This window comes from Athene noctua, chromosome 1, assembly GCF_965140245.1.
Source record: "Athene noctua chromosome 1, bAthNoc1.hap1.1, whole genome shotgun sequence".
Lineage (NCBI taxonomy): Eukaryota > Metazoa > Chordata > Aves > Strigiformes > Strigidae > Athene > Athene noctua.
This window is the reverse complement of record NC_134037.1, coordinates 41,866,372-41,938,460: the sequence shown is the minus strand read 5'-3', so window position 1 is coordinate 41,938,460 and position 72,089 is coordinate 41,866,372. Positions and strand designations below refer to the sequence as shown.

General features: G+C 42.6%; 1 protein-coding gene across 1 annotated transcript; it reads right to left on the bottom strand.

Annotated features, from left to right (window-relative positions):
* Positions 1-25,680: 25,680 nt before the first annotated feature.
* SPACA1 (sperm acrosome associated 1) lies at positions 25,681-45,176 on the bottom strand. The gene is made up of 7 exons (XM_074895051.1): positions 45,089-45,176; positions 42,219-42,279; positions 35,509-35,616; positions 34,792-34,897; positions 34,170-34,304; positions 26,174-26,319; positions 25,681-25,900 (listed from the first exon to the last, which is right to left on the bottom strand). Exons 1-7 carry the CDS (start codon positions 45,174-45,176, stop codon positions 25,681-25,683), a joined length of 864 nt encoding a protein of 287 aa, XP_074751152.1.
* Positions 45,177-72,089: the final 26,913 nt, after the last annotated feature.

Sequence of the window (72,089 nt, the reverse complement as noted above, 5' to 3'; positions counted from 1 at the left end):
TGATATGTTTGAAGGAGGAGGTAGATTATATATTTTATATTTGTGTATTCAGTACTATGGAGACAAGAGAGAAATTACATAGTTAAAGCTGAATCTCCTGTTTCATTATGTAGGCAATTTCCCCTTTCCTCTGTATTAGCCAAAACGCAATAAATCTCTTTTGCCTTCCTCAGATGCATATGTTTGCACAGAGATGTCACATTAAGACAAACCCATATACTTCAGAAAAACAAGACACAAAACTGCAGAAGCAAGGAATACAAACTAAAATAATGCTGCTAGCAGAAATGATGACCTAAATAGTTATTGGCGGTTTGTAAATGTAATCAAAGACCTGAGACAAACAAAAAGTTAGTCTAGATTTGACCAGTGCTGGTGGAGGGCAGAGTTATGGGTGTCAGAGGGGAATGATGAAGTGGTCCAACAGGGATGCACAAAAGCTGCTCAGGGACAGAGCTCAGCCATGCCGCTGCCTGTGGGGCACACTAAAGTGCTCCCATCGCTGCTGCTCGTCCACAGCTGAAAGGAAGGGTTTAAAAAACACAATGTGTGGTCCCACACGCCCAATGCAAAGCCCACTAAATGCTGTAGAAAGGTCCCTGCTTGTTTCAAAGGATCAGTTTTCCATATGACTTAATCTCAGATTCATGTTACTTGGGCAATTTTCCTTCTCCTCTGAAAGCAGTCGAAGTCCTTAGGGGATGAGTTGAGCATGTCCTCGGCCCTTGGATCATGGTTTTACCACAATAGTTGTATTTTTAAAAATTAGGTCACTGAAGAATTGAGAATGTCTTGACAAAACAAAAGCAACTAGAAATGAAATATTAACTCTTAATCTTTAACTGCATACTACATTTAAATGAAGAAGTCTGACTATTTCTGCTGAGAGCTGTCACTACCAAAGCAGCCAGGAGACAATTCCCACTGTATTTGCATGCTCACTAGAAAATAAGGGCTATACTGCCACAAACCGACAGTTCCTCTTGATGGTAACACCTGACTGCATTTGTAAGTCTATTCTAAACAACACAAGAGGAAGTAATGACAACTTTCCAAGCAACTGCTTTCCCACACTGTACTAGCTCAGGAAACGTGCGGGCAAATATACTGTCATCCTTTCAGCCTTTCACATTAATATCAATTATTTCCTCTCTTTTGACAGTTATTTTAAGAAGTCACAATATCATCATGCACGCACATCGTCAATAAAAACACTTTGTTATTTTTTTTTTTAAAAGTGTTGTCTTCAGTGATAGTCCAGCATTGGCTTGATTTAAAAATTATAACATCTGGGAACATATTATAAAAGAAAAGAATAATTTTGCCTGTGTTTAAGAAAGCATAGGGTGTGGGGGGGTGTTACTTGACAGTTTAGAATACATGTCTTCCCTCCATTCTGCCTTTGTCCATTAGTCTTTTTAGGATATAAAGAGTTTTCTTTAAATAGCAGCACAAGATATGAAGCACATGATTGCCTGTAACAAGCCTCCTTAATATGAATGGTCATCTAATACTAATCTTTAAAATTCAGTTAGGACAAAAAATTATGATAAGCCCAAGGTAATCTTTATGACTAGGTATGACATGCCATGGTATTGCTTTCCAATAAATCATCTTTGGTATTCAGAGCAGCACTCAGTTTAATGTTAAAGTGTATTAAGGTATGGAATCCTGTCTCACTAAAGCCATTAAGAATTTTTTATTGACTTCAGCAGAAATTATATCTTGCCCCAGATTTTCAAACTATGAATCTGCATTTGGAAAGTGCAATTTTATATTCCATCATATTTGCATTTTCAGTGACATTAAAACAAAGGAGAGACAGAATAAATAGCAGCCTCTCTATTCATTGGGGTTTTCTTACCTCCAAGATAATCTATTTCAAATTCTGGTGGGTCAATGCAGAATCATAAAGTCTGGCAGGAGTTTGATGGACTTGTCATAGGAGTGAAGCAATTTATGTATCCATATGTGTGCAGATGGGGTAGAGAACATCATGAACAAAACTGCTCTCAGTAATGCTGACAGAGTCACTTCCTGACCGCTTGCACTGATGCTGTTCTGACGCTGCTTTCTTTCCTTCTCTCCATCTATATGCATATATGTGTGTGCATGGTGAAAACAGGCCATGTACATATTCAAAATCTTTCCCCACAATAAAGAAGAACCTCTACATGTAGTAGTAGTAGTAGTCATAATAGTAAACAACTTCACAGCCACTGATTTCACAAAGGGGAAACCACTTCTGCCATTTATAGCCAGAACAGGATGGACCCAGCCCTGCCATTGCTTTTTTTCCCACCATGGATCTTACTGAAAGTCCCTCCAGGGCTCAGGACCACAGGGATACTCCACTTTCCACAAAGCTGAAGAGAGGGAAAAGATAAGGGAGCTGGAAATGCCTCATTTCTTGTTTGCAAGAGACTGTTCCCGAAGCCACTGTGTGTGTAACGCTGTGAGGATCTCTGGGGACTACCCCACAGTCTCCCTGTCCTGCAGGGCTTGCTGTAACCTGGCTGAGAACAGAAACTTCATCAAGAGGGGTGAAGAATAATCATTTCTCATTGGAACTCTGAAAAGAAATGATTTAAGATGTAGCAAGGTAATGATGCAGAGGTGGGGATCTGCTATGTGTCATTTCTTAGTTACAGAACAAGGATTAGGAGCATCATTTTAACAGAGGAACGTGTGGAATTATATAGGCTATTGATCCATCCAGTAAACACTCCTCCCAAAACTTCACAATATATTCTGTAACGACTATCAGCAGCAGCCTGGGAAAAAAATATGATAATTGTCTCTGCAATGCTTAACTTGCAACCTAATTCAGAGTCATTTTTTAATTATACACCTACCTGCTACCAGTGCAGTCTGAGTAGGCAAAATTGATAACAGGCATGCTCAGTAAATCCAAGGTTTAAAGCTTTAGCTAGAATGCTAATGTCTAAATTGAGTAATACTATCAGTCATGAGAATTACAGTTATCTGCCTCCTTATCTTTTCCTATTTATTTGAGGAGTTTTATTTATTCTTATTATAGTACTTGCTAAACCTGACAGCTCTGGCAGAGGGAGGAACCGTCTCTACACATGCAGCCAGTGGTGTTGCCAAGCTGCCTGCAGCAGTGGGGCCAGGGCATCTGGCTGCTGCGAAACACTGACCTGGACAAGGAGGTGAAGAGAAAGGATTTGACACTTCATAGCAAGCCTGATAGTAGATGACAAAAGAGCAAAGCCTTCCAGGCCCAGCTCCTTCCCCAGGCTCATCCTACATCCCCTTACATCTTGGAAGGTGCTGGGTGGATGCTCCTGCAGGGGGAGGAAAGCTTCAGGTTCAACGCCGCCACTCCCACCTCAGCAGCTGATGATGGGCTTCTTGGCAGGGACACGGCCAAAATTGTGTCACCCAAGGGTTAGTGACCATGTCAAGGCACTTGCAAAGGGAGCTGGCTTCTGCCTGCCTGTGCTTCATCAGTCATGAGTGTGGATTGTGCAGTGTCAGAGTGTGGTTGAATGTCTACTTTTTTACACCAAATAGTTCTTTAAGAAAAGCTTCCACTTTCAGCTTTGATGTTCCTCAGTCGCAATCCTGGAGCTGACCGAAATGTGACTATGTGCAGATGATAAAAAACCCCAACATCTACAGTCCTCATAGATAAATTACAGAAAGAGTAGCTTACCAGCAAACATGTCCTAAAAGACTCAAAAAAGACCACATTATCCACCTACAAATTGGGCATTCAGCCCCAATAGTTTACTATGCAAGCGATACATGCAGGTAACCTCATTTTCCCTGGGAAAGCTGAGGATCTATTTTAGCTTAGTTAAAGGACTGAGTTGTCTCCCTCAATGGCAATGCAGGCAGGGGTTGCATCTGGTGCTGGAAAGGACCACTCCTATAGTGACTGACAGCGGATCTCCTAACAGGTATCTAAGCTAAGACCTTTAGGGTTCTCTCATTCAAAACGTTCTGCCCTGACTTGAAGTGAGAGCGTCCATCATTTGGTTTGTTTTTAATCCCATTCAAAATACCATTGGGCCCTGCAGATACTGTATTTTATTACTACAGACATGATGAAGCTACTGGATATCGTAAGAAAGGACAGAGGGGGCCTTCAAACTCAGTGCTGCTTTATACTTAGGCTTTTGCTCTTTGCCCTTTCTTGCTGATAATGCCAGATTTTTAAATAGCTTTTCAGGATCTAATCTTAGCTGCTGTGTCAGCTGGCCCCTGCTGAGGCTTATATCCTTCTGCTGACTATGAAAGTGTAGACTGAAGTCTCAAACAGGGCACTTGCCTTCTAGAGAGCAGAGTGTGGAGGTGGGAATGAATAGGAAAATGTTTCTTGTAGGAAAATTAATAATGGCAAAGCATGAGAGCATGGGCTGATCTACATTTTCTGTGGTCCCTTGCCCTCTGGCAGTTTGTTCCTTCTCTCTGTGCTACCTCCTCCATAGTGCCAACACAAGCGTTTGCATGGCTGATACATTGCAGTTCAGATCCAGCTAAAAAATAACTTTTTTTTTTTTCTTTTTTGGACGTGTTATGCCTGCCAGATCATTTCCAGACTGTGTGACCTGTGTTTCAGAGCTGGGAACTGGCACAGGATTTGTCACACAGGCAATGCAACAGCTCCATCAGACCAGGTTCCTGCTGTGCCAAGCGTGTAATGGGACTTTCAGGGTCTTGTTCATTATCAGAACAGTCTAAAAGTGTTCTGCACTTCCAAACAGGAGTGCTAAGGGAAACGAGTTTCAGAGCCCACTGAAGCACCAAAACTCTGCATCTGTGTCCTTCAAATGCAAAGTCCTTACCAGAGCTAAGAAAACTCTCCCCATTTTCAGCCAGTGACTTTTCTGGCATGAATATACTTTTTTTTTTTTTCAACAACAAAAGTAACTTGGGTTGGAAAATTTCCTTTGTCTTTTCTTTCTCTGGAAAGATGCCTATGCTCATGATGAGTCTTTGGAAATGCCCGTGTTCAGCTGGATGGGCAGAACATGCAAGTCATCTGTTCGGCTACCAGCCACATGGCTGATTTGCCACGAGCACACCTTGCTCTGGGCATGCCACGATGAACACCTCTCCACACTGGTATGCAAAGTCCCAGAGCAGGCAGGGTGAGCTTGGTGCTGCAGCAGACTTCAGATTACAGTGTAAGCACTCCCTGGTGCAGGTGGCCATGTCACCTCTGGGGCAAACTCTTCTCACTGCCTGCTTCGTGTTGCCCCTCTGTACTGCTGTATCTGTTTCTGTGTTGTTACTACTGGGAATTAAAGTGGTAAGTTGCTGGGAACTGAAGCAGTTAGTTTCTCATCACTGCAGAGAGCCATGGAGATGCTTTGCAGAAGGAGGTGCTGGCCAATTGGTGGGTAGTTGTGGAAGCAAACTACATCTCAGGTGCATCCACATCATTCAGGCAGGACAACCACTGCAACCTCCCCAGCACCATGAGCACTTGGTGCCTTTTTGCTTCTCAGATTTTATTTGAATCCCTACCAATGATAACATGAGCACTTGGGGAATGTTAACTCTTAGAAAAAACAAGTCAAACTTTGATTTTAGAGGCTTGTATTGTGAAAAAAAAAATAAACTGTCTAGCTCCGTATCAAAAAAATCAATCTTCTCTAGAGGCTAGGTTGGTAAATACATCAGGATGAGAAGCTGCTGTAAATGAGATGATCTCTACCACATTCACAAGCAGAGCAATAGAGGCCAGTCATACATCAGTCAGTGACACTGCTGAGCTGTGGATGTGTTTACTCCACAAAAGTAATTGCAACCATATCCTTTCACAGTAGAGAAAAGTACCCCGTATCTTCTCTGGGGTGCAGAGATGCACATGGGAAGCTGGTAGGCATCATCATCCCTGGCAGCCCAGACTGTTCCTCTCCTCACACTAACATACGTGTGTACCTTGTGTACCCTTAAACCACCCTAAACTAAACTGGGGACCAAATGAGCCAGACATTACCAGTAATGTGTAAGCTCTCTGGCCAAAGAGGAGTAGACTCATAATATTCTTCTTTGTAAGTCACTGAGTTTATGGCCTGTTTTTACATATACTGCTGTTACACCTGGCAACTCATGATAATAGAGGTTTAAGGTATTAGCAACAGCACACACACACAAAAATACACAGCCTTTATCAAACCATTCCTGTGAGGGAAAAAACCAGCATTGCATATGTCAAAGGGTACATTATTAGAGCGATATTTAGTCTGCAGCTAAAAGGCCACACAAGCCTTTACTTCTAACTGAAAGTCAGATCTCCTCAAGAGACTTGACTGGGATTTAAAGGGTAAGTATTGTGGAACAGTCTGCAGAGGAGAGAGCAGTCCCCTTAATGCTGTCTTTTCAGGACATTATTCTTTCCATTTGTATAGAGACAATTGCTCCAGCTAACCTGCCTGTCCTGTACCCTAGGCAACCTGACAAATTAAAACTAACTGCCTAATCCATCAAACAAATGGTTTGTCCTGGCTCCATCAAAAGTAAATAAATAGCTATCCCCCCTCCCTGAAAAATAAAATGTTTCAACATCAAAGAAAGCTTCTTCCCTGACTCATCTTTCCCCCTCCACATGCCCAAAGGGAGGACCTTACAGCATGGCCACAAGGTCTCCAGAAGGTCAAGGTCTAAGGACACTATCCATTAGGACAGATACTTTCTCTCTAATGCATCCATGAACTCAGGGTTCCAGGGAAGACTTGGGAGAGACACAGCAAACCAGATCTCTGGTGGGGCTCCAAGATAAAAACCAAACCTTGAGGCTAATGGGTTGTCAGCCAGGGGCAGGTCTTGCAGAGCACTCAGTATTGCCTCTTCCTTCTCCACTGCCTTCAGCAGCCAGCAAACATAATCTTTTCCAGTGCCCCTCACAGTATCTAACTTTGCTTTGAAAGTCTGAATGTATTTACTGCCTTTGATTTCCTGGCTGGGGAAGTGTACTTGGAGCCTGCTAATGAAGCCCGAAGAGCAGAGCCGAAGCACTTTCTCAGTGCTGACTGGCACAGGTGGAAGGAAACTGTCTGGCACCAATCACCATTTTTGCATGCATGCTAGAATACAACGCCATGAAACACTACACAGCAAGGACAGGCACAGGGTTGGGGCTACGCATCCCTGCACAGGCAACTCTGCCTGATGCCTTCCCTGTCCTGTACTGCCACGAGCCATAAGCAGATCTACATTCCGCCATATGCCAACTTCAGGCACGCTAGACCTCATTAATTCAGCATGGATTGGCAGCATCTAATATCTAAAGGCACTTAAAATCTTTAGCAACCATCTTTAGCACCTCCATTGTGAAGCATAAGGATTTATATGCACCCAGACAGGAGCTCTGGGGTGGCACCCTGGTCCTGGTCTGAATAGATGGACAAGAGATGGCTGCCTCAGTCATCATAAGACTCTTTGCCTTAGACTCCAGCCACATCTAACCTCTTGCAGCAGCAGTGCCGGGTTCGGCAGCAGGCACAAAGATGGGTATCACTAGCTGGCCAGGATTTAATTCAACACAGATGGAACTGAGGCAGCCTGTGCCTGATGCAAAGTGCTTCCAGTCTTTGCTTCTCCTTAGGGTCTGCAAGCCACAAAACAAACAGTGCTTCCCAGTTCAGTCATAAAACTTCCTTAAAGCTATTTGTTGGTTTTTGAAGTGAAGCTTTCATTATCTAGAAGAGACATTCAGAGATGCTCACATCTACTTCTCACTAATACAAATAAACATTAGGCCTGGACAGGCTAGGTACATCAGTGCACTTGTTCAGTTGCTACTCCTTCCTTACCTGAATACCAGCCAGGAATCACCACTCAAGATCCTCTTCTCTGGAAGTACCATTATTTGCAGAGAAGTTGTCAGTTCTTGGGGGAGCAAAACACAACACAAAAAACTAAAAGACATTCTCTGTGATGGATCCCAGATGGACCATGTCCAGGAAACCCATCTACCACACCACAGTGTGGTGGCTCATCCATCACCTCACTCTTTGTACCCCGTTACAGGAAGTTTGTTTCAGAAGGAGAGCAGCAGAGGCCAGGAGAGTCCCCTGATGTGTACCTGGCCCCTGGAGAGAAGTCTGCCAGGTTCATTGGAGTTTCAGCCAGCTCAGTCAAGGAAACACAGGGCAACATGGCCCTTCTTGCCAATCTTGTGATGAGCTGGGAGGGCAGGAGGGAGTATACACATCTGGCTAAAGACTGTGTTACTGTCCTGGAGACTCTTTGTCCAGGGAAGGACAGCACTTAGAAAACTAAGTGCTGAACTGATTGAGAAAGCTCATCATGTCCCAGTGCTGCCCCCAAGAGCTGTGTTTATGAGTGATCATGTCTTAAAAATCATAGAATCATAGAATGGTTTGGGTTAGAAGGGATCTCAAAGATAGTCTAGTTCCAACCACCCTGCTATGGAAGGAACACCTCCCACTAGATCAGGTTGCTCAAGGCTCCATCCAATCTGTCTCTGAACACTTCCAAGGGATGGAGCATCCACAACCTCCTTGAACAACCTGTTCCAGTGCCTCACCACCCTCACAGTAAAAAACTTCTTCTTTATATTTAATGTAAATCTCCTCTCCCTCAGCTTCCATCCGTTACCCCTCATCCTGTCATTACAGTCCCATGTTAAAAGTCTCTCCCCAGCCTTCTTGTAGGCACCCTTCAGGTACTGGAAGGCCACTATGAGGTCTCCCTGGAGCCTTCTCTTTTCCAGGCTGAACAAGCCCAACTCTCTCAGCCTGTCCTCATAGGATAGGTCTTCCAGCCCTCTGATCATCTTGGTAGCCCTCCTCTGGACTTGTTCTAACAGTTCTATATCCTTCTTGTATTGGGGGCTCCAGATCTGGACACAATATTCCAGGTAGGGTCTCACAAGGGCAGAGTAGAGGGGCAGAATCCCCTCCCTCGACCTAAGTGACGACACTGCTTTTGACGCAACCTAGAATCTAGTTGGCTTTTTGGGCTGCAAACGCACACTGTTGGCTCATGCTGATCTTGTCATCCACCAACACGCCCAAGTCCTTCTCCCCAGAACTGTTCTCAAGCCACTCATTACCCAGCCTGTATCTGTGCTTGGGGTTGCGCCAGCCCAGGTGTAGGACCTTACACTTGGCCTTGTTATACTTCATAAAGTTGACCTGGGTCCACCTCTCCAGCCTGTCCAGGTCTCTCTGGATGACATCCCTTCCCTCCAGTGTGTCAACCATGCCACACAGCTTGGTGTCATCGGCAGACTTGCTGAGGATGCACTCCATCCCACTATCCATATCGCCAACAAAGATATTAAATAGTACCGGTCCCAGTAACAATCCTTGAGGGGCTCCACTTGTCACCAGTCTCCACTTGGACATTGAACTATTGACCGCAACCCTTTGAATGCAGCCTTCCAACCAGTTCCTTATCCACCGAGTGGTCCATCCATCAAATCCATGTCTTTCCAACTTAGAGACCACGAAGTCATGCGGGACAGTGTCAAATGCTTTGCACAAATCCAGGTAAACAACATCAGTTGCTCTTCCCTTATCTATTGATGTTGTCACTCCACCCTAAAAGGCCACCAAATTTGTCAGGCAGGATTTTCCCTTGGTGAAGCCATGTTGATTGCCACCAATCACTTCCTCATTATCCATGTGCCCTAGCAGAGCCTTCAGGAGGATCTGCTCCATGATCTTGCCAGGCACAGAGGTTAGACTGACTGGCCTGTAGTTGCCCAAATCTTCCTTTTTTCCCTTTTTAATAATGAGCACCTGGAGTATATTCTAAATTCACACAGGAGAAGGCAGCAGGACTTCCTCCTGCAGATCACAGCTGGACACATTAATGTCATTTCTTGTGAGGGAAAATTGGAAAAGGTGCTGGAAAAGCCATAGAAATTATTTAATGGATTGAGAATCCCTTTTTCTGTGAGAGACTTAGCTTGTAACATTTATTGTTTTATCAAAGAGAAGACTGAAAGATAACTCTCTTGTAGCATGTGAAGTATTTCCATGGGAGGAAACACCAGCTACTAAAAGGCTCTTTAACCAGCAGAAAAATGCATAACAAGAGCCAGTGGCTGGAAGCTGAAGCCAGACAAATTAAAATAGGAAATAAAGCATATATTTTTAAGAGTAGGGTTAATTAACCACTGGAACAAATCCTCAAGGGAGACTGTGAATTCTTAGCTCTGGAGAGGTTCAAATCATGGCTGGATGCCTTCCTAGAAGATGTACTTCGGCCAAAGAAGCTATTAGGTTCAATACATGGGTAATTTTGTGAAATGTAATGGCCTGTGATATACAGGAAGTAAGAACAGATGATCTAATGTTTCTTTCTGGCCTTAAACCTAAGAAGCTCTTCATCTAGATTGGAGCCCTGTGCCTATATCTGAGAATTAGATCCAAGGCCCCCACTGCAACATTTATAAACCTGTGAAAAATGAGTGTATAAATGCACCAAAGAGAATAGAATCAAACGATGAATGGGGAGCTAAGGATAAAGAAACACACCCATAAAATAATTTATTCCTATTTTTTTATGAATAATGCTGGAATGCCATGATCACCTATAGAAACCAGGACTGTGAGGCAGTAATTTACACTGGAGAAATTCAAATGAAATGGGAAGATACAAGACTATGTTTGGAGACTGTCAGTTTTCTGCGATAAAATTGCGTTAGTAATTAATAATCTCTCAGAAAAGAGAGAGCGAGAGATCATCTGCTACCATGTGTCTATTAGCAGATAAATCCAAAGTGAAAGATATCCCCTCTGGGACTACTTGATGGATTATATTAAATTTAATGGTAATGGGAGGAATACTGTAATTGGAAGATGCTGGAGGGAAAAGATACGGTGGGAGCAAGAGAAGGAGGTGCACTGCTGATACAGAAGACCCCATGGTATAGGAATGGGCTCAGTTCCTGCCAAACTGCACCAAAAGAGCAGAAGATGCTCCATTCCCCATAGGCAAGGACCAGAAAATGTACAGGATGATCTAATATAGAAGCCAATCTATATTATCACCAAGGGAGGTATGTTTGGCAACTGCAGTGTGGAAAATAAATATTAGAAATACCAGAATTTTTTGAATCTATGAGTACATTTCAGAGGAATAAAATGACAAGTTCAATTAGGTTCCTCGAAGCAGAGGAGAGAAACTGATTAATCAGGCATGGAAGTTCCTAAGTAACCAAAACAACTGTGTGGGCTTTCTCCTCTTGACTCATGTTACAGGAGGAGGGCGTATCTATTTGAAAGTGGAATATATTTCCACATGCTCTATAAAGGAATGTCCAAACATATCTAGATAGAAAATGGTCCCTGTTATCTAGATCTCTCCAGACCCTCTTGTATGTTGTATGAAGCTCTGGAATATGTACAGGAATTTTAGGGTGTTCTCTTCGAAGGTAAGGTGTCTTTTTAAAGAATATGTGGACACAGTGCTAACATCCCAAAGGGGCAATAAAAACTCCACAAGTAAACTTATATTGAGCAGAGAGGTAACTACACCAAATGGCAACCTATATTAAAATAAATTGGCAACACATTTATAATGTCTGAGGTCCAAAGGCTTCTTGGAAAAATAGCCGTGCCTGTCAGAAACACACGATGTGGAGAGCCATATCCCTGCAAATTGCCAGCAGAATAGGAAGAGTTACCATCCTCAGCCAGTGAAACATCAGATTATTATTGCATCTGAGCTGGCTCTTTCCCAGAGCATTGGATACTGTCTCTACCAGCCTCGGAAAGCTGCCGTCTGCAGATGGGCTTTTTCAGAAGTGTTGTACACCTCACCGCTCAGGGGAAGAGACAAACAAAAGCCAACACATGTGACACAAAACTGAACTGTGCAAATAATTCCATGTAAGAGGTTGCATCCTGATCATAAAGCTACAGGACGTCTGCAGAGAAATTCAGTTTTCCAGTAGTGTTCCATTTGCTCACTTTGGCTGAAGGCTGAGGGAGGGGGAAGGGAGCCCTCAGTAGTCTCAAAATCCTGATGTTTTGAAAGGGATTTGGGGGTTACTTTTTATGTCATTTTTGGTGATATCTGATTGAATTTGATCATGACAGCCAGTAGGAGGTCAAACAAGGTAGGGCTGTACTCTTTGATCGTGAGCACAGCAGAGTAGAAAGCCACTAACACGGCTGCCACACTCATCTTGGTTTGGTTTTTTTTCCACCGCCCAGCACCCAACCCTCCTCTGCTCCACGCTCCCCGATGCTCCTGCACCCAGGTGCCCCTGCCCACTGCTGGGGCGGGTGGGTTCGTGGCCTCCCAGTGTCACAACACATTTGTGGGTGTTAGCGTCACAAGCAACTCAAGCAGCATCCCTAATCTGTGTGGCATTGCCTCTCCTCAGCAGCACCAGCCACTCCAACCCGGGGATCGCTAGTTTATTTTTATGGAATATTTTGTTCATGTGGACTCGTAGCTGCTTCCCACAGGAGAATGTCTTGGAGTAGGAAATGTTCCAAATAACATATGAGCTGCTATATACATCCACCGCAGAGAAGTGAGAGCTAATAGATGAAGCACAAAACTCAGCACTGAAACCTCACAGCACTTAACCCTGACTCTGCCATTGACTTGCTGCAAGAATGGGGATGAGCTATTTACCTAATGCTTCTCCCCCCTGCCTCCAGCAGTTATTATAAGGATGAATTATTTAATGTGTGTACACAGCTTTGATGTTGTATGCACCATTTCATATGTACATAAGTGCTAAAGATTATTGGGTGGTTCTGTCATTGCTAGAACACTAAACATGCATTTCTGGGCTTAATTAGGTGTGTAAAAACAGCTGTACACAGCCACACTGGAAAATGTGAGTCCTGATGTATAAATAATTGTGAGGCCATGGCAAAATGGATCTCAGCAAGCGAAAGCCCATCTGGATTTAACTTTGACCAAAGCCTGCTAAAGTGCCTCTAATGGCCTCTAAGCTCTTAAGGCATCCAGAGAGGATTCCCACCTTGGTCCTTTCCTGGTGTGAGTTTGAGCCAAACAGGATGATTATTTCATTTAAAGAAAAAAATCAAACAAAAACCTGGAAAGCTTTGCCACATGAAAGCTTTGCTATAAGCTCATCTTGGGAACAGGTTTATCAGAAGTTTTGCAGAGGCTTCTGGGTTCTCTAGGAGGGAAGGTGGTGGGCCATGAGTCGCCTACCCTGTGTGTGCATCAAGACAACCCAAAGCACATTTCATGTCTTGCCTGTCCTCTCCACTGCTCTGCTTTATGTGTGATATGTTGCATACAAATATATGCTAGCAACTAGCCTTTAGCTGCCCTGGAGAAATGCTCTACTTGAAGACCCAGCATATTGAGACTGGTGACACCCTTTATGCAAGTCACAGAAACACAGAATCACAGAATGTTTTGGATTGGAAGGGACCTTAAAGATCACCTAGTCCAACCCCCTACCCTGTCATGGGCAGCGACATAAGTCAGCAAGGCTCAGCAAGCTGTGATTTGCATTTGTGCAATTTACTCCTGTTTGGGGGCCAGCTAATCTCCACCAGTGCAAATAGCAGCTTTGCCTGTATGCACTTGGGAATGACGCTGACAAAGCCCCATCAGCGGCTGTCACCAGTGGATATAATATGGCAAAATCCCCAAACCAAACAAGACCTTAATTTCCCATTGAATGTTGAGTTTCCTGAAATCTAAACTTGAAGGTGGTTTTATCCCTTGCTCAAGGGGCAAAATCCTCTGGCAAGAAAAGGTAAATAAAAGTTCACAGTGCACAGGCTTTCTGCAAATAAACGCCTGAGTGTCTCACAAATGGGATCAGTGTGATGTAACTGCAAGAGCATCTCAGCCTCATCCATGTTGCAGGACCTCCTTGGGAAAAGTAAGTTCAGCTTCTTCTGATGATCCTGTGTTATCACATGAATGTTTTCAGAGTACCTTCTTCATGTGTTAATAGTTTTGCATGTTATTAAACTGGACCTAATTATGCTTGGTTTGCTAGGAGCAGCAAATCTTATTCACAATTGTGTTTTCATTTAAAAAAATCATACTATATAAAGATTTCATTAAGATGTTAATTGCTACTGGAATTATATGCACATAAATAATAAACAAGAATACCAAGCCGTTATTAGAAAATAATTTCCACATATACCAAGCCATTTAGTTTAATTTGTTTTAGATTTTAAGTGGGAAGTAGTGTGCCTGGCTAGAATTAGCAAAAGATCCTCCGTTATGAAAATGTGGCTTTATCTCCTCTGCAAAGTGCTGCTTGCCAGGCCACACTAAAAGAATAGGTGATGCCCTTTTAGCATCAATAAAAAGAATGGCTCATATAAAAAATTTAATGATGGGAAACATTGTGAAGGTTTAAATCACTGAAAGAGTCAGCACAAAAAAAGCACAGACTATGAGACAAATGTGTGAGGACAGCAGACACTTTCCTCTCTGTGGACCCTGTATTTTAACCAAGCAAGGGTAAACTCCAAATCTTCAAATAGGCCTGGATGGGGTGACTGTGTTCCTTGCCAGAATTGCAGACAGTTGTGAGATGTGAAGTGAGGTCCCTGGCCCATGAGCAACTGCCAGCCCCCAGGTAGCAAGGACAGGAAGGACACATCTGTGGTCATAATTCTGACAGAGGTCCCTCCTCTACTGAGGTGGCAGCAGCTGGAAATTAAAATTGGTGGGCTCAGCCACATAACAGGAAAGCATCTGTGCTTGTGCCTATTGGTCTCAAGGTGTAATGACCTGATGGGGTTTATTTTCAGCCTCTAGAAAGAGGTTTTCCTGCTCTTGCAGAGCATATTGGACACTGAGATCAAACATGCCCTACGTAAGGCCCGCTGACATGCCCTGTTGGGCAACAGTCATCTTCAGTGACATGGAGAGAAGAATGAAAGGGAAAATACAAAAGGTCTGGCAGTATCAACAAATTCTCCTTTCTGTGCCTTCCCTCTAGCACCACAGGCTGACTCCATGTGTGGGAATGGAGAGCTTTCGATCAGGAGAAAAGTGGAAAGGAACAAGAGGAATGTAAATGCAGTGTGAATCAGAAAACACACTCAGAATTATAAAAAGTCTCTACTTCAGGGGGAGCCACAATAGAATCCTGAAAGCCTGAGCAATAGGAACTAGGAAATAGAAAAAGGAAATTAAATTTTTAAGACCCTGTATGTTTAGCTGGTGTTATCTTCAAGACAACAAACAGCAAGGGGCCAGGAAATTCAAAATTAAATCCAACACTCCTTATTTCCTGATTTTCTCTTGTTAAGCATAAAAAGCACAGCCAGGATCAAGTTAACATTATATTTCCTTCCATGTGACTCTATTGGCATAATTTTCATTGCTATGTATATGTGGACTCACCTACTCTGAAATTTTAAAAAAATACAGTAATTGCCCTGACATGCACGGAGAAGTAAGCCAAGAATTTCAGAGCTGTAGTGCACAAGAAATGTAACAAGCCCAACTACTGGCCCCACAAGGTTTTTTGTAAATCCAAGGTGAATGTCTCATGGATGGAGTTCATGTCTTAATGGCAGATTCTGTTGTTATTAGATGACATTTATTGATTAGTGTGAGCTATGTGACAAGTGTTTATCCTACCAGAATTTAAATTGTGTGGCCCTTTGGTACTGCTCTGACACAGCTGCCATCTTCTACAATGCATTAATTCCTGTGAGCTGACTATGAAAGGCAGGAGGAAAACTTCATTAACTCACCCTGCAGTCCTTTGCACCTACCAGCTCACCAGGGCTGCTGGCTACCTGAAGTTCTTGTCATGCCCTGCTGCAGGGAGAGATCATCTGAGATGCAAGATGATGATCTGAGCAACAGGACGTTTCCAACCCTGTGGGCAGTTCCTGTGCGCAAAGATTCATCTGGGGAAACACACCCAGTGGGGCAGTGGGATGTATGGTGTGATGAAATGAGGCCCGGCCAGCTCCCCTCCAGCCAGAAGTCATTAATCCCCCATGGCTGCCCATGCCCAAAGCCCTAGGAGCACACAGCATCAGAAATAGAAAGCCAAAACAGAAGGCACACCTGCACCCTCCACCAGCGGCCGTGCTCTGCCAGCAGCCAGTGGCATGCGGGTCCCAAAACACAGTCCGGGAGCTCAGCCATAGTTTTCAAAGCAAAGAGTTAGACTTTGATTATTACTTTGAGATTATCGTTACAGAGCAGTTTTAGTCATCATGACCTGACTTTTCATTGGTATCTATAGCAGTTGACTCAAACTTCTGAGCTAACTCTGTGCTTTCAAAATCTATTTTTTGACAATCCTGGGATCCTCAGAACTGAGTCTGAGAGGTGGCAGGACATTGTACTTTTCTCTATGCCAATTTTAATTAAAAAAGCTACCTCCTTTTACCCAGAGTCAATAGTTTTTGAAAGGAACAAGGGAGGGACGGAGGGACAGAGGAGTGCAGGAAGGGATGAAAGGAGGAAGGGAGGAAGAAAGGAAAAGAAAGGAGGAGAGGAAAAGGGAAGGAGAGAAAGAGACAGAGACAGAGAAAGGAAAAAAAAAAGAATGGGAAGGAAGGAAGGAAGGAAGGAAGGAAGGAAGGAAGGAAGGAAGGAAGGAAGGAAGGAAGGAAGAAGGAAGGAAGGAAATCCTCTGTAGCCAGTAAGGTTAGATGAATTATACTTGGATTTACAAGTGACACTTGAAAAGAAGGATTCCACACTGTGTTTTGATCCTTACATTTTGCTTCCTATTTAATGTGTTTTCATTCACATTGGAAAACTCTAGCAATACAATTCACATTTCAAGCAACACTGTGAATCAGTCTGCCAGAAACAGATAGATACAGTTCTTTCTCTGCAAAGGTCTGATGTGTCACTGCTTGACGAACCAATCTTGCCTAACACAAATTGAAATTTTAAGACATCACTGAAGAGTCCTTTCCAGGATTTGCAAGGAAGTTAAAGTCACAAGGGTTAAAAGTTAGGAATAAAACCCACCAAAGTAGGTAGCATGTAGCTGCTGTAGGTGATGCCTGAATACAGCCCTGCCATTGCATGCTTTATGGAAACCATGAGCAAGAAAACCTGTGAAAATGAGACACTAAATTTGCCACTTTAACTCTGGAAACTTTAGAGGTCTCTGGTTTTTCTTTTGCGAGTCTGTTCGCTCTCCAGCTAAAAATGCTTGAACAAAAACAGAAGGAAAAAAAAAAGACAGATTGGGGAGAACCACAGTCACGGACCATTACTCATTTTATTTGTCCTGAAGGGAGAAAGATAGAGTGATGGAGTTCCAATTTTGTATAAAAAGTTGGATTTTACATTATTTAAAACGTTGAAACATAAATTTCACACTCTTTAGAATGAAATACAATATGAAGAATCTATCCAGTTTGGACCAGCAATAGCCCCAGGCAGAGGCAGAGGAGAGCTTCCCCAGATGCATGCATCATGTGATACTTTGTATGAGTCAAGAGTTGAGGGAGTGAGACGTCTCCAGCAAAGAGACAATACCCAAAAGCACTTTTGAGTGCAATTTAATGGACTGGCCTCTTTAAAAACTAATCTCCTCTTCTGCTCAGCGGTGCAGCAACTGAAGACCCTATCCCAGATCTATTTTCTTAGCTGAAGGAAAGGCAGACCTATGTCTCCCAGGAAAGCACCTCAGCTACCAAGCAGGGGTTAAGATGTAGGATTTGTCCCTGCATCCCACACTCCACCCTCTCTAGTCAAGTTGCACCAGTCTGTAGAAACATGAGCGATTCCTGGGGTACAGCATGAAGGGAATCAGGGACCTGCTCTTAGGCAGCTTCAAGGCTAAGTGGCTATGAGTGGCGAAAGAGCAGTCTGTGATTCTTCTCTTATCATACAACTGTTTAATGAAAAAGGCAGACACAGGTATCCCCTTCAAACTGAACAGGATTCAGGGCTGTGTTCCTACTAGCACCTTTATACATCCAGACCAACAAATCTTGAATCCTTCTCTGAATAGTGGCTATGCTCCAACAGCCACTTCTGGTGAAGACAAAACAGATGCAGGACATGAAGATGGATGAAGCAGTAAATAAAATTGGGAGAAGCATATGGAACAATCAGGAACATATATGAACAACTTTTATCCCCATGTGATTTACTAGGGCCAAATGAGAAGCTGGTTCAGGAACAAGGAATGCAGTTTGTATCTACTGAATGAGAAACTGTGTTTCACAAAGATGGACTCTGCAAAGGATTTAGGATGTAAGGATAGCAAGCAGCTGAACACAGACATCAGTGTCATAGGGCATATATGGTTCTATTCAAAATTAGAAGCTGTCAAAAAGAGTCAGAAAAAGTACCCAAACATGAGAAAGAAAAGCTTTTGAGAAGACCTTTAAGAAGCTTAGTCATAAAAGAAGACTGAAAAATTATTGATTAGTGTGTGTTGGTGAAGAAAAACTTTTCCATGAAGCACAAATATGAAGTACTAGAAGACTGACAATTTTAGCAGAACCAACAACCAGTGGCTGAAAGATGAAGCCACATGTGTTCATATTTTGAATGAGGAGCAATTCTTATTTATCACAGAAGGCGAGAAACCTCTGGAACAAATTGCTAAGGGAAGTGCTGGACTTCCAGTCTTTCAGTGTCCTCAAAGCAAGGCTGGTGCTTTTCTGACAGGTATTGTTTAAACACAGACTTCAGTGGAGTTACCAGCCTCAGCACAAAAGTAATAGACAGACAGGGAAGAGCCTCTTGCAGACACAAGTTCAGACCAGATGATGCTGTGGGACCTCCTGGATGTGTGCACTGTCAACATGTGAACTTAAGGTCTTTAAAGCTTCCTTAGAAAATCACAAATGTTTTCCCCTGAGATTAGCAAGTGCAGCACACGGGCAGCCTGGATAAAATCAGTGCTTCAACAATGAAAATAAGAGATTCAATTATACATGTCTTGCCTCTATGCTATTCAAAGGGAGTTGGCATTTTGACTTCCACGGGCTGACAACATGCTGTGAATACCACTTGGACCAGGAAGACTGATGACATTTTGAAAGAACTACATCATTCACCTGATGAACTTTTTATGAGACAAGGAATTTACCTTTATCCATTTATCTACAAAGATAAAAGTCTGCAGGCGTTAGAAGTGAAAAACTAGTAAAAAACCTGACTGCCTCTTCAGGACCATTTACGATGATGTAAACACACACACTAATTTACCAATTTATAAGGTTTGTCTTTCAGCATCCTGCCCCATTAAATTCCTCAGTGGCCTTCTCTTTCTCCTTTTTCAGTTGCTTGGATGAAGTCCTAGTCCCACATCAGACTACAGCCAAATTTAATGCAGGAGGAAGGAGGAAGTATTTCAGCCTCTGTTTTGCCTTTAAAATGCCTTCCTGCTAATCTGCTTGGGTTCCCCAGGTTTGCTTAACCAGCCCTGCCAATCCTGACAGCTTTGGCAGGTCCTCTGCTCCCCACTCTGTCTTCAAGTGGACACCAGAGACAGGGGCTGGACCAGGGCTGTATAGCCCACATAGACACTGACATTTCTTAACACTCAAACTTGCAACTCCTTTAAAGTTTTCCGTGATTTCTTAAATTCTATACTGACAATTCAGATGATCTGCCAGGTGGCAATATACTCAATAACAACATATACATCGACAGGGTTGGGACTTTCAGCTCCAGGACAGGGATCTAGATACTTGAGCTAATACAGTAACATATTAACACTTTGAGTTAACTGCAAATACAGGAGGCAAGAAATAGTTTGCTTATGGCTCTTAAAGATGTTTGCTACCAGCAGAGGTACAAAGGAGCCCAGAAAAACTGCCCCTAATCCAGGTTCATGATGAAAGAGTATTCCAGTGGACACAGGTACCTCCAAAAGAATCCTCTGCTTTGACCTATATTCTGTCTTGTCTCTTCAAAAACTCTGCCTGCTGTAGTCCCATGTCTCCCTTGTTCATTCTTCCAGTCTCTTGCCAGAGACTTCCAGTCTCCACTCTTCGGGTTTCTCACCCAGGTTTCTGTTTTCATATGCATTCAGCTCTAGTCTGTCCCTCCAGTCTTGTTCTTCATCACTCCAGTCCCCTGGCCCTCCTATCCCAGCATTCAGACTGAGGTTGTTAACCCAGTTTCAGTGTCTTCATCCTGCCTTTCTTCTCTCCATATTCATGTTCAGCATGCTTGGCTTCCTCTTTGATCTCTCTCTCTCCCAGGGTCTCACAATGCCAGTCTCCTTCCCTATGTTCCTCACAATTCCTGTCTGGCTTTCTATCCAGCCAGTTCTTCTCCTTGGAGAACTCTCTCTTTTCACAGTATCTGCTCCTTCTCCCCACTCCCATCAGGTTTTTAAGCACAGTCACTTTGTCCTGCTAATCTCAGGATGCTGCTTAATTTCTAGTTTTCTTCTCAACCTTCCTTCCATGACCACTTCTCTAGCGCTCCCAGATTCTGCTCCCTTCCCAGTTTCCCCACTCCCAGCCTGCTCTCACCAGCCCCTCTCAAAATACTCACCCAATGTGTCTTAACCTTCTTGCTCTTTCCTACTTCTTCATCATCTCCAAGTCATAGTCATTCCTTTTCTGTTCAGTCAGTCTTACCACACTGAGGAAGAACTGCTGATGGGACAGTGGGTTGGGAGGGGGAAAACTGGGATGGGATCAGAAACTAGGAATGCAAGAGAAATGGTCATGATAGGATTAGCAGCCTATTTTTCCATTGAATGGGTCCCTAGAAAAAATAAAACATTTGACTGCACTTTCTTCATACCCAGAAAGAAAGATAGTAGCCTGACAATCACATATTCGTCGTGGAAAATTTCTCTCTTAAAGATTAATATTTGGCAGTTATAAGTAGCAGATAATTGGATCATTGCAAATATCAAGGGATCTTGATAATTTGCTATTATTCTAGGTGTAATACAACATAATGTTATCCCAAAACAGTAACTGTTTCATCTGCAGGACAACTTCATACTATTATTTAATTCTTATGTTTGATAATGTGATACCCTCAGTAAGGATCATGTTGTAAGACTTCACAGGCACATATACTACAAAACCATGCATTTGGTAAAGGGCTTACAGTCCAAAATGAAGATTTAATCGGCTCATTATTTTAGTATTTTGTCCGGTAACTTTCTGATTATAAGAACATGAGGATAGAGTGCAAAACACATGTAGGATAAGTAACATTAAATAACCAATTATCCGATTATCCATATCCAGCCATGCTAGATTTGGGGTTTAATTGCTTCAGACATGCAAGATTTTTCTCCAGTTATCTTTTCACAGCCCACAAACACAATTGCCTGTTAAAGTAGCATTGTCCTGAAAATTCAGCATAATGAATTTTCCAGTTTGAGTACTCTGACCCAGTTCTAAGTCAAAAGTTTTTCTATACAGCTAAGTAAAAAACCCTTAGTAAATTGTAAGTGAACTATATTGGCCTAATATAACAAGATTCTCATAATGAAGTAGAAGCTGAATGTTCTGCTCCTGAAAAATCCATCCCTATACTTTACAGATAAACAACTGGAAACCACAGAGCTCTATTTCTAAAATCCATACAAAATACTGTACATTTGACTTAACATTTAGCTGTAGCCTTCCAATTTATAAAATCATAAATCAAATTATTTGCTTATTTTCTCTCTGTAATAGCTGCACAATGCTGAAATTTTGCCACCAATCATGGAGCACTGAATCAGTTTTCAACTAGCATTTCTTTATTTTATTTTATAGAGCATTAGGTTAAAAAATGACCCATATTTCTATGGCAGTCTCCTGCATGCATAGCAGCAAAGAAATAAAAAACATGAGTACTTATTATTTTGTTAAGTGTGTGTGACTAAATGAAGTTATAAAAAAATAATGAAAATGTCTGCAATTCACCATAAAAATTTCTTTTCCAAAAAGAGACAGTAAAGCTGTCAAAGAAAAGATTTCATTTCTATGGTATATACTATTAGACCATACATAAATGAAACTGTACATACATCAAGACTTAAATAACTATATAAATGCATCCTAGATTTCCTGAGACAGATGGTAGATCATATACAGAGAAGATATGCATTCCAAAAAGATATTCTTTAAGAAGAATAAGAAAAGGAAGATGAAAGAATAGTGGGGAAATGTTTAAAATACTATTAAATTAAACCCCACAGGATTATCCTGCAATATTAGACAATACAAAGCAAATGAAAGCAAGCGCAGTTATTTTGGCCCTGATTCAGGAAAGCACTTAAGCACACATATAAGGACATCTTGGTTCAGGTAAAAGTGTAAGTACAAGCTTAAATTTAAGCATGATGAGATTTTCACCTTCACTCTGGCCCCTGTATCCTGGATTCAGCAGCTGGAATAGTGGCAGGAGATACTAGAAGTCCTCCGTACAGCAAAGGAGTGTGAAAAGGTCTCCTGGCAGATGAACTGAACTTGACAGCCCTCTGTGGGGGGGCGTAGGAAGGCGTCTGAATGAGGGCAAATCTACAAGCTCCCAGAGTGCTGGCATTTCAGTACAGATCACACTTCACAGGGCGGACTAGGGAAGCTGCCTAATCTGCATTGGCCAAAAGCTCTTGTAAGCAGCACAAACTCCTGAGATCATACAGGTATTTTTATGTGACCTTTGTCCCTTTTTCTAGTTCTTATGTGCTTCTCCCCTTAGAAATGCAGCAGATTCTCACTTCAAGAGCTTAAATGCCACTGACTTAAACAGGAGTTGGGCACGTGCCTAAGGTCTGAGAATAAGAACACTTTTGCACCTTGGGGTGACCAGTAACAATACTGTTTCCACTGAAGTTGGCAAGCAGGAGACAGATATACTATACTTAAATCTATGGAAAATGAGAAACTCTTGTTGGTTCTCTTAATTAACCCACTACCAGAAAGCAACAATGAAAGCATTCTTTACATTTCCCAGGCACTGCAGATAAAAGGAGTTACATCAAGTACAGTTATATATCCTAGATGGTGAATACTCTCGCCAGAAGCGTTCAGGCAGATTGTAACATGTTCTTTATCTCTTTAAAAATACTTAAGTTGCAACACTTATATCTGGATGTCCTTTACCCGTCATGACTGTCCATCTTGTTACCAAACTAGTAAGTATATTATTCAGATTATGGGATCAAAAGTCAGGGAAGGTTGCTATGGGTTGTGCTAAAATTTTGCACTTCCCATGTGTTTTATGCTTCATCTAGTACAAAGAGCAATTCATTCAAGTTTATATTTAGGGTGAGAGAATGATAATACAGTGGTTGTGTGATGGCTGCTTGGACAGAGTAATCCTAACTTCAGGAATTTCCTCACTTCTTGGAATTTCTGATTGCAGCTTCAACAGAACAGCCTGTTTACCCTATCTGTTGAGCAGCAAGGCACTATTCCAGTTTTTGCATCAAATTTTCTAGTAATTTTTTTCCCATTTTGTAGATAGCTTTAAGGAGTTAGAACAAAAAACCCCCAAAAGATAATCATATTTTACAAAATGTAAGTCAATAAAGAACAAAACCTCCTTGATCTGCCCTAAGGACCCCTCACCAGTATGGATTAGTTCAGCTGTTTCTGAATTTCATTTTCTGAACTACTCTGCTTATGTATCTATTACTTTTTGCTGGATTTGCCAGCAGACCATGGAAATTTAAAACCCTCAAAATATCAACCCAAATATGACTGGAGGTTCTGTGCAATTGTTATTAAAGCACAAAATGGTTGTATAAGAATATACCTTTGCATCATTATGAAAAAGAATATTCTAGTTCCCTCTCTCTTTCTTTCAGTTATACTACACCCTAATTACAACGTGAAAGCAAGAGTTCAAAAGTCAATCGCAGAGCTGATGGCAGGGCTTCATATTTACCACACTTTCAGTGGAAACATTTTCCTGAGCGATAACAACTGGGTTTGGTCTATTTTTAAGACTAGCATTCCAGATCTAATCCCAGACTCACCACAACACATTGCCTTTGATTTCACAGGATCAAAAACTCACCTTGAATGTGTAAGCTAGTTCTGAAAACTGCAGAATTGTTATTGTCTGTCATATTTTTCCTTCTCTATGCATTTTCTCCTTAACATTGCAAGACTTCTAAGTTTGTCTGCCAAATGATATAAAATGACATAGCTAATGATAGTGTTACCAAAAATATCATTTCCATTTTAAAAAAGAGATATTTTTATAGAATTAAGTGCACGTCATTTTTGAATATGATGTTTTATTTGCAAAAATGTAAATGATCTTTTCACTAAACAGCAAACAAAATGATGTATCTCTGAGAAATATGATAATGCTTTTCTAAGGATATGCAGATGGTGCAGTTAGAACATCTGCAGCAACAGAGGATCTGAAGAGAACAGGAATTCTTTGAGAGGATGAGTTACTACCTCCAATCTATTTTTTTGCAATTTTTTCACAATGTTCTGTACTGAGAAGCATTCTCTACCCTGGGGTGCTCAATATTTGGCCTCTTTTCAGAGCTTCTACTAGACTCAAGAGAAAATCTTAATCATAAAATCTATTAAACTTTTTAATCAGTTCACAGTCCATTTTTCAACATGTCATCAGCTCAGGTTTTTTTATTTGCATCAAACAATGTTTATTTACACAAACAGAAAGCGCTTTCATAAACAAGATAGTCATGTAATGGAGGAAGGTTAGAGAAGGTCAGCAAGGATGGTTAGAGGTATAGTACGGTTTCAGGATGAACAATCACTAAATAATTTTGCACTTTTCAGTACAGAAAGAAAATAACCAGTCTAAAAGATATTAGAGGTCTAAAAGACAGTCCCTTCCAGGGAGAGGATAGTGTAGGTTGACATGGCTCACTGCCTTTTCAAGAAGTAAGGTGCAACAAATGAAGTTAGCAGGAACTGGGTTCAAGCTGGACAAAAGATGTGGTTGCATTGTGGATCTCCTTGCCCTTGGACATTTTATGTGACAGAAGCTTACGCAGGTACAAGCACACACTTAACAAAGCCATGGAAAAGAAAGCCATTCAAGACTGCTGTTTAGAAATTGGATCTGGTTTAGAAAACCTGCAGATGCCTGGAAGCTGAGGAATACACATGGAAGACATCATACAGCCTTGTCTTGTTTTTTTGCTCTTCCCTAGACATCCTTTGTTTGTCCATTGATTTGATTACAGAGGTAGATGAATCCTTGGTCTCATCCTATGGGGCTACTCTCTTGTTCACATATTTTGGTCCCTTTGAAGGCAGAAATGGTTATGCGTGCAAATGTGCAGGTAAAAATTTAATGAAACTCATGAAGCAACGTTCAATTATCTTTTCTACCATTGGACATATCCTTCCATGTGTCAAGAAGAAAATGTATTACAGTGATTACATGGTAGGCGCTGTGCTTGAAGATTATCGAGGAGATAAGGACCACTTTAAAAAAAATGGTCTCTGCCTAGATTATACACCTAGTTTCATCCAGTCTAAATTAACATCTTCACAAAATTAAGACCTATCATACAAATACATCATTTTCAACATCCTCACAAAAATCTGGCTTTGGTTCTCCAGTTGAGAGGTGCTCAGACTATTAAATTACCTGATGAATGATGTCCACCTTAAAATAGAAGTGGTTTTACACATTTCACTTCCAGTCGAGTAATCCAAGACAGTGAATGAACTGTAGAAAGTACTTCTTAAAGCCAGTATTTCAAACATATTTTTGTCTTCTTTATATCATATTTCTATGTAGTCTAATTTTTTTTTTTTCTAATTCTGTTCATCATGCAAATCCTAGAAGGACTTAGGTACTTCATCCTCTGTGAGTGAGGGCTCTGACACTTCTTGTATCATGGCCCATGCAGATGGTGAGAACACTGTAGCTGCAGGTGGAGGCTCCAAATCCTTGAAAGGCCAATGCGGCCCCTGACCAGGAGGGCTCTTTATTCCATGTTACATAGTGATCTTTTGTTGGCCTTCTTGTGTTGGTTTTCTTGCCCAGATTTTGATTTACAAAAGATTTTACAACAGCCCTGAAATGGAAAAAAGAATTAAACAAAAAAATACCTTTAAGTAGGTTTACATATACTGCTCTGACTCATTTCCTTCCCATCCACAATGACCATAACTGCTTTGTAAAGTATTTCTTTCCAATCCGCAGAAGCTTGTTCCTGTTTTCTCTACTGGCAACACAAATATTAAACTATAGAGAAACTTAAGTAGTTTACTCCAGGTCATGTTTGTCATCAGTTACGCCATATTTTGATCAAATGAAACATAAATCACATTGTATGGTATCCACCTACCAGTGAAGAATCATAAAGGTCATGGCAAGGATCACACCAATAGTCACCATGATTCCAGTTACCAGGCAAAAGACCAGAATGGCATCTGTTGTGGTTCTCCTTGATTGCCCTGTTTCTATTCTCCTTATTTTTTTCCATTTGCATTTCTGAAGAAAAGAAATACAGGGTCATTATTATGTTCAAATTTTCAAATGAATAAGGCATTTAATCTGATGGACAGGACTGAAAAGGAGCAGGGCTTGATTATTTATGATCTGACATCCTTCACAGCCTTCAGGCATCAGCAAAAGTTAGAATAGTAACATTTTATAACTTCTTTGCAAAGGCAAATCTAACCAAGTAAGATGCAAAGAAATGGAGATCAAGACATGTGGAGTGGGACACATGTCACTTAACAGCTGTGAAACACAAAGAACAGAAATTCCTAAAGACAAGCTAAAAAATAGAGGAGAAAGTATCTATTTGGTACATGTTAAGAATGACTAATATAACAATATTTTTGCTATAAGAAATGCTTTAATGTAAGATTTCAAGACGTGTCCACATAAAATATGTGAACGATAAAGACAGAAGAATTACCACAGACTGTCTGCCACTCAAGACAGGCTGATTTCTTTGTTCTGCGTCTGGTACCAGGTGCTCCATCACCCAGAGCTGAAGCACCAAGGTACCACCATGCTACAGAAGAATTCTAACAATGGTAATGGCTTCAATAATGATGATAATAATGAAGCCAAGAGAGAGTATGCTAACAAAAGACCGGATTCAAGGACTTAAGTGCTGCTTTTCAGTTCCCTGTCTCTATCTAGGTCTGCAAAGCAGACCTTTATTTAAAGCAAATAACCACTGAGTATGGCAAGAGGTTGTTCTGCATGGCCCAGAAACGCATAGCGAGGAGCAGCTGCCTGAAGCTGAGAAGTGAAAGAAGTAACAAGGATATCAAGTAAAAATGCATTTTGTAATGCTGCAGCCTGTTCAACCATTCACGTAAGGAAACTGAGGGCCCTGCCATTACTCAGGCTGTTTCTGTAAGACCAGACATACCGGTCAGGAGATGACTCTAACAAACAACCCATGAAGAGCAGAAAATGCTGAAGATGGTGGACCAGCTTCCCCCATCTGTTTTTTGATAAAGAAACTGGATAAAGAAACACCAAGAAACCAAACCCAGTCAACTTGTTCTGAAATTTAATTGACCTTATTTGTTCAGCCACATTCAACTAAATCAATGAATTGTCAGGCATCTTCCCAGATCCCTCCAGCTTTGACAATTTTACACAAGCCAACTCTAATTTCTCTTTCATTTTCCATCATAAAGTTTCTAAAACTATAAGGTGCTATCTCATTGCTGAGTGGTATGCAAAATTGATGTTCACACTGGTAGGAATTCTGTGTAGCAGGAAAACCACTTCAATTTCTATTTCATTTCTACTTCTATATAAGGTCCTGTGCCACTGCCATCACTCTAGTATCTAAGCAACTCCTCCATCGCATCATTTGAGTTTCATTCTCCTGCATCACCGAATTTTCATTTTGATATTCTTAAAGCACAGCTCATCTATAGGAGATTCTCCTGATCTTTCTGCAAGATACAGGACAGGTAAGAACGGTGAACTGGCTAAGAATATAATACATAGTAAGTCTGAATGCTGAGGTTTCCATGTAGTGTAGAGCTACCTGCTTTTATACCAACTAACTTCACTGACTGGACTGTGTCTTTTTAGAATTACATGCAATTGTGGGGCATAGAGGTTAAAGAAAATTATCTTTGATTTTGCAGTTTCATTAACATAATATATTTTCCCCTAGGAAAGATGTGAATTTATTGCTCCAGGAACACCTCTGTTTACAGGCTGTAACAAGAACCTGCTGAAGAGAAAAGTAAGTTTTACATTATCCACTGCTAATCTACTCAAGTTTTCTTCCCAGGCAAGAAATTCTTCCAACAGTCAAGAATCAGAACAGCCCAAGAGACAACCTGATAATACAGAGAGGATGCCTTCCAAGTAACACACATGTTTAAGATGCAAGGAAGGAAACAGAAAAGTAGCTTTCCAATAAGCTGGTTTACAATGAGAAAAGACTGATTCACATCAGGTGCACTTTTAAGCCCCTGACTGCACTCCTGAAGTTCAGGCAACACTCCCAATCAGTCTGTGAGAATTTTGCCACAATTGGAATATTCCTTAAACCCACCTTCAGCTTACATTTAAGGTTATAAAGATGTATTTACACCAACTTAAAAAAAAAAAAAATTCACTTGGCTTAGTAAAAGTAGGAAGAACAATTCTATTGTGAAACATGTGAAGTCTAGTTCAATCACTTTCAACTTGAAGTCTACAGCCCACTGTGGGTCTGTGGACTACTTCACTATAAAGAATGATAAAGAAAATCACTATCATATATATTCCACAATTCCACTGTAAAAAAAAAAAAATCCTAAAATTGTGTACACCTCAACTGAAATTTTCTAGGATTCTAAAAACAAAAAAGATATTGGTAGCATACCTGATAGTTTCAAATACATTGTCTCCAACCCTACTGAAAGTTTGGTATTCTCACTTTGCCTGTTGATTATTCATATACACCTTAACTAAAAAAGGAATGCACTAAATAAAATGCAAGGGTGGGATACTGCAGATAGATTATAGCAGTGTTGGATCTTATCTATGAAGATCCATTTATTTGTGCAAGTGCAAGCAAGGCAGGAAGGAAGAAAAAGAAGGAATGCTCAGATTTAGTATTTAGCTTCCACCAGAGTTTGCTGATTTGAGGCCAGCCCTGTGGCAGAAACCCTGGAGTATGCTGGTCATGGCTCACAGAAGCCTTTTCAACAGCTCAAATGGTGCAAGCACCACACCAGTCCCTACCTGCTATGCCAATGGGGGGACAACAGGCTGGATTAAAGGAAACAAAAGTGTCATCTGTATGGCTGCTACCAGCTGCTAAGAAGCTTCACAGCTTTTTTACCTTCGTGTCATCAGAACAACAGGACCTTAGAAAGTTACTGCTTTCTTATTGGGGCTGAAAGAGATACATCACATACCTCCCTCACACCAAGCACCAGAGCAGGATAGCAGCACATAATCTGCTGTGGTGTGGCCCAGCAACTATAGTTGCATTGTATACCACAGTTTAACAAAGCTGCTTTGATTTCTATGCGGTGCATCTCTGGACTGTCCCCTGCCTTCATAGAACCCTCTCCCCTTCAATTTGTTTGAATCCAAATGCATTCAGAAATATCTGTTGTCACTGTTAGCATTTTATTCCAGAAAATAACAGCAACACAAATTTTGTCTCTTCAGACATTTCTTCAGTAAGAAACAGATTCGTAATAATGTAAATCATATACATCAAGAAAGTGGAACACTTGCTTTCTCAGAATCATTTCTGTCCAAAGGAAACCCACTACTTCTGCCAGCAGCACTGTTCCTCTTCATCCTCCTCTTCCCCTGGGTTCTTGAGCTGGAGTTCCTCCTAGACCATGATGTACAGCAGTGCTCCATCTACAAGCAGACACTCAACCAATTGTTTATACAGTCCACCAGCCAACAGTTCTTTCCATCAGTTTTCAGATCCAGAAAGTATGTATCAGTTTGGCAGAGAGGAATGAGATTTTGCCTCTGCAGAGTGATTTTTTCCCCCTTAATCTAATGGTGATACATACCTTATTTGTTTCCCTTCTAGATTATCTATAAGCCTTTTCCTATGTATTAAAAATGGATGGATATATGCTAATGGGAGAGCAGGATTACATACACACAGAGGAGTCCCAGGCTGTTAATTCTGAGTACTGGGATTTCCCATTTCATTTCTGTGCAAATGCAAGGACAATGTGGTCATGCTGATGACATGTTTGTACAGTAGCTGGTTACAGGGTGTGACTTTTCTCTCTCAAGGAAGCTTTGGCACTAAAGTCATCAGCAGGAAATGAACGAAGAGAGATGGAGGCTAGAATGGCCTCTGAGACACAGAAACACTATTGCCTCCATCTTCTCCACAGAAGTGCCACTAGACACACACCCCAACACACTCTCTCTCTCATGAGAAGTGTGGAGCTTGAAGCACAGCTGGGATCTCAGTAGGCTGACACCCTTCACATAGCATCCTAATGAGGATCATTCTCTGCTCTTGCGTTCCTCCCTTGCAGAGTCCTCCCTCCTCACAGGACTATTATTAGTAAATACGAATAAACCGCCTTTCAGCGCCCAAGTCTTCACAAAACAGTGAACAACACAACATGCGGGAGTGTGAAACAACACCCTTCAGTGTTTCAGGGCAGTGATTTAGTAAAAAAGACATACAGAAATGTCAGTTACTAAAAAATAGGATTTTCCTCGCAGAGATCCCAATGATTTCTGATGAAGTTAAAATACCTTTTTTTTTTCCCTGTTATGTTTCCCTGTTATGTTATGATATAAAAGACAAAGAGAACCCATAGGTCTGACCAGTTCTGAAAACAAAAGAGCCAAATTACTAAAGACTACTCACTTATGCAAAAATGTCATTATGACTCTTCATCAGAAGGTCACAGAGCAGCGCAGTGATCACTGGCAATGGACACATGCATAATTTAAAATTAACTCATACAAAGTTTTGCCACATGACAAATACACGTAAATTCCAGTGAGGTTTTACCTGCCCTCTTGCAACTTGTATTCCCTTCCTCCCACCTCACATGCCTCAAAACCTGAAGCAGAAAGGGTCATGCTATGTATTTTCAAGTGGTGGCTTTGGATCCAGGCTTGCAGACTGTGTTGCTGAATCTGGCCACTGCTATTCATGTGGGTAAAACATCAGAGCACTGGAAAGAGGAGGAAGGATGAGATAAAAGCAAACACATTCATCCCTTATCTGATGCATGGATAATTTTTAGCTCTGTTGGTGACTTCAAAGGTTTCTCTCTAGGAAAGTGTCAAGAAGAAAGGCCAGCCATGGAGCAAACACATTTCCACTTCCCCTGCTCCATCCTGTAGCACTGGCATGAAGAAATGCATCTCTGAGGAACAGTTGATACAGAGAAATAATTACTTGTTTTGAGATTTATTTACTTATTTACTTATAGAAAACTGCTTAGCAACTTACTTATAGCAAGTTATAGTATTACTTATAGTATTTTTGAATATTGCTAAGAATCCTGCTTGCCCAGACTATTCTGTGGAATTTTACCAAGGACTACAGTGTTCATCAAAACAAAGCAGTTCACTGTGAAAATCTACCAAGAACTATAACGTTCAGCAAAATATTATGGTTTTGTCCTTGGGGAACAGGTGTGCTCTAACTAGTTGGAGTCTTGGTAATGAGTAAAGATAGCCATATACGGATGGCAGAAGTTCTATTGGTTCTCTTAGATAAAAACCGTCTGAAAAACACTCTTGTTATTCAAGAAATTGGCCAAGGAAATCTGTGCATGCTCCGGGGAAAAAAACAAGGTGAGAAAGACTACGAGTCTTCCTCCCAAAGATCCCCAAAGACGACCACCAGGAGGCAATGCGCAGGTGCAAAGACATCAGCCTTTTGAACTAACCCAGCCTTACTCATGCATATGTATGTTTGTGTTATGTAATCCAATGAATATAGATATTCACACTCTAAGTTTTTGGTAAAATGTGCGGTGGGGGTGAAAGCTTTGTGGAGAAATCCCCTTGCACCCTGACGCCAGAGTAAGCAGACCTGCTGTGTAACTCTATTGGAGTTGTAGAGTCTTTTTTCCGTGAATCACAGTGAAAGGAGTGATCTAATAGGTGGTGAGAAAGACAAAAGACTCAAACTTAAGCTTATTGACTTGAGTGAGGCAGAGAGGTGGTCAGAATCGCCTCAGCTGGATTTAAAAAAAAGTAATTTAGGAGGTAATAGAGAGGATGCACACTTTTCCTTGTCCATTCAGCTGGCTCAAATACACCTCCCAAAACTTATACGAGACCCTCTCTCTCCCCACAGACAGTTTGTCCCTTTGTACCAGGTGTCGGTGCCCAGGCACCCTGCAGGGGCGGCCGCTGTGAGGAGAGGCCGGGGCTGCCCCGAGCTGGACATGACCGTTTCCAGCCGGCTCCAACTGACCCGCCGGGACGGGGGCTGGCCCACCGCAGCCGCCCACCTTGCGCTGACTAGAGATCTCTGTGGTCAGTTTTGGATGCTGGAAAAAATCCAGTTCAGTCCTGTAGATTCAGACTTAGATTTTCTGGAGTAGGTAGAGAAACTATCTTGCTTGACAGGGGTGATAAACTTGGCTCAAATTCCCCAACCCTCATTTCAAAAAGTCTTTTAAAGAGGAACTGCGAAAGGCCACATTGTAGCATGGGCAGAAACAACGCGGCATGTCATGCTCCCTGAGAACAGAGCAGCTCTGTAAAATACAAGGCAGCAGCTAAGAGAATCTACATCCAAACACAAGGAGTCTTGCCTTGTCATCTGATGCTATCAGAGGATCTATTTCATTTCCTCCTGATCCCGCCGGAAAAGTAAAACCTTCTGATCTGGCTAGACTTCAGACCATCCACAGAGAGCAAAACTAGATCTGCATGATGAAAGTCCTGGTACATTATCAACCCAAACTTCAGCTGATGACTTCTTCTATGTACCTAATTAAGAGTTAATAATTTCTGAAGTCCAAACAATGTCACTCCTGGGGAAGCAAAGCCCAGAAACTCCTTTGGGCATCTACACACCTCTGTACAAAGTCAAAGGATGCTGATCTGGCACTAAACAGAACCACCCATTCCTTTTAAGCTACTTAATAAACCTTAGATATTATCTTCCTCAGATCTCTGTATAGTCATAAATACTTTCTGAATCCTTTTTCTCAGTGGGTGTGTCTGTTGGTCGGGTTTCATCTGACCACTTTTCACCAAGACTACTCAGTCACAGCTTAAACACAAGTGTGTGAGTCGTCCTATTGATGACTCAGCGACTCAAGTCAATGGGATCATTTGCATGCTTAAACCTAAAACAGATTATGTGCTCTGCTAATTCAGGTCTCAAAAAGGAAGCTTCCTCTGTACAAAAAGGAATGTCGAGACTGAATAGTGGGAGAGGGGAAAAAAAAAAGCTTTGGGTGTTTTGTGACTGCCAGATGGATTTAGAGAATGAATAAACAAATTCCATGTTACTGTACAATGGCAGAAAGGATCTCTCAGTAGAGATACAGGAAACAGCCTGTTTTACTGGAGAGAGGGAGAAAGAGCAGGATTCCCAGACCAGTTTTACCTAAGTAAACAGCATGGAAGCGAGAAGCATGGGGAGGGGTATCTCCAAGGATTTCTTTCTAGTCAGCCACAATTTATTTCTTTTCTAGTCTGCCATGTAAGACCTGAATCTACATTATTTTAACTTTCACCCTTTCTCTGATTAGGAAAGATAAGTTTCTTTGTGGCTGTTCTCATGGTTTAAGAAAATTAGCACACTGCTACCTTTTCTGATTAAGTCAGCACAAATCCCATTAGCAGAGGAGGTGAGAAAGATTGGGGGGGGGGGGGGCGGGGATGGATGGACAGATGGACTGTTTTATGATGTATTCTTTTTAATGTTAAAGTTTGTTAAATCCATTGTGTATAAGCAAATTCCAGACGGCCACTAAAAGAAAAACCCAAAAGGTTGTTTTCCTGATGCAGTATTGAAGTGAAAAGGAGACTTAACTGTAGAACCCATGCTGCTGGTGCTACATGGCTTAGTGAGACAAAGAGAAATCTATGTTAACAAACCTGGGTGCAGTTAAAAATAAGCAGGTAAGAGGAAAATCTCCTTATTATAGCCTGAATTTTTACAAAGGATAAAGAAAATACTCATTCCTACCACAAGGAACATCTTCACTCCCATTCTGTCATTTCCTTTTATAGGTCTCTCTTACTGGTCTGCTTTTCATGACAGTCATTTACCACAGCACACAAGCTTCTGCCTATATACCACTGGTGACATACAATCTCACAAAGATTGAGTACCACATAAAAAACACAAGGCTGTATCACTAGAAGACTGTAAGAGTCTCTATGAACTTAACGTTTTTTGCGTAGACTCTGTATTTTACAGAGGCAATTGTATTTCCATTTTCTTGAGTTCCACACTGGAAAGTAACTGAATGGGTATCTCTGCAAACTTTCATAATAGCTGAATCATTGGGAAGAATGTGTGCGGTCTAACCGTATATAAAAGTAAAAAAAACAGGGGGTTGTATTTTTTTCTAATAGATCTGCAAAGATGAGTTGCGTTGTGTCAGACGCACAGAAAAGTGCTTATTCTACTGCCGACAGCTTTCAACCTGTCAGGACCTCCTGGCCCCTGGGAACATTTCTCCCATCTCTTCAGTACCTCCTACTTGAAGAACTAGGAAGGGCAACAAGGTTGTGACTTGCTGACATGTATGCACTCACTAGCCACTACGCCCCATTTTTCTGAAATAACAGTAAACAATACTCTCTAAAATGATTGTTTCACATAAACAGCAAATCGAAGCTGCATAAAGGGGCTAAGACATGCAAGCCCCCATATTATCAACTTGCCAGTGACAAATCAGGTCTTATGTGTATTGTGACAGCAAAGAAAATAATCTACCCATAAGTCTGTACAATGCAGATGGAACATGTGGTAAATACATGGAGTATGCAATTCTTCTGCTCAATTACCTTGTTTGGAATGAACATCTTCCAAACACATTTAAATCGATTTTCAGGAGGTATATAAATACAAGGCATCTTCACACAGGCAAGGCCCTCAGAAACTGGTATTCCCCTTACAGGAGGAATTTTATAATAGCTACATCATCAACTATATGAAACATCTCTCTATAGATCATAAAATTAATAATTCTTCAAACCACAGCATGTTACTTGGAAATCATTCTTCCCCTTAAAATTACTTAAAATACTTTTTGCTTGGTCTAATGTCTGGAACTAAGCACATAGCAGAAAAATGATATTTTACAGGGACTTAAAATCAAGCACACATCAGTACAGAAATGAGATCTGAAACATTACTGGATTGCTTAACAGGGTAATTGGAGGGTGGAATGCAATCACTTCATTCCATTTCCACCACACGAAGAGAGAATAAGGATGTTTCCTCTGAATCAACTTATTTGCTCTATATTACTGTACCACAGTATTATTTTATATATAATAAAAATATAAAGTATTTTTATATTTATTATAAATATATAAATAAATTATATATTATATGATATATATAAAATAAAATCAATTTTATAATATATAAATAAAATTATAAATTATATAATGTATATTTATATATTATGAAACATATATTATATGAATATATTATATGATATATATTATATAATTTTTTATATAATATATATAAAATATTATTATATATAAGTGTACCACTTACATCCACAGTCTACTGGACCCTGGCATTCCTCCACATGGACAATACATTTTGCTTCAGTTCCAGGGCATCCACTAGTTAACAGAACTTCTCGAAGGCCAATCCTTTGGGGAGGGTGGTGGTGGGGAATCTATTACTCTGTATTTCTTTCTTTATTTCATACTCTGTTTTGCTTTCTCCTTCTTTATCCTAGATGTTAATATGATGTATCTACCAAATACCAGGCAAATCAGATCTCACAGTGCCTGCTAAAGCTATCCCATGTTGGTATCTAAGATTTTAAGACATCTACTTCTGTCAGACACTGCACCCTAGGAAGTAAGATCCTTGGAATCATCATGTGTCAGAAAGAGGATTGAAAATTAATTAAAAACTTTTCTTACAGAAAAACTATTTGAAAATAAACTAATATATGTTCTGGAAAACAGTTTATTCAGTTTAAATTTGAAAGCATTCAGGCTCTTTGTTTTTAAAAGCTCGAATCAGATGGCACAGAGAATATTGTACAGACTGCCAACTCAGTCTGCCTCCAATCTTGTGACTGTCTGAGTGTCTTCAACTCCCACCAAGGTCAAAAGATTCTGAAGGAACTAGAAACCTCCTAGCACTGGGACTGGGGACTCTGAAGTTACCTAACAGTGACAGTGAGTGACACAGGTATACCACCAACAGCCTCCAAAATGAAGATTCTCCAAGCATGGGCTTGTGGTCAGTAACACAGGGCTTCTTGTGACAAACAAGTAAAATCATGTTGACCACCAGGACTCCACCTGCAACATGGAGGGTCCTACTGAGACAAAGAACAGGAGGTAGCCTATCACTAAGGTGCAAAGTTAAGGAAAATTCCAACACAGTGTTCAAGGAAGCCAAAAAATGTTTGCTCTCACTATCAGGACTTCAGGGGGAACATCCTCATTTTAACAATTATGAACAAATTCGAAACAAGTGCTATAATTGTTTTTGCCAAACAGTGTGTACACAGTTCATTGGAATGACATAGCTTGTGGGGGAGGCACGAATAATATGTTTAGGCCCAGTAAACACTGAAGGTTTTGCCATTTTTCCAGAAGCATTTTTCTTACTAATAGGCATGGAAAAAGGAGAGTTAATCCTCCCTTGCAGTAGAATAATAAATAGGAAATTGGCTTGAATATTGGATTTATGATGCATCTGCCTTCCTTAAATGTGTATTATATAAACCAATGGATTTCAGAGTGTTTCAGAGATGTCATGTAATGCATGAAACAGAAGTGTGACAGAGGGAGACAACACCACTTTCTGAAAATGACACAAAACGGAGGATTGTTCTCCACTCCAGAGAATGTTTCATCTCATGGATGCAGAGACAGAGGTGTAAATGGCAGTGAACTGACACTTTTATTAAAGGCATTCCTCTTTCTTCAATGCCATGTAGGTTTTTTTAGTTAAAAAAAAAAAAAAAAAAAAAAGACAGGAAACTTATGAAAAGCCAGAAGATGAAATCCAGGTGCTGGACTAACTGTGGTCACGTTCATCAGGAAAAATCTCACCATGTCTTACCTATGGGAACATTAAAATTTGGGAAGTATATCATACTCAAAGGGCTGATGAAAAAAGCTCTTTTAGATCTGCAAGTTCTTTTGGTACTCCTCTGCCTCTTTCTTTTGGACAGCTTTTTCTTTTATTCCCATGTTTCCTTTCCCCACCTCTTCTTAATAGTTGTCAGTGCTGATGAAATTAATCTACTGAGATGCTCTAACAAATGAAGTCCTAACTTCAACAAGTCATACAAGTTAACCTAACAGAAAACTAGTCACAATGCAGTAAAATAAATTACCTAAATGAAATTCACCCTAATGTAAATTAGTAGACTGGGGTAGCGGTGGTGAAGAGGGATAACCCACAAAGAACTGAATACTTAGAAACACAAAACCAGCAGTTAGTAGAGAAATCTAGAGGTAAGAGAGGCCAAAACAATTAAACCACAAAGAGACTAAGGCAAAACATGGTGGGATGTCTCCCATGACTGGAGTGCGCCAATTGATGGCTACAAGCTCTTTAGGAGGGATAGACAAGGAAGAAGAGGCGGTGGGGTGGTGCTGTATGTTAGGAACTCTTATGATTGCTTCGAGCACAAGTATAGTATAGTGAAGACAGGGTGGAGTGTCTTTGTGTTAGAATCAGGGGGAAGGCCAACGGGGCACATGTTGTAGTAGGAGTCTACTTTAGGCAACTCAACCAGGACAGAGAGGTGCATGAAATATTCTATAGGTACTCAGGAGAAATCTCACCATCGCTTGCCCTTGTTTTTGTGGGAGACTTTAACTTCCCAGATATCTGCTGGAAATACAACACAGCAGAGCAGGACCACTCCCAGAGATTCCTGGAATGTGTGGAAGATAAATTCCTGACACAGCTGGTGAGCAAACTGACCAGAGAAGGTATCCTGGTGGATCTCCTCTTTGTGAACAGAGACGAACTGGTGGATGATGTGGTGGTTGGAGGCTGACTAGGGCACAGCGATCATGAATAGAGAGGCCAGGAGAGGGGGCAGCAGAACTGAAATCCTGGACTTTCAAAGAGCTGACTTTGTCTTGTTTAGGCACCTGCTTGACAGAATCTCCTGGGAGATGATCCTGAAGGCTATAGGGGTCCAGGAAGGCTGGACACTCTTTAAGAAGAAAGTCATAATGGCTCAGGGGCAGGCTGTCCCCAGGTGCTATAAGAGAAGCTGGCAACCACCCTGGCTGAACAGGAAGCTTTGGCTGCAACTCCGGGAGAAAAGGAGAGTTTATGACCTTTGGAAGAAGGGGCTAGCCACTCACAATGATTAAAAGATTCTGTGAGGCTATGCAGGGCAGAAATCAGGAGGTCTAAAGCCCAGCTAGAAATTAATCTGGCTTCAGCAATCAAGGATAACAAGAAATGTTTCTGTAAGTATGTCAACAGCAAAAGAAAGACCAGGGAGAGTCTCCATCCCCTGCTAGATGCTGGAGGAAACATGGTAACAAGTGATGAAGAAAAGTCTGATGTACTTAATGCCTTCTTTGCCTCAGTCTTTAATAACAAGACCAGTTGTACTGAGGGAATCCAGCCTCCTCAGCCAGAAGACAGAGACTGGGAGAATGACCCCCCTGCAATCCAGGAGGAGACAGTCAGTGACCTGCTGCATCACACAGACACACACAAGTCTGTGGGACCGGATGGGATACACCCGAGGGTGCTGAAGGAGCTGGCTGGGGTGCTCGCCAAGCTGCTTTCCATCATTTACCAGCAGTCCTGGCTGACCAGGGAGGTCCCAATAGATTGGAAATTGGCCAATGTGACATCCATATATAAGAAAGGTCAGAAGGATGATCTGGGAAATTACAGGCCTGTCAGCTTGACTTTGATGCCTGGGAAGCTGATGGAGCAGCTCATCCTGAGTACCATCACACAACACATACGGGACAACCAGATTCTCAGGCCCAGTCAGCATGGGTTTATGAAAGGCAGGTCCTGCTTGACAAACCTGATATCATTCTACAAGAGGGTGACCTGCTTACTGGATGAGGAAAAGGCTGTGGATGTTGTCTACCTTGACTTTAGTAAGGCCTTTGACACTGTTTCCCACAGCATTCTCCTGGCAAAACTGGCTGCTCGCAGCTTGCATGGGCACACACTTGGCTGGGTAAAAAACTGGCTGGATGGCCGGGCCCAAAGAGTTGTGGTGAACGGAGTTAAATCCAGTTGGCGGCCGGTCACGAGTGGTGTCCCCCAGGGCTCGGTGTTGGGGCCACTCCTGTTTAACATCTTTATTGATGATCTAGACGAGGGGATCGAGTGCACCCTCAGACAGTTTGCAGATGACACCCAGTTGGGTGGGAGTGTTGATCTGCTCGAGGGTAGGGAGGCTCTGCAGAGAGACCTGGACAGGCTGGAGCCATGGGCTGAGGCCAACTGGGGGAGTTTCAATGAGGCCAAATGCCGGGGGCTGCCCTTGGGCCACAACAACCCCCAGCAGCGCTACAGGCTTGGGCAGGAGTGGCTGGAGAGCTGCCAGTCAGAGAGGGACCTGGGGGTGTTGACTGACAGCCGGCTGAACAGGAGCCAGCAGTGTGCCCAGGGGGCCAAGAAGGCCAATGGCATCCTGGCTTGTGTCAGCAATGGCGTGGCCAGCAGGGACAGGGAAGGGATCTTACCCCTGTCCTTGGCACTGGTGAGGCCGCCCCTCGATTCCTGTGTTCAGTTTTGGGCCCCTCACTCCAAAAAGGACATTGAATGACTCGAGCGTGTCCAGAGAAGGGCAACGAAGCTGGTGCAGGGTCTGGAGCACAGGTCGTACGAGGAGCGGCTGAGGGAACTGGGGGTGTTTAGTCTGGAGAAGAGGAGGCTGAGGGGAGACCTCATCGCCCTCTACAGCTCCCTGAAAGGAGGGTGCAGAGAGCTGGGGATGAGTCTCTTTAACCGAGTAATAAGTAACAGGACAACAGGGAATGACCTCAAATTGCACCAGGGAAGGTTTAGACTGGCTCTTAGGAAGCATTTCTTTACAGAAGGGGTTGTTAGGCGTTGGAATGGGCTGCCCAGGAAGGTGGTGGAGTCCCCATCCCTGGAGGTGTTTAAGAGTTGGGTCGACATAGCGCTGAGGGATATGGTATAGTTGGGAAATGTCAATATTAGGTTAATGGTTGGACTGGATGATCTTCAAGGTGTTTTCCAAACTTGATGATTATGTGAAAATTGAGGTAAGTATGACAAGATGTCATTAGCATATATTTTAATAATGCTTTAATGACTCTGTAAAACTGGACTATGACCAGAGGAGCAAGGAATCTGAACCACAGCATTACTGGGGAAAAATTAAGAACATTGAGTCAGTTCAGAAAGCAAGAAATATGAATAGTTAGACAGATGAATCTACAGAATAAGAAGGACTACCAAGGAGAGAAAGAGCTTACAGCTTTACTGGAAGAACCAAGAAGATACCTTGCAGTCTTTCAACAGACACACATGCCATGCATTGAACAGCCCAGACTAGAATGAAGGCTACAGACATGATCTGAACTCCAGATATGAGATGATGCCTTTTCCCTTTTTTGTTAGAGCTTCCCTTTCTTGATTCTTCAGTAAGATTATATAATTTTCACAATTAAAGGCATTAAACATTTCATATTTAGTCTGTCTGGGATGGATTTAACTTTCCCCATAGCAGCCCTCACAGTGTTGTGCACTGTATTTGTAGCTGGAACGGTGTTGATAACACAACAATGTTTTGGCTACTGCTGAGCAGTGCTCTCACAGCATCAAGGCTGTCTCTTCACACTCATCCCAAAGACATGTAAGGCTGGGTGTGGGCAAGAGGCTGGAAGGGGACACATCTGGGACAGCTGACCCAAAATGACCAAAAGGATATTCCATACTGTATGATGTCTTGCTCAGCAATAAATGGTAAGAGAAGGGGGAAACATTTTTATTAGGAGATTTTCTTCCAAAGAAACTGAGACCCTACTTCCCAGAAAGTGGCTGGACATGACCTGCTGATGGGAAGTAGAGAATAATTTTGTTTGTTTCCTTTGCTTCTGTTCACAGCCTTTGCTTTTCTTTATTAAACTGCATTTATGTTGACCCATGACTTTTTCATCTTATTTTGTCCCCTGCCCTGAAGAGGGGAATGATAGAGCAGCTTGGTGGGCACCTGGAGTCTAGCCAAGGTTAACTTCCCACAACATTAACTCTGAGGGACCAAAGATAAAACTGAGACAAAATTTAGTGAAATTCTCTAAAAATTTGAAACATCTGCTAGAGGGATAGGACTTAAGGAGCAGTTTCTTAGTATCCAAAAGATGTGTGCATCAGAGCAACTGAGGTTATTAAGAGTATGGGGATACATATATGGCATGGAACATATAAGCAGATTTGAAATTATGAAGGGCAAAAGTATGCAGAAGCAAAAAAACCACCAACTCCTAAACCCATTAATGTCCTAAGATGTGGTAAAGGAGGTAATCAAGGAAGTTCTATCACTGGAAATGTGAAAAACTGACTGGAAAAAAGCAAAAGGCATACTCTAGAAAACATCAGATCGATGAGGGCAAAAACTCACCTCTCTTTTTCTGTGGTCTTACAAGAAGCTAAATTTGTTCAGAAAAAAATTAATAGCATTTCTGATTCAAGACTGCTTCCTAAGCGATATAATTACTACCTCACAGCAGTTTCTATCATCACCCCAAATGCAGAGATGTCTTCTTAAGGCTCATCTCATTTTTCCCCTTTCCTTTCCTACTCCAGAATGATACCTCTCTTCTCCACTGCACAATTTATAAATTGTATCAATGTGGAATACAGAACAGGCTACTGCAGGCAAGCAATTTTTTGGCAATATTGTATGTGGGAAGACATCTGTGAGAAGCATCAGAAGATCTTTCATCTTCTGAACATCTCACAGATGTTCACAAATAGCGAAAATTGTTACTTTGGGGAAGGCAGCTCATGTGCCAATAAACGTAGGGAACTGGTTTAAAATAGGAGCTTGCAGGCTGTGAAATTAATAAAACAACAGATCTGACCTAAACTCCTAATGACAATCAGCCTGATTGTTTTTGTTAATTATAGTTATTGGCAATTGAAATCAATGAGAGGTGAACGAGGGCAAGCAAATTACAACTGCTAAATTGCTAGAGTTAGCACTTTTTTTTTTTTTTTTCCGAAACAAATGACAATATGTTTTATTCATCTGCTTTGCTACTTACCACATGTAACAGTGCATACTCCAAATTCTACTTCCGTGGACACAGTGGCATTCAGACCTGAACACAAGTTAAATCTCTAATACAATGACAAGGGTGGAAATATCCAATTAACAGGAAACTCACTCCTTGAAATCTTTACTACTTTCTAGTTGAAATGTGAAATTTGCAAACTTTTGCTTTCATTGATTAGACCAGAAAAACAAGACATTTATGAAAAAAATTTATAATAAAATCAAGTGTGAATAGCATTCATGTTTAAACCTTAAGATGATTATTTAAAAGCAAAAAAATGTAATTTTCTTATAAAGCAAGCTATGATGTTAAATCAGTCTACTGAATGCTCTGGGAAGTGCAGTGTCTAGGTTCTATGCAAATTGTAGGTTTTCCCTGAAAAGAGTTAAGAAAAAATTTCATTAAACAATATTCAGTTAACTCATTTCCTTGTTCTTTCTGGCTAACGTACGCCTTCCCACATGATTGTTTTCCCCATCACACTTCAAGGTCAGGTTTAGACAGCCAGCACAAAGATGAGTCAACCAGGTACAGTATTTTAATTAGGTACTGGAGTTTTAATCACTATGATTGGGTTCCTTCCATTTTTTAATGGTACTTCGAGGTTACAGAATGGGTTTCACAGAACGTACAAAAGCAAAAGGTTCTCGTCTCCATCTGGGATTCAAATCTGGATTATATCTTTTATTCCTAATAGCATGCAATTTGAATGTTTGTTTATAAAGATACCGAGACAGAGTAACTGTTCCATAGAGAAACTAACTTAGCAAAGGTCCTTTAGAAATTATTCATAAGCAATAGGTCTTTTCAATTCTTCCAAATGCAAAGAGAAAGTCACTATGACTGTTTTTACAAGTCTACACTGCCAGTCTCGCCTACGCAGATAATTTTTTTCTGATAACAAATACTTACCAATGTAAAGTTTGCTTTCACTGTCTCTCAGTTTTTTATATTCAAGATTTATGTTTACGACATGTTATTTCTGTGCAGCAATGCAAGTTTATATATCACTTCTTGCTACTAAATCTCTGAGTAACATTTACATTTTTCACACACTATCCAAAACTTTAAATTTCTCAGGTTGAAAGGAACGGATCCATTTCTCTTGCAGTCAGTGATATACAAATATAAAAAACCTTTATTCCTCCATTGTAAAGGATTTACACTACAGCAGCATGGTGCATTCTCCACAACGATACACTGATACCAAACTCTTCTTCCCAACATTATAAATGAGCCATCAAAATCTTATGCTTCTGTTATCTCTAACTGTCTCTGGGGTTTTGACATTTACTTCAGCTCATCAGTACAGTCTTCTAGCGTATGCACCACAATCCGTAAACAATAATTTAACTGTCCAGTTGAATGATAAAAAATCCAACCTTAGCCAAAACATAAGGAAAAAAATGGTAAGATTGAAATCCTATGAAAACAGAGACAACCTTTAAAAGAGCTAGTGCATCCTCAAACTCTATCTCTAATGAGCTTTAAAAAACCAACAACTTCTTTAGAAGATGGTCTCTACCATGGACATCCTATCACGTTTCCCTTAGCTTCTTTTAAATTAATGGGGCAGTCATTCAACGGTCTTTCTAACGACTACCAGAGTATAGCAGAGAGGAGGAGGAGATAAGGATCCTGTCTACAGTCTAAACACAGCCCTGTTTGAAGATATTTGTTTTCAACTTGGTACAACATGAGCTGCGCCGTTCGCTTGTGCAGAATAAATGTAAACATGCAAAAACGAATGGGAGGGAGGGCTAGGATAGCTTCAGATGATGTAACTTCTCAACTCAATAGATTTTTGACAGTTCATATCAGCTTATGGTAAGCCCCAAACCTCTACCCTGAAAGCAGGCATTGCTGTAATTCAATTTTGAGGTGACAAGCAGAGTGTAGCCACAGCAGGGTATTACCACATCTGAAAGGAGAAGCTGCCATCTCCCATTCAGACACAAATTTTTTTAAAAATGAAGAAAAACCTTTAGAAACAAGAAACAAAAGAGACACAAAACTTTGCATATTACTAATAGAAGGTTGAGGGACTTTTCTCACCAATGAAAGCAAACTTCTCCTAATTATTGGTGAAGATATCAACCATGGTACTCTTTCAGGATGCTTCTGGCTTCAGGAGAACCACAACGTGCAACATGGCTCTTCTGTCAGAGACTCATAATGATGAACTGACTACAGCTCTAAATAAAAAAGATACTGTATTTTCTAAGTAGTAATCCTCCGAATAAACCTTTAAACACATCTAAACATCAAAAGCTGATTGGTTCTAAATTAACCAGTTAATCAGGAATCACCAATCCTGACTGATATTTAAAAAAAAAAAAAAAAAAAAAAAAGCAACAAAAAGAAACTTTAAGGGAAACAGGATCGGATTCATAGATAATCTTCTGGATAATGTAACGCTTTTTATATGAATGCTATGAACCTTCCATGCTAATATCACAATACAGAGTTTTGCATTGCTTCCTTTACTTGCATTTCCTCCATACATTTTAAATGAACCAAAATGTTAAGAAAGCTTCCAGTAAGAAAGTACGGATCTTTCTACTTATATAAGATGGCTGGTTCCAGTTGCATCGGGTTCAGATAAAAATATAGTGTCAGGCCTAATAAAAAAGAGTTATGTATATAGCTCCCATTAGCATTAATAGGAGTTATATATGTAAATCCCACACACGCTGAGATAAGGATGTGCTAAGGAACTGCATTTACATTCCTGTCAGGGGGCTGCAATTAGTACCAGCACAGCAAAGGCAGTCTGTAGTCCTCTCTACATTTGGAAGCCTTGTAAAACCTATGCAGAACAGAAATCTTTGCCATTATACACCATTTTAATTACAAGCCACATCGCAGCGCACATGCAGAATATCCTGATAAACACTTGAAAAGCGCACAGTAGTCCTGCTAAAGCTGCCAACGGGTGTCATGGCCGTGAACCCCCGGGGAACTCGCTCACTCCCGAGTTGGGTGCATCATTCCTGCCAAGTACTGAGGCTTCAGTATTTGTGGGGTCCCGAGGGTTGAGGGCGGGCGGGCAGCACTGCTCCATCCCCACAGTGAGACCACACGGGGCACCTGAGGGGACGCGGGTTTCCCAGGACACAAATCTCTCCACGGGCAACTTGCTTTGGCCTTGACAACACATGAGCTGTGAACCTGCGCGGCTCGCCGCTCGACGGCGGACGGAGGGGGTTTGCACGTATCCGACTCTCGGTAGCCCGCACTTTTGGCTACGCGAGTGACGAGCAGACGTGGAGCCTTCCCCGTCTCGCCGGCCTCCCCCTGCGGGAGGGCCCCTGCGGTGCCGCACGGCTTATTAAAGCACGGCATACGCTCCGACAGCCTCCCACCGCCTGCACGGGACACCCGGGAGAGATCCTTCCCTCCCGGCGGGGACTGCGCCGCGCTCGGGAGCACGACCCGGGCCAGCCCCGCGAACAGCGGCTCTTCCACGCCAGCCCCGGTCTCCCGGCTGCCCCGGCCGCGCAGCCCCTGCCTGCGGAGAGGGAAGCCGGGCGGGGACGGGGAAACTCCCCTCGGCGGCACTGGGAAGCACCGCATCTGCGGGAGGAGCCGTGAGGGGAGACGGGCCGGCAGCCGAGGCGGGACCCCGCGCCCGCACCTCTCGGCGAAGGCCGCGGCTCGGGCCGAAGGTGCCGGGGCCGCCCCTTGCCCGCCAAGGGCGCCCGCACCGACCCGGGGCCGCCTCGCCCGGGGCGCCGCGCCCGCCCCGGGGCTCCGCCGCCTCCGCGCTGCTGCCGGGCGCGGCGCCCGCCGCCAGCGAGGCCAGGAGCCGCGGCAGGAGCAGGGCCGGGCCCCCGCCGTGCCGCCGCGCTCCGGGCACACCGCGCTGCGCGGCAACCCCGGGGGCGTCACGGCGGGCCCGGCCCCGGCCCCCGCGGGACTCCCTGCCCGGCTCCGGGCGGGGGCTCCCTGTTCGGCCCCCGCCGGCACTCCCGCCTCCGGGCTGCCGCGCCCGCAGGTCCGGGGGCCCCGAGGACGTTGGTCGAAGCGGCAACCGAGGGGAGAGCAGTTTGCGGCTGCTTCGTTTGTTGCCACGCGTGCTGGAGCACAAGCCCGACTTTCTAATAAAGTGGGTGGCCACCTTCGTAGCGCCCAAAGGGCCTGTCTGCCTGTTAAAGATGGTCCTCAATAGTAACGACATTTGCGATTGCAACTGAAGCGTCTAGTTCTTCTCCAACGTCCATAAAAGGCAGATTCAGATTCAGATCTTTGTGGCTGACTCTTAAAATCCTACCCTAGGTTTTCCCCAGTACCTTTCGGGCCCCAGTATGCCAGAGCCCTGTGCAGAGGGGGTCTGTGCAAACTGTGGACAGGCACCGGCGTTGAGGGAGCGGACAACAGTGCCGACTGCAAGTGAGACACCGGGCCAGCAGGTAGAGAATATGAGAGGCTGCTTTCAGTCAGCATCCCAACGAGCCAAACACAGTGTTTGTAAGTGATGCTCCCACGTTTTACACAGAATCCATGTTGTAGTCGCTGATGTTCAGAAAGCCTCTGCAGATGTCCCAAGCTATCTGGGTGAGAACTTCTTCCTCAGTGAGCATGACTTCTGTCAGCAATTGCATTTCCTCAGGCTGAGGAAACACAGCCAACCGCTTGCTTGTGAGTGCAGAGCCAGACCTGGGCTGTATGCAATTTGCTTTCATGGGAGTTGAAAATGGAGAGAGCTTTCCCTGCATTTGAGACTACCCGTGTATCTTCTCTGTTTGACTTAGACTTTTCTTAATAATTTCTTCCCAGGACACCTGCTCTCGCATGTGCAAAAGCAAACATGGAAGAAAATTCTTGGAACTGATCAAGCTGCTTCCCTAAAGGCTAGAAGAGAGGTTATTACTGCTATAAAATACTTGGGAGGCTCTCAGATCTTGAAGGCAGAGAAAGCTGGAGAAGTGTGAAAATACTATTTGATGGCAAATGAACCATATTTATTCAATAAAGTTCATGAAGCTGTCAAAGTTGATGTTGTCAAATAATAATTATAGCCTTAATAATAGCTCCTATTTCTATATTTTCCGGACCCAAAGTCATCTAGAACTAGAAAATGCGTCAATATTGAATAAAACCAGCTGTCTCCAGGCAAGGGAAAAAGATTGACCAAACAGGTTAAATCTAATTGTGTATTCTAGTTTTACTTTCATTGAGACTTCTTCCACACACTTTCCCATCTATGTGTATGCACGTGTAAAATATACCTATATATACACACAGATGCACGTATGTTCTGTGCCACTGTGGCTGCTTGTGACGAGATGCACGAGACAGTTACCATGAAGGAAGGATTAATAATTTTCAGGAACAGCAGGGCTACATACTTCTCTAGAAGAAATAGATCTTTACCATTTCTACAGAATAAGCAGGAGCTCAGCTTTTTAAGTTCGGACCTAGTAAACAGCTGGATGGCATTTTGTGTATTTTCTCAAAATTATTAGTTAGTAGCAATGTCTTTTCCATTCCTTTGCTGTACTTCACATACCTGCTGTTAGTCTCTTTCTACAGTCTATCTTCTGCCAAGGGTCTCTCATTTTTTCTGAGCCTTCTTATTTTTCTGTTTTTATAAAAATGGGGATGACAATACTAATGGCAATGGGCAATACCCACTTGGCTCATGCTGTTAAGTGGCTCTGTGGAGCAGTAGTAAGCTCCCAAGTGGGCAGAGCTGTTCCACCTACTTGTGTTGCTCTCACAGCTGCTTGTACCACAGGCTGCCCAGAGAGAAGACTGGCAAACAAACAGCTTGGAAAGAGCTTGCAGCTGCTTGTTCTTCTCCCCAGCCTCAGGACAGCCATAAAGTGTTTCTGCAGTGGGAGTGTGTATTTGGAAGCTTTCTTCCAGGCTGCTCCTTTTCTCTCCTCGCTTGGCACCATCTCCCACACAATCGTTTTCCTCAGCCATTTACAGGAAGAACAGTCTGCCTGGACTTGTAGCCAGTATCACTCCCCTCCCCAGGGTTAGGAGCAGTGGGCAGAGTCACAGTACTCCTTAAAATTACCCATATGTGAAGCTGGGGATGAGGGATGCGGCTAGGAGCAGCAGACAGAGCTTCAGTGTTACAAACACCTGGAATATGATTAGATCTTGATTCTGCCTTTAGGCTACATGGGATGTGGACTTTCAATTTAGCCATATAGTGCAAAATGGTTTCTCACTGACTTTATTAGTCTAGTTGCTAATTAATAGACCAAATAACACCATTACCACAATGCCAGCAGATTTATACTTCAGCCTGAACTCATTCTCTGTAAGAATGTGGCCAGATTAGATGCTCAGTAGTTTTCTGAGTTAGTAACTGTACTTGCAAAAGGTTCAGGTGGCATGCAGCCAAATGACATAGACAACATTTAGAGCGAGCTAGAGCAGCCTTGTCTCTTTTATTCATACTGATAACCCAGGCTGTCAACAAGGTAAGGAAGGTGTTTGATACTCTTAGAAAACAGAAGTTCCATGCAGTGCTGTTTTCTGTGACAGGACTCTGTTGGTCAATAGAATTTCTTTATTCTCTGTGCATGGACCAATAAATAATTCTGTTAAGTTGTATTTCATTGAAAGCTCCTGCGGCAGGAGCTCATGCCAGAAGGTCAGTGCATCTGTAGTGGTCAAGGGGAGGTGGGCAACAGTTCTAAAAAACGCCTCCTCTTGTTTTGTTCCTATGCACAGATAATGGCATGCTTCTTCCACTGGGTAAGAATTGTTGCCATAGTAATGTTTCCAGCACTCCTTTGGATCAATAGCAGAACAGAGGGTTTTTCAGGTATTTCTGTTGTTTGCAAGCCTGCAGTCACACCCCATATATATTTCTACTCCCCTCTATAAAATAAGGTTTTTCAAAGATCTTTCAGTGCTGTACAATTATGCAAAGAAAGCAACAAAACATGCTGTGCAAAGATCTTGGGTCAGAACTAGACCTCTGATGGGCAAGTGCAGTTCTGTTAAGAGAGTAGAGTTGCATTTGCCTAATCAAAGCCCTGAACTTGGCCCTTGTAGCCCTATCAACACCTCACCAAATGCAGGAACAAACCGAAGCTGCAGAACCGGTTGCATTTTTTGCTGAGGGTCCAGATGTAGTTCCATTCACAAATCAGTGAGATTTTTCAGGTGATTCAAAGTTCATTCGCTGGTTCATGAACACTCTGTAGGTACCTGACATATTGCCACAGCACAGGTTCAAGCTGGTTAGATGCTACTAATTCTAGAATAGGAGTGAAATGGGAGATTTCCATAAATTAAGGGCTGAATCTACAAAGTGTGGATTTAGTCACTGCAACACCACTTTCAGCAATCACTTTCAACATGTAGATCATCAGAATCTGCCCATCTGCTCTACACATGTCAAAAGACTGTGTACGTGTTGAATAGAGGCCCCTATATTTCCACTACATAACCTAGCAGTTAGGGCACATCGCATTTGCAATGAGCTAATGTACTGGGAACAGTCCCATTCCCAGTAAAAATTTTGCAACAGTCATGCTGTGTAAGAGTTTTAAAAGTCAATACAAGCTGTTCATGCTACTTGATTTCAATGTTGGAGAATGGCTACAGGCACAATTAATGAATGAAGACAGGCTTTGGTTGAAAATGAAGCATTGCCATGTCTAAATGTTTTTTGTGAATTTAACATTAAGAACTGAGAACAAACTTTTCTGAGGTAGAAAATGTTCTGCTTGCCATATTGATATAAAGCAATAAAGGAGAGCACAACTTGCTAGCAATGTATTTTGCATCTTTTTAGGAAAAACGTATCAAACTCCACTTAGATTTCTCCATGGCATAGTGATTCTTTTAGTTCAGTAGTTTACATCTAAACCTTACAATTCACAAGCTTATTATGCATTTCTCTATGCATATATTCTTTTACAAAGAGTGATATTTGCCTACAGATGCTGCAGAAGGCTCCTTCAGGTATTACAGTTATTCACTGCTAATTGGAACGGGAACATGCTATCTTCTGCAATTATGTGGTACGTTTTTTAAATAGTGACTAATATTTCATTGCCTGCTGAAAACATCTCCAAATCACAAATACAAGTGGGTTCTGTGGGAACAGTGGTAATCAGCACCATAGACACAACTCTGAGAGATTCATTAGAGTTCCCCCACAATTCTTAGGCTGGTGTCTGCATGCATATATCACCACTGAGCCGAAAAAATTAGGCACTACTTCTTCTTTTCCTGTTATCTGACATTTCTCAGAAGATCTGGTATTTCATATCTACTTATTCTCCCCCTTCCTTGCTTCCACCAAAACTGGAGGAGTTTTCCTTTATCTTCTATAACTCCTTCTTCCTTGCTGGCAGCGAGGCCCTCTTGCCTACATCTACACATCTGGACTTCCAGAAAGGAAGACAAGAGGAGGAAAGAGTAGGGGAGGAGAAGAGACATGCCTGGGTGTTGTCATGAGATAGAATCAGGATTCATATAGACTGTTGACACTGGAAAAATCGCTCAAGTCCTGTGGCTTGTATGTAATTCTTTGTCTTTGTGGCCTTGTGAAGAGAAAGATGGGGGAATTCAGCTGAGATTTCTGTCCATGGACAACAGCATGCTGTGTTGATATGATTTTTCCCATGTTATTTAGGAGGTGTACCTGTCTTCCTGGCACCCAGCCTTTTCAACAACAGTACTTATTAAATCTCTTATGGCAGAAATACCAGAGAATTCAGATTGGACTTTCTGATATAGTCCCATCCATTTTCTTGTTACTCTGAAAAGACTTTAGTGAGAAAGATTGGAGGTATTGTAACTCTGTGTAAGGAGAGAGATTGAGAACTGGGAGAATCCCTGCTGAAACAGTACAAACCAAAGGTCACCTTTGGTTCCCACTGCTACAGCTCTCTTTGGTCAGAGTGGTTGTTCAGATGTAAATAGGGACTGAATACAAGTCAAATTAGTTAAAAGCCTGTTCAGGTGAAGGACTATAGAAGTTTTCTTAATAACATCACAGGGATCAAGAACTGAGCCCTGAACATCAACAGTGCTGATAAGGTACAGTTTTATCTGTTTCTGGCTTGCACTCAGCACCAGTGAAAATGAAGTCTGCACCATAAAAGAAATTCCAGGTATTGCAAGTAAATGGGTAAATTCATGGGCTGCCACTTCAGGACCAAAACTGTAGCCTTAAAATACAGCAACTGCAGGTGTGCACATCACCTGGTCATCCAGGTCTTTCTGTTAGAAGTCTGACTGATACCTTAGATCAGCTCGAGAAGCTAATTGCTGTAGTGAGGCCTTCTTTGTAGCTCAGTTGCTGTTTGTTCCCTAAGGGAATGCCCCTGAGGCTACCCCTGGCACTTCAGCCTTTCTGTTTATCCACTCTCTCATCCAGAATTCACCCGCCTCCACATGGTGTTCCTTGGCATCCTTGCTAGCACAGAGCTTGCAGGAACTCTAGCTTTGCTCGGCTCTGCACACAAGTGAGAAAAACGCGTGCGTATAAGCCAACACACGAATGCCCTGCCACCTGGCCAGAGGCAGACTGCAAGGCATTGCTAAATAGATGCCAGAGCTTCCACACTGTCCTACTAGCTTTCTCCATCAGGCAGCTCATCGCATTCAGGAATCATGCTGTTTTCGTCTGCTGTCCCCTGCAGTTTGGCAGAAGCATCCTCTGAAGAGACCCAGCAAGAGCTAATGCTTATTAACTCCTCCTCAAATATCCAGGGGTCTGGATGCAGTGAGATACCATGGTAATGAGAGCAGTAAGAGTGTCTAGACAGACAGACAGACAGTAGTCCCACAGTTAGGGGAGAAATTTTGCCAGCAGATATTTCATCAAATTAACTGTTATGTATTCTGAACAGAGGAACATGTGAATATGCAACCCGTGTGTATGGTGAACCTAGTGATTGCCTGCTATATGACAGTTTTTATAAGATATCACAGAGCCTGTGGCAAATATGCAATTAACAACATACTTACAAAATTAAAATGACATCTCACATTTGACAAGCTGTGTTATTAAAAGGGCTTCTTCAATAGTATAGGGTTTCTCCTGGTAGTGATGGGGAGCCAAACCAATCTTCCAGATTACAGTTCTTAAAAAGAGGGAATTAAATCACTTTTAAAGACTGTCTCTTACATAGCCTACACTTAAAAGTCACTGCAGCCGCTTCTGATAAGGATTTCAAAGTGCAAGATCCGTTTCTGCCTAAGATGTTGATCAGCTGTGCACCATTCCCTTATGTGCATTTGCCCTGATAAAAATAAACCTTGATTGACTCAGGTGCAGATATTAGGAGTTGCCTTGGATATGTTTGTTTGTTTGTTCTTGAGCATAAATTATGTTTGAACAATAAGGGCATGGCTCTCCGAAGGGCTGAGCACCTGCAGTTCACATTCCACTCAGCTGGAGCTATAAATGCCAAGCTGCTCTGAAAAGACAGGGTTGTAACTGTTCCATTGGATGGGATTTATCCAAAGAGTATTGATCAATAACTAAATCTCAGTACATGGCTGCCTTTCCCTTTCCAACTTATCATGTTTACTTAGAGGCCTAGATTCTGTGTAAAACATTCAGAATAATTTTGTTTAATTAAAAGACTGCAGTGAAAGGAAAGAAAGGCAAAGATGTGCCTTGTTCTGCAGCACAATAAAAAATAAGTAAATACAATTCCAGTTAATTATCCATCACTCAATACAGAGACTTCTACTTAATCTAATCACTGGTTAATTAGATTGTATGTTTTATTTGATCAAATCTACTGTAACCAAATCATCTGCATTTGCATTGTGCTTTGTTTATTTTGATGATTTTCTATTATTAAAAAGGTCACTGTAAGGTCAACTCAGGCCTGTATTTGTTGTTAAATACAACAGGATTTCACATTACTTAAATATTTTTTGCAGAACCCAGTTGGAGGCTCATTTTTAGAATTTTGCAAATATTGAAGGATCAAAAACCTAAGATGTACAAAGGAATTAGATGCCCCACTCTGATTAAAAAGCAGTATATTTGACAATCTGGGCTATACTCAGTGAGGTATTTCCCAGAATCAACAAGGTATTTCAATAAGGAGTGAGGAACCTAAATGAAAAATATGTGCAAGGAAGGATTTAATCTCACTGTTTCTAATTTAGAGTCCACTCCATATCCCCGTGGTGATCCCCGGCCAGGCCAGGGTAGCGCAATGCAGCTGTGCCTGCAGTTGAGCTGCTCAGCTGATGGATGGGAACCTGTTAAGCAGCCTTGATTTGGTTGTATATCTGAGTCTCTAGAGAGTAAGTCCTGTTTTGGCTTTCAGTGAGATTTAGAGCATTTTTAGAGATGTTTTACCTTCCTGTAATCTAACAGATATGCTTACTTGATGTAGCTGTCTATCCCAGCTGCCCAAAGTAAAGTGGTGCACAGGCTAAAGTCAGCCTAAGAAACAGGCTATTCCTGGGTGTTTTAGAAGAATCAGGAGGAAGATACTTTTAATAAATGGAAAAGATTATGGGCTACTGTTGAGGGGATTATGATGCCTTGGTTCCATATTGACATTAGCCTAGTGCAGAGAGGGGTGTCCTCAAGCTACTCAAGCTGGGATAACTGATAAGCAACCAGAGCAGAACTGGGACATTGAAGGGTTCAGAGGACCTGAAAACAAGAATAGTAATGACTCCCTAAATTTTCCCATGTAAATGTGAATACAGTGGCCGTTCACTGCTTCTCCCTAAAGTGCTGTTCAAGACCATGGTAAGTACATGAGGGAAATTTCCTTATCTTGAATTTGTGAGAGCTGGGGTTGGTGATAAGAGCAGGGATAGTATAATAAGGGGTGCTAATCTCATCATAGCAATCCTGCTGTGTGTATTGCTCAGGGCCAGCTCTAGGTATAGGCAAAATAGGCAGTTGCCTATGGCAACAGACTGCTGGTGAAACCAGAGTGAGTTCAGGCTCCTGCAGCCGCCTTTGTCAGTGTGAGTGCCCTGGAGAGCCAGCCTGGTGGCTGTTGCTGGAGCAATCAGGAAATGTGGGGCCATGGCTTTTGATGGCAGTAGTGGAGACCTAAGGGCTTCCCTGAAACAGTTGTCATCCACCCTTTGCTCCCCTGACACCTCTGCCATAGCAGAGGTGGAAAGCGTGACTCTCCAGGACCCTCCCCTGGCTCTGCTGCTGCTCTTTCACAGCAAAATTCAATCTTGCCAGCACTTCTGAGATGTCTGGAGGTGATCTGCATCATGAGAGTCCTGCGGGGTTATAGTTGCTTAGGGCAGCTTGAGCTAACCCAGACTTATATCTTTAGCAGCTCCTCAGAGCAATGGCAACACCAGCGCTGACGGAAAGAAGTCAGGAAGGTGTTGTGCTGTGGCAGGAGAAACAAGCCAGGCCTTGCAGAAATGTGAAAGCGAAGACCAAGCAATTTTTCATGAAATCATGCCAGAGAAGTAGGGATGTTTCTGTGCCAAAATAATGCAGACATGGTAAATGAAGAAGAATTGTTGCTGGGTCATTCTGGGAGCTGAGTCAAAGCCAAGACCTACCAGCTAGCAGCCTTGCATTTCTAGCCTTCCCTGTTTCATCTTTGACCCATGCAGAGCCTGAACATCATTTGTGTTGGAAAGTCATAACTATGATTTCCAATGCTTTTGCATTTTATAAAGCAATTTCTGAAAAGTCATGATTTCTCATTGGCAGGTACTCCATCGCTGGAAAGTGTCTGAAAAAGTGCTTTTTCAGAGAATTTTATTCCAAGGCTCATGTATTGGTCTGTGTGCATTCGTGTTTACAGAGCACTGAACCGTATTTGCTTTCTTGCTTCATTACTAGAAATATTATCTGCTTGCAAAACAATACATGTTTGGGAAGGGATTTGGTGGGAGGGTGAGGTTGCTCAAAGTTTATTTTTTGCTCTCGTTGCCAATTACTGCTGATGCCTGTTGCTTAAGTAAGTAGACTGGTTCAAAAAGGCAGCTCCTTTTCCCCATGTCCATAAATGATCCACTGTCTTTTGGCAGTGGTCTGTGAAGGTATAGCAAGGGCATAAAGTTAACAGCTGTGCATGTACTGATTCCTACCTCTTCTCTACATGAAATCTCCTTCTGAGCTCAAACAAGGTGAGGTTCAGCTCTGACTCGAAGACCTGCTGCTGGATGTCTGGGGATATTGCATATTCTCTTTCTTAGCAAGCTTTCCTTAGCTGTGCAGTCTGGGATTCCTAGACCTTGTCTCGCCTGGACCACACCTGCAAATGATGTCCTCATAGTTGTTTTTTTTGTTTGTTTGGTTTTTTTTTTTTATCTGCAGCTTATTTTGAGTTACAGTGTGAACCTAGAGCCAGCAGAAATGAACAACTCCAAAACTGGTGGGAATTTAAAGGAAGGTCAACAGACAATTCAAAATTCGTCCATGCTGCTCACTGTTCCTGGTTGCTCACTCCTAAAAATTACGCACAAAGAGTTTGATTCATTTATTTGTGGCATCACTTGGGAATCGGCAATAGAGTCGTCATACCTCCAGCTTAGTTAAGATGACATTATTCTAGAGATTTCTTTTTCTGCCGCTGAAGGCAGATATTTTCTCCTGCTGAGGTGATGCCTGTTCATCGAAAGCAGAGTTGTTCCATGGCCTCACTCCTGAAGAAGTCTTCCAGCAAAAGTGGAGACCTTTTCGCAGAGCTGCTTTTTAATTGCTGTTATCTGTATTCATAGATTCATGGATCGAAGGCTGGGAGGAACCATTGGATCATCTCTTTTGACCTCCATGAGCCTTTAAATGTCCTCACTTACCCCTGCATTGAACTCATGTTTAGTTGTAGCGGGGACACAAAGTTACCGAGGGACAGAGAATTCGGCCCTTCTTCTCGTGGTTGATCTCCTCTGCTGTTAGAAATATATGCTGCATTGTGGCAGTGCCTGAGGGAGCCATCTCAAGGCCTGAGGCCCCATTATGCTGGCCCCACTATACATAATTTAAAAAGACAGCTATTGCCTCAGAGAACTTAGAGACTGTAAAGTATATGTGAGGCTTAATGTCCAATAGGCTGTTATGCAGTTGGTTTCAGGCTGCTTGGCCAAGTGAGGGAAAAAATTAAAACAATACTGTGGCCTAAAGTAGTTTGGGACTGAGGTCTGAAATGGGTAAGGCAGACATGAGGTTTGCACAAATGTCACAGGCACAAGAAGAATGATTCAGAGAGGACAGTTGCCCTTAGCATGGTGGTATAATTTATAAATCAAAATAAATAAATAGAACGTGGAGAAGAAATATAAAATAATAATAATCAGAGAAAAATTCAATCAGGTCCCTGAGGATTAAAGAGAAAAAATAGCCTTGAGGAGAGATGACTCTGTGATCTTTTTCTGAGCTCTGGGTGCCTGTGTTCGCTTTGCAAAATGATAAATAATCGAAATAAACAGCAGGCTTAAGGATTTTCAAAATGCTGAATGAAATCAGCTCCCACATATACAAAATATTAATGTTTCTTGGTGTATATATTTATAAATCTGATTAGAAAGAAAGAATGGACTGAGAAAAATAACATAATTATGTCCCTGAATGCATGGTTGAAGGTAATTTAGGGGTTTATTTTGTTCTTTTGTCCTCTGGAATGTCATCTCAGTTTTCTGAGCAACACTTTTCCTTCTGGAGGGCTTTTAGTACTAGTTGGAATGTTTACATGTTTTTCTCTTACCTCCTCTAAATTATCTATTGGTACTTTCAAGGGGGTCTTTTTCCTTCAAATTAAGAGAAGAGTTAAAACCTTAAAATTGTGTGAGCTTCATTCTTCATTTGCATTACATTTGTACCTTTAAGGTGAACTGAGTTTGGTGGACTGTATCTCTGGCATGATTCCAGTCTGAGAGGAGAATGAGGTCTGTTATTTCCCTGACTAGCTCACCAGCACAAGCTGATAATCACTGGCTCTTGGGAAGAGTCAAACAGTACTGCTTAAGGTGAAAAGCATTCAGCCTCTTGGGTTTTCCCTGTGAAGTAGCATGTGTTTCGCTGAATTTTAAGATGACATTGGCTTAGCTAATCAGGGTCCTAGAGCTATTGCAGTAAGGCTTGAGCCATTTGTAATGCACTCAGATCGTCCCAGGGGCTGAGTTAAGGTAAAGTGCTGGTAAGGACAGCAGCTATTTACACTCACCCACTTGCACCCTTTATCACTGTAAATCATAACACAGAGATCCAAACTGAGGAAATGCTGGATTAGCTCCTGGAAAACTAAATTTGGTGAAACTACCTGCAAATTACTTCACATGGTAGTAACATGGGCATATACAAAGAATCAGCTTCTTGGGCTGTTTCTGCTTGGATTCGGCCTTCCAGATGGAGATGTGCATTGCTTGATGCAGCTCCACTTGCTGAGATTGCCTCCTCTAAATTTCCAATAGTTTGGCAAAGGGTCTGCGTGGTCCTGTAGCAGCCCCACTCGAGCTGACACATACCCTTACTGCCTTTGGGGCAGGCAACAGGAGGACTATTGAAGATGAATCATGCCACGAGAGCAGGCAGATGCAGGGAAATGGGGAGCAACAATGCTAAAGGTAGTGTAGACTGAGGCATGAGCTTCAGTAGAAAACCTCTGGCCAACTTCTATGCAGGGGGAGAAGCTGTTCTGTAATATTTCTTGCTCAGATGTGATGGATGTTCAAATGCTTTTAAATACATGCACTTATCTTTGAAGTCAGAAACAATATTTAAGATAATCTATAAACTGACAGACTCAAAAGTCTCTGGGAGCAACTGAAGGAAGCAACTGATAGACCTGCATTAATCCAGCACAACACAGTTCAGGAGACTCCTCAGTGTGGAGGGTATACATGAATGGTGCCTCTGATTAAATACTACCAGCTGTCTGTTAAGCTAAAATCAAGATTAGCAGGTTGGCAGAGAGTTAGGTCTGGAAAGAGACCATCTGGGCCTGTCAGTCCAAGCTCAGCTCTGCCCAACCCTATGCACCCTCCCCAGCCATATCCACCCTACTCAGCCCTATGCGCACTACCCAGTCCTATGCATCCTTTCCAAGGCTGTGAGTGTGGGAGAGCATGATACGAGAATATCTTCACTTCTTCATGCTTTTTCTCAGCATGTCTCAGGCTCATTGCCCTGTGCAGTGGATGGGGGAAGGTCTGTCCTGAGGCATCTCTTTCTGTACATGGGATGGAGGAGCTGGATCAAGGAGCTGAGGGATGGTAATGTGGTCTTGGGAGGGATGTCCTGCCAGGCTGACTGTGAGTGCCAAGCAGCTCCAAGGAGAATTCAGTTGGTGGGAAACGAATTTCCTCCCTAAGTTTACCACTGTGTGAGAAGACAAGAGGGTGCTTAGGAAGAAATACCAAGATCATTCTGGTCGCTTTACCTGACATACAAGTGACCTGAACAAGACACTCAGAGTACCCCTCCCCCTTCCAGATGCCTTTAGTGTAACTCTAAAGAACTAGGTGAAGCTACAGCATCATCAACAAGAAGAGGCAACCTGGATCCCCTTACATTACAGAGGCAGAATTATTGCTGCCAAAGAGGAAGATGGGTCAGCAGTGGCCTCTGACAGTAATGAGAGCGTAAGAGGCTCTGATGGGAGTTCCTCTCAGCATTTCCTCATGAGAAGGGCAGGAGCTGTATTGTGGAGCCTTTGAATACACAGAGGAATTAGAGTGAAATTGCAGGCTCTCGGCGACCTGCCACATTTTAAGAGGAATTCTTGGGCAAAAAAGTGGGAAAAAACTTCTTTTTTTTTCCTATAAAATTGAAATAAAGCAAGTAATGGTATGTGTCAGTCCCTCCAGAAGTCTTCACATTTCCTTTCACTCTCAGAATTCAACTTAATAGGCTCCAAACATAGACTGCTTTAACAGCCAGTATTCTGACATCTCTTGGTGTTATCTAGAAAATGTCAGCAGCTCAAATGCGGAATAGAAATGTGGCTTCAGTTTTCTTTCAAGCAATTTATTTTTTTTTGTCCTTTGACTTCCAGTAGCTGCAGGGGTGATGCCTCAATTCGAGAAGTAGCTGCATTAAACGAAATGTGATAAAAAGAGACATCCAAATTCCAAACAGGTTTCAGATTAAGTTTTTGAATATGTAAATTTAGAATCATAAATTTAAACTACAAGAAAAAAAATGAAGAGCATTTTGGCTGCTTAGAAAATTTAATACAAGATGTTTTCTTCTTTTTAAGGGCTCACAAGTCTAAAGTTCCAGGCAGATGGAAACATTATGAATCGTATATAGGTACATCTTGGTCAATTTAATTTAAAGTAAAAATTGTTGAGGTCCAGAGTTTCTATACATATGATGCCAGAACAAGCTTTGTGACCAGCTAGATGGACACCAATACAATGCCTCAGCATGTTACTACATCTTCTGCCCCCTTGCATTTCAAACTTCGCTGCCATTTTGCTCTTGAAACCCTGTTCACTTTGAAGGTTTTGTGACACAGTTCTTTAATGATTCTCAGCTTTCCTTCACTTTGTCATGGTCCCCTTGTGCTTCTGGTTGTTTACAAGAATCCAACAGGACCTGACTTTCTGGCCCATCTCCTACAGTCCCAAGACTTCCACCCCTTTAGCTACTTTGGGCTGAGAAATTTCAGGTGTGCTTTGTAAATCCAGACTTCTGATGAAAACCACACCTTTAATTTTCTTTCTGACCTTATTTATCGCATAGCTGTAATGTTAAACTCAGGATGGCTAAAGTGATTCTTGTTTTTCTTCTGCATGAAACTCTGTCTTCTTCCTATCTTTCTCCGGTATCACAGATGTGTTACCTTTGACGCAGTCCTCCCACATCACCTCTAGATTTTGGCCTTTTCATCTTTATAATACTTGTCCAGAAGTTCAGTTTCTTTTGCCATCAACACTTCCTTGCTCATTGCCTTTCATTTCAGCAGTTTTAGCTCCCTGAAGTTAATTTAAAATATTAACTGTTCAGATCATCCTTCAGACTTACCTCTGGCCACAACCCACTGCTCTTCAAGTGCATTCCATGGTTTAGTCAAATTTTCTCACCTCTGCATTTAGGGCCTTTAATTTCTTAGTTTCATCATTTCTATTTAGATGAATGAATTATGACACTGACCATGCCATTTCTTGCAGAATGGTTCCAGCCTATTCTGCCCATCTGTCTATGCTTCTGTCTAAAGATGCATCTTCTTTCCATGAGGCATTATAGATCTGGGGGAAATCCCCATATTCGCAGAGGTACTGATATCCACCTCTGCGTAATATCTTAAAAACCACAAAGCACTGCTGTTCCTACTTGGGTCAGTGATGATTTTTCTTTCCTGTGCTTTCCATTCCAGCTTACTTTCACATTCATGCAATTTCTCTTCATTACCTCTTTGCCACAAGTCAATAACAGTAATGTCAGCAACAAAACCTGCCACCAAAGAAACCTCCAAATCCTGCACCAGCTACAGCGTCATCAAACAGCAGGTTATCCTCTAAATCATATCACAGATGCCTCTGCATCTGTGTTTCTACCATACAGCCCCAAATCATATGACTGCCTCTGCATCTGTGTTTCTACCATACAGCCCCAAATCTGAAAGAAACTGCCATCACAGAGTGGTATCACCGGCTGCTACCATAATATAGATTCATTAGTGTCAAATATCAGTATTCTGCTTAAACCTGACTTTAAAGAAAGAGAGAACGTGTTTGAATTTTAATTTCATTTAGACCCATTAAAGAAAAATAAACCTGAAAATCCAGAAAATTTAGTTCCAGTTTTGTACATCCCCAAAATCTGCGTGTTAGGCATAATGTTAAAAATCTTCACTAGCAAGAAGTATGCAAGACTTCCCTAAAAAGCCTTGCAGTGAATGCTTAAGTCTGGGGTTTTTTCTTATCCTAACAAGGTTTAAGGTCATTCAGTCTTCCTCTCCCTGTTAAAATATTGTGTGGATTACCAAAATGTAATTGGTGCTTAAATGCCATGCTGCTATTGCCTTGAGTCACACAGATATGCAAAAGGGGCAGCAGGAATGTGTGATAAAGCACATTTTGGAATGGAAACTAATGCTTTCTTTAGCACTAGTCTAACTCAGAGGGCATCTTGGATTCAAATTAATGGACTGTTGGCAGCTGCTTATAAAATTAGGTTCCAAAAGGATAGTGCAAATCTGAAACTTTAATTCCTTAGCAGCAGCTGTGAGGAATCTCTTTTCGACTTCAGTGCTGCATGGAAGTGGAAGAAGGTCTGATTTTTGCTCCATAAATGTTTACTTGTTCTACCAGTTTTGTCAGTATATTGTATTTTGGATTATAAGACTTTGATAGTGGAAACTAATTGCCAAAGAATAATAACCTGGCATTCTTATATATTCATCAGAGACGTGGATTGGCTCAGCAATACAGAAGGTTGGCCAGAGGACAGAGACTTAGCTACTAGCATCCTAATTGGAGAGATCCAAAATAGGTTTCATTATTTGTCTTCCTTTTCAGAATGATTGTCTTTGTGCGTATGTGTGTGTGCATAGAAGGTTTGGCAATGATATAATCTTGGAAGGCTTTTAATCAGCTCAAGGAGCTTAACTTAATACAAGAAAATGTATCAAAGCAAATGTTAAAGAAGTTGGCCTGTCAGTCAGCAAGCAGCTGAAGAGCTGAAGGACAGCTTGCAACACCCATTAGGCAATGGGTGCCAGGACTAACAAATGCCAGGGTAGGGGCTGCAAAAAGCCCATGGGCTAATAACTCGCAAAAGGTGACGAACAGCTGTGGATCTCTTTACGTTATGCGTCCTGCCCACTATGTTTATGTGCTCAGGGAGCGACTAAGTTAGCTCGCGAGCCAGGATTCAACAACTAAACTGCATTCACACATGACTAAAGGGAACCTTAGCAGTAAGGATGTGACATGTGTAGCTTAAATTTATGACGGTTCATCTGCTATGTGAGTGGTATCTTGAATGGAGTCCAACAGCTCTTCCGTCAGCTGCATCCATATGCTATGCATGTGTTCCCTGCTAAGCACATCTTTTAAATTTAGTCTTTGTGGGTGCATGTTCTACACTTTCTCCATGTTTGTGGCTCTTTCGTGTGCATTCTTTAGAAAAATACTCCTGTTCATTTCAAAGGCTGTCACAAGCTCTTCAAATGCTCTCCAGCCATTCAGCCATGACCTCGGAAAGACGCCCCAGCGCCCTCCCTCCCCGTTTCGCCCCAGCTGTACAGCAGCCACCGCCGGTCTCTGGGCTGCACTGAGTCGTGAGCTCCTTGGGGAACCGTTAGTTCTTCCTCGCTCCTTTGTTTGGAGGTGGTGTACATCCTGCTGGTGCTTGCAATGATGTTTGCCCCCGTTTAAAATTTATAGACTCTTAGGCAGAATGATCTGAATATGGTGACAAGCCTCCCCACACAGCATGTCTTCTGGTGGATTTTAAGCCTCATCCATCGCTTTTTTTTAATCAGTGTTTACCACTAACAAGAAATGCCTTGTCACGTTTTTGCCATATGGGGTAAGGGGTGAGTGTTTGTATCTTTGAAAGCAATAGCTGCCCTCCATGGTTCTCTCCCACATCTCCAAAGTAAAAGAACCTTTCCTAGAAGAAACTGTGAGCCAAGCAGAAATAGGTGTCAAACTACCCAGTAGCACAATGGCATACACACAATAGATTATAAAAGCCTTTTCTCTGGCAGGCATTTGTTCCCAAGTTGTCTTCTGGAACAGAACATACTGCCCTACACATCAGCAAAGAACTGAAGACTCAAGGAAAATAAGAAAATTAGAAGGGAGAGAAAATATGAAATGCTCTTCTCACAACTAGCAAATGTGGAGGAGTGCTGTTCTGATATTAAAGACTAGTGCCGTTCTTCAGGCTTGAGAGTTCAGATTTATGAAAGAAATGCATAGCCGTTCCCAGAGGAGAGGGGGAAAGCCAAAACACTCAAAACATAATGTAAATGGACACAAAATTATATGTTCGCATAAAAATGTTATGAGGAAAAACCAGAACAGTGAAGTGCTAAAAAGTATTGTCTGCACATTCAGGAATTAAATTGTAAGCTAACATTTGAAAATCGAACAGTGGTAAAGCTTAAAAAGCAGAGGGATTAAGGAATCTGCTGTAGCTCATATGGTAATCTGTGCCAGAAAAAAGTACAGAATTTGGATGTCTTCTGGTTTTAATGACACACACTGTTTCCTCTTCCCACAGATAACCCTACTGATGTGGTCGTCTTGCAAGGAGAGGGTGAATTAAAAAATAGCATCTATTCAAATATTTAGCACATGCCCACAGTAGAATTCATGTTACCTAACTTCAGCAGTCTGAAAGTTGGAAAAGGGAATCATCTGCCCAAATTTAGATTCCTACATGCACACGTCAACAGCTGAGCTAGTCATACTGACTCCTTTATAGGCAATGAAGAGAAACAGGCACTTCTGATGCGTAAGCACATCTCATCCTAAAAAATATGTCTAAAAGAGATCCAGTGAATCACATGTAGAAGTGGTTTTTTTCTCCATCAACTATAGAGTCCGGACTGTTACGATAAAGTTTGTCGAGATTAATTTGTCTCTGGGTGTCTAATCCAAACGAGTTGTTCTGGTTCCTTCATTGTGTTGACAGAGAGGAACAGCCACTTCTAGAGATCTTGGTCATCTTCTCCAGCTGCAAACGACTAAGCTGGTATAAGCTTCCCTCCAGAGGTATTTGCTGATGGGGGTTGGAAAACTCTGGGATTGCTGAGGAGTGTGAGCTGAGAGGAATTGAAATTATTTGAGCCATTCCTTATTCCCACTTGTCTATTTCTGTGGTTTTAAAATGTTGCCTCCAGAGATATGGAAGGCTCAGGACAGTGCCAGGAGACTGGGGGGGAGGGGGGTGGGGGCTCCAAGCATGGGTGAAATCTGAATGTGTCATTTTTATTTACATACTGTTTAAGCCACTGAAGTTTTTGCCTTCATCTGTCAGTAACTACCACTTGGTTGGCGTCGATGAGGAAGAGCATTTTTTTCTTCAGAGCTGCCATGCTGCGCACACAAGGCTTGGAGGCCTGTCCCAAAGCCAATTTGCCTCCCTCCCCCAAAGTCAGAGTACTGCTTGCTCACTAGCACACCCTATGCTGGGGAGAAAATGCAAATAAAAAAAGGCAGGGAGGCACAGGAAGGCACAATGGTGAATGGGATATTTAATGATAATGCAACTGGAAATGGCTTCTTTTTTTTTCCTCCATTTGTCCTGTATAGTGAGATAATCCCTCAATTCACAGTTATTTCATCCCTCTCTGATCTACCCAGCAATCCCTGGAGTATGCAAATGGTGAGCTGCAGGTTTTTCTGGTCACTGCGCTGCCTTTGGCCGCTCTATGCCCAGTGAGGCGTGAGGTCTCCTGCAGAGCTGGGGTGTAGCTCTCTGGTGCAGCTGCACACATGTACACACACACACACACACATCACTGTCTCGAGGAAGGTGCAGTAGTGTGGGTTGTGGAGGGACTTATTTTTCATCCTTCCAGGTACCGACAGAAACACTCAGAAAAATATATGCCTTTGTCTTTGTTTTCCACTGTCCCTCCAGAAAGCCATGTTCAGAGTCTCACACCTCTTTTTCCTGTTTAAGCGTCCTTTAATTACCTGCTACATGCAAAATGGATCCTCATTAAATAGAATTTATCTTAAAACAGTCCTGATTAAGCAGTAGTAATTATTGTTCTCTGCCATTAGGCTGTCAGTCCCCGGGGAAGCTTCCTGAGAGCAGGAAGAAGATGGGAATCTCTGCTCTCATGTGCAGGGACTCTGGTTTGTCTGTGTGTGTACAGCTCCAAGCCTGGGGACCAGGGAGCATTGCACTTTAGGGTTAGAGATGGGCAGGGTTTTTTTCTGCCTTGTTCTGTGCTCATACAGTAGCTCTTTGAAGTACCTCTCTGACCCCAGCTTGAGGAGGTGGCAAGGCCAGGCTCCCTTTGCCAGGCAGCCAGGAGCTCTTTCGGGCTGGCAGACGAGCTCGTAAACCGCGAGGGAGCGTCACACCTGTATCTCCCTGTTCTGTTTTCGCATGCAAACCGTGGCAGCGCTGCACACTGGACTCTGTGCTCCTGGGCCATGCTAGCCGTCCTTGGAGCTAGGGACAGGGTGGGCTTCCCCTCCCTCTCCCCAGCTCCTGCGGCATTGCTGCCTGCTGTCTGGGCAGCAGCTGAGCAGGCAGCAGCAGCTGTAAGGCTTGATGGGGGGAGGGGATCTTTTCTTTAATTTCTCCAGGTCCTTTTGGGCTATCCCCATTGGCAGCACACCTAGCAGGCTGTGCTCCTCCAGGGCTATATTGTACTTCTGGAGTAGCTGGTGACTTAAGTGAGAGCTATGTTCTCCACCAGTCAGCTCAGGAGACAAGGGTAAGGGTCTAGGAGATACCTAGGGACCACTCAGGACCAAACTTAGAATTGAGCTTGCTACCGCAGGGGAGGGCAAGCATTAGGCAGACAGTGCCTGGAACCTTCACTTGGTCTTACTTTTCCCAAGCTGTTACAGGCAGGGAAGTAACTTTGCTCAGTCTCACCCCAAATTGTCCTGCTGGAGGCCAGTTTCTCATCAGTGGCACATACAGAATGAGGATGGATGGGCATCTTGGGAGAAGCTGGCCCTGGGTTAGGTCCAGCTCTGCCAACCTCTCTGATGTGAGCATAGAGCATCAGAGGAGCCACTTCAAAAAACGTGGGAGCTGCAGTCCCCAAAGGCCCAGCAGACTCACTTGCTCCGCCTCACCAACCTCACCCATTCTCACTCTGATGCTCTCTGGAGGTGAACACCAGGGCTCGTTCTGCAAAAGGTCTGTTACACATACAAAACAGGGCACACACAGAGGATTCCCTCCATGGACAAATGTGTCCAGGCTTCAGGGAGCTGTGCTTCATCTGCTTCCACAGCAGATCATACCTGGATCATCACATATTACATGTGATAGCTGTTAAAGACTATTCAGTGAGTTAGAGATGCTCTGGGTGAAAAAACACACACATACAGTGAGTGTTAGATCCACTGCCTGCTTGTTTCAGGGGAAACAACAGCCCTGTGTTATGAGAAACAGTGAGTAGATACTCCCTGTTCACTGTTGCCCATGCACCTTTTCTAATTTCTTAGGGGTGACTCTTTCCCCAGGTGGAAAAGAGACAGTTCTATGGCATCCCAAGGCATTTCGCTTTCTGCAGGGCTGCTCTCTGCAGATCCAAATTCAGACCACTTAAACTGAAGCTCAGACCTTGCTGTTACCCTGTGTCTCTACCCACTCTGTATGAACATCTTTGTCAGGGCAGCTTCTGTGTCTGCAGAAAGAGCATCTTCTTTTCCCAGTCCCTCTCATTTCTGTTCTTCCTGACTTCAAATTCAGCATCCGTAGGTTACAAAGCTGGCTTCTTGCTTGTTCTGCTCCTCTGCTTGCTGGACACCTAATAATAGCACTTACCTGGAACATTTAGTTCTCCAGGAACTGCACAAACCCTGTTCACCACACTGGGCTTGTGAAGGAGGTGAATATTCTGGAAAGGCTGACAGCTCCCCCTTCTGCTCTGCCTCCCAGCCCCTGCCTTACATTACCACATGAGGAATCACACTTGTCCCTCATTCCTTCACCCCATACTCTTGGGACTGTATGTGTTACCCAGGAGCAGGGAATTTTCTGACTTAAAGTCAGATGCTGTGGTCATGTGTCCAACCCTAACCATGGTACACAGACCCATGGCACACCCAGGAGTTGTTTTTGTCATATGGTCACAGCATATATTCCCAATATCATCAAGCTTAGCCCCACAGCACAGCTGAGATGCTCAAAATTTTATTAAGAGTAAGTTTATGGAAAAGTAGAAGGAAATCTAGGTGACTGGGTACTGGCCATTCAGGGTCAGAGGCAGGGGTAAAGCTGTCCTCAGGACTTCCAGAGGATTTCCAAATGATGCATATCCTTCTGAGACAGGATGCAGGTGTATCAAGTGAAGCAGCAGATGCTAGTCCCACCTGGGATGCGGACTCAAACAGGACATCACAGTGAGGCACATCTTACACAGAATATCTGAACACAGACAGATTCCTCCCCCTTCACTCCCTAGATCATCCTGCTTCACATCTCAGCTTTAGCAAGTGGGATTCATGCAATTTGGAAACAGATTGAGTAGTGAAAAATAAATAAAACTGTACTGCGTGTCAGCAATGTTTCCTATTATTCCCGGAAGGTAAGTACGAAGCACTACATAATACTGTTGGTATTAATAATTCTCGCATTCTCCTCTATTCCGTCAGTGCCATGAGTCTTGCTAAGTCTCACATGAAAAGATCTGAATGTGATGGACTGTGCTGAGTTTGCCCAGAATTCTCAATATTCAGCTGAAAATAAACTAGAGCCCTGATGCCAAATCTTCAGTGCTGATGACTTTGCTTCCATCTCAAGCAGAAAAAAAGACAGATTTCTCTTTTTCTGCTGGAAGTTAGTCATATAATCCTGTAATCAGTAGAGTGCTGGCCTATCATTTGCAAATCAGAATAGATGTCAGGAGAGAAAATATAAAAACTGAACATTCATTGCTCATCCACCGTAATCACCATAAATATATCCTTGCATCTGAGAGCAGAAGTTCCAGGTTAGTTTTATTTGCAGAAGACTCTTCACATTGTTTCTTTTAAACCTGGTTAATGTCTCCCAGCCATTTCATGTGCTACCAGACTATTAGCCTGTGGGTAGAACTGGCTCTTCCCTCCCCCATCACATGTCCAACATGTTTATTTTTCTGCAATTGGTCAGATTTTGAATCCTTCTGCCCAAAGTCAGCTGAGAGACATCTCCAGTCACCTCTGGCTCCATAGCATCTCAGACTAGCCATCCCAGGCTCCACACCTTCTCCTACATCCTCCAGTCTCTCTACCATATAACCTGACATTCAAAATCCTTCTGACAAAATGCATTTCCTAGACCTTCACCCTGATCAGCACCTTTCTCTTATCCTCTTTCTGCTGTTTTCTCTCACTCTGTTTAAAAGTCTTCCTGACATTGTCCAAGCACAAAATCTTTCCAAACACAGCAGTAATCATATTCCTTTTTTCATCTTTCCTCCAATTCCTACAGAGTACTTAAAGTGCCTCTTGCCCCTTTCATTTCCTTTCCTTGTACCTCTTTTGGAGCAGTGTGTGGTACAGGGAAGGACTTGTCCCCCACCACTTCATCTGTCACCAGTGAGATCTTCCCCTAGATTTCATCTCCTTTCTTGCTACCTGCCACAGAAGAAAGATGAATAAATGAAAGAAATAGCAATGTAGAAACCTTCTCTGGGTTTCCCTGTTTGCTCTGCCTTTATTTTTTCTATCTCCTAGAATACCTAAAAAGGACCATGGCTGTCTCCAGATCTTAGTCTGCACCAAGCATATTGGTCCTGGGTAACAAAGAATGGGGAAGACCCTGAGTCTGAGCCACCAAGTGCACTTTCAGAAGGTGTTTGTTTCCCTGTCTGTGGTGTATTCCATAAATATTAATCTTTATCCTAGCCTTGGAGGTGCAACCATGCCCTGCTGATGTCAGAGGAATGGGGGAGCAGGGACAGGCAGAGTAACAGGGCAGCCACATAATAACTGATCGTTAGCCCTAAGTCCCCTCCAGTCACCATGTGTAACCGGACAGGAGAGCCCCTCCCTCCAGACAGACAGCCCCCAAGGGAGCCGGGCAAGAGAAGAGGTGGCAGCTCCGATACCTCAGACACCTACCCCTGCTCTTTTTCCTCCCTTTGCCTTCTCTTCCCTATGAGGACGCCCCATCCACCATAGGCCTCCAGCTCCTCTTCGACTCATACCCCTCCCGATAACGTGAAATTATAATGCTGGCAGGCTTGGGGTTAGTGCTGAGTATTGGTGCTGGCGGTGCATTTAACAAGGGCAGCAGATTTCGCACATCTCCGAGCCATTGTTTCAGGCTGCCAGGAGCGGCAGGAAGCCTTCACAGCATCAGTTACGCTCTGCTCACATTTGGGGGTTAATTTGTAATCAAAAAGGCTGGAAACTCTTTTTTCTTTTTTCTTAATGACAGTTCAGATTGTGCAGAAGCAAAGGATTTGCAAGGGAGAGAAAGATATGCTGTTTGCTTACATCAGCCACTGTGTCTAGTACTGCTGAGGTAAAACCCTAGTGAAGACAAGACAATCTGTAGCTTTCATGCCTGTTTATGTGTCAAAATTAACAGAGTGGGGAAGGAGAAAATTACATCTTGCCCTAGTGGCTTGTTTTAATTCTACAAACTGTCTTATAGCCTCAACCACAGCTGATACATAGCAGGATTACAGTCTGAGTGCTTATCTTGATGAAGATAAGGCCAATTTATAAAGCCACATAAACCGTCCTGACACAGTGAGCCAACAGGGCAGGTGTTTGGCACCTCTGTCCTGGAGAGATGGAGACTGTATGGAACAAACCTCTTGGCTTCATTTATTCAGGGGCCCTTTGGCTGTCCCAGCTCCTGGCCCATTGGACCAAGTTTCTCAGAATACTTACCCGGAGGCCTCCAACTGAAACAGCTGCTGGGGTTCCCCTTTTCCCACAGCCAAGTCAGGAGTGGGAGCAGGAAAAAATGAGATACAGCTGTCCCATGCAGGAAAGACACCTGCAGAGATAGAGTTGCATGAGCCGTAGGAAGCCTATGGGAGTAGGGCATGGATGAAGAGTGGTTTGGGTTTAAGATACTAGGAGCAAAAGACAATGCCGGGTGGAGAGGCCCTGCTGGATTCCCACCGCTGCGGGGTGGCCATGACTCCTTCCAGGATGGCTGCAGGCTCCTACGCATCCAGCATTACAGTCACTGAACTAGACAGACGCAACTGAGACCAACAAATGCGATCCAACTCCAGATGAGAGACCTCAAATGGATTTTAAAATAGGCTTTGCCTAAGGTTGAAGAAAGAAGCAAGGTGACATTTTAAATTTGGGCATGGGCCCATCCTTGCAAGACTATATCTCAGCCTCTGAGATATATAAAGACTATATAAACAGCCTCTGGAAGGATCTAGGCAGGGATTGGGTTGGAAAGTCTCTGGAGAAATGGCATGGTTTGATTTCTGTCAAACCTGACTTAACAATGATTGTAACCACTTGGTGCTGTTGCAAAAGAAGCAATTCAGAGGCCAGGTAATATTTCGCACAAGAGAAAGGGAAGGATCCATGCTGGTGTAGAAGGTACCAGTAAGACCTCTAATCCCTCCATACCAACCAGGTATCCCATATCCACAAAAGACAAAATCAACTAGAACAGACCCAGGAACGTGTTACAAGGAACAGGCAGCCTCACTTAGAAGAAGGAGGAGGAGCTCGCCTTGTTAAAACTGGCAAAACAAAGGATCTGATTGCTGCCTATAAACATATTGGGGGTAGACACCAGGGAAGGAAAACAGCTGTTATGCTGAAGGACAGCACTTGCACAAGAACAAAAGGGTATGAACAGTCCATGAATACATTTGTGAATATGATTACGGGACATGGTGCTGACAATAGTAAAGCCTTGCCTCGGTGACCAGGACACCCCACTGGTTTTAAGTTGTGCAGCAAATCCCATGGCTGTTGTTCCTGATTAATTTTTCTGCTATTAGCTTTATGCTCCTTGCCAGCTAGTCATTTTTAATTCCTCAGGGTGTAACATCCCGGTGTATTTGTCACAGGAAAGACATATTTAGAGCAAGAGCACCTAACCCACCCCCCCCACCCCCCCATCCCAAGTCATGCAGGAGATAGGAAAAGCTGTTCTCAGTGTTAGTGAGACAAAGCCAGGGAGAGAAAAGAGAAGGGACTGCCTGAATCATACCTCACAGTAAAGGCTACATGAACATTAAAAACTAGGGCAGTTGTTGAAACTTGCTTACCAGCAGGGACAGACATACAAATGAATGAGATCCCTAAAGGTGGAAACCAGAAACTCCCAGGTGGTGACACATGTGGAAAGTTTTTGCACTCAGGATAGCTGTGACCAAGGTTTCTGGTTTTTAATATTGCACTAGGTGGGTTGGGGACTGTTTCTGGCCCCATTGTGTTAGGAGATACCTTCCTGGCTTGCTGCATCCTGGAGGCCAGGGCGGTAGAAGTAGGAGTCGTCTGTCAGCCACTCCACTGGAGATGATTCTGTGATTTCCTCCACCGCCACGTGTATGAGGGAGGGCTGATTTTTATGCTCAGGGCTCTGGGGAGGCAATGTGCTACTTACTGTGGTTCTGGACACATTTTCTGGGCAGAGAATCCTCCATCAGTGACAGATCATTTTTAGTTATTTTGAAAAGAAAAGAATGTTCTTTTTTATGTGGGTTTCTTTGGGCTCCAGAAACTATAAACGTCTTCATTTTTAAGTGTCAGCCTTGACACACACAGCTGATTTAGACCTCAGTGATAAATATATCTGCTCTGCTATGTATCATTTTTTTTGAGTTATAATTGAATTAAAATTGTGTACTACGTGGGCAGGCTGTGATAGGTAATTAAGTTTATTGATTATGCCACAGCTCAGTTTGTCAGATGTACAGCGCACCCTGCACTATAATTGCTATTATATATACTGGACAGAGCTCATCTCAGATGGTACAACTGGCATAAGGCCATTACTTCAGCAACAGCTTTCACCAGTTCAGGACTTTGTGTTACTGCTGAAGCTGCGTAAGAGGTTCATAGGCAAAACAGACGAACCTCGTCTTGCTTGGCAATGTTGTAAAATTATATATTTATCTGTCTCAGCAGCCAAGTGGATTGAATGGTCCATAAAGCTCCTCTCTAAGCCTATGGTAGTTTATAGGTTCACATGGAGTCTATACTGAATTTTCACTTTCCAATCAGGAGCAGAAATTGCCTTTGACTGAGGACCACACTGACCTCTGTCAGATTTTTATTCCAAGCCCTAAACTCAGCACAGAATTGGTTGGATTGCAGATCAGGAAAACCAAAATATTTTC

What these genes read in the sequence shown, in the direction of transcription:
- SPACA1 (XM_074895051.1), bottom strand. Translation starts at nt 45,176, where the DNA reads ATGACACCCGTTGGCAGCTTTAGCAGGACTACTGTGCGCTTTTCAAGT. An exon ending in AGATGTTCATTCCAAACAAG is followed by an intron (nt 34,305 to 34,791) that starts GTAATTGAGCAG and finishes ATATACGGTTAG; the next exon opens with ACCGCACACATTCTTCCCAA. An exon ending in ACAGAGTCTACGCAAAAAAC is followed by an intron (nt 26,320 to 34,169) that starts GTTAAGTTCATA and finishes TCTTTTCTTCAG; the next exon opens with AAATGCAAATGGAAAAAAAT.